The sequence below is a fragment of the Thamnophis elegans genome, chromosome 5 (assembly GCF_009769535.1).
Source record: "Thamnophis elegans isolate rThaEle1 chromosome 5, rThaEle1.pri, whole genome shotgun sequence".
NCBI lineage: Eukaryota > Metazoa > Chordata > Lepidosauria > Squamata > Colubridae > Thamnophis > Thamnophis elegans.
The window spans coordinates 42,419,183-42,491,271 of record NC_045545.1 but is presented as its reverse complement, the minus strand read 5'-3'; the positions used below and the strand labels follow the sequence as shown (position 1 = coordinate 42,491,271).

The 72,089-nt window shown below is 42.1% G+C and overlaps 1 protein-coding gene and 1 pseudogene across 1 annotated transcript; both read right to left on the bottom strand.

The window, feature by feature from the left end:
- Nucleotides 1–12,608: 12,608 nt before the first annotated feature.
- On the bottom strand, nucleotides 12,609–69,028 carry LOC116509005 (prelamin-A/C-like). Its single transcript, XM_032217879.1, is given in 5 exon segments — nucleotides 12,609–12,955; nucleotides 63,869–63,924; nucleotides 67,564–67,733; nucleotides 68,316–68,737; nucleotides 68,740–69,028. Coding segments are annotated over 5 exon segments (1,284 nt in total).
- Nucleotides 69,029–69,131: 103 nt separating this feature from the next.
- Nucleotides 69,132–70,330, bottom strand: LOC116509004 (annotated as a pseudogene).
- Nucleotides 70,331–72,089: the final 1,759 nt, after the last annotated feature.

Here is a 72,089-nt window from a genome sequence, read left to right as displayed (position 1 = left end):
CTTCGCTTTCATGGCATTAGTTTGTAGTGCTTGTTTTTGAGCAGCCAGTATTCTGTTTCTTCCGTTTCTTTCTTGATTGTTCCCATCTTAAGCCTGTCCATGTCAAATTGTCATCACATTTTCTTTCAATGTTTTTCAAGTGCTGTCTATGCAAAGCTTTGGTTTTCCATCTATTTAATCTGTCATCCAGGTGTTCTTCCTTATATTCTGCCTTTGTTTCTGTTGTTTTTGTATTGTTCTCCATTTTCACAGCCTACAGCATTTTTTCTGTATTTTGGTTCACATAATCATTCAAACTTCATTTTTCTTCTTCTACAGTTTGATGGATTTGCAATAGCACTCTGCCCCCTATTTTTCTTGGCAGGTACAACCTGTCGATGTCACTTCATAGATGTAAAGCGTGGTATATATTTAAAACTTTGTGCATTTTCCGGTCCAGGTTTTCCAGTTCAGCCAAAGTCCAGTTGATGATTCCAGCTGAGTAGCATATCACTGGAAATGCCCATGTATTAATGGCTTTAATTATGTTTCCAGCATTCAGTTTTGATTTTAATATTTTGCGGACCCTCCTAATGTATTCTTTTTGCATTCACTTTTTGACTTTTCCATTCAGGATGTTATCTGCTTCCAATATGCCTAGGTACTTGTAACTACCATCCTTTGCTAATGCTTTCACTATGTTTCCATTTCCTAGTTCTATTCCTTCCATTTTTTCCATTTTTCCTTGCCGCGTGGATACGTCCAAAGTTCATTTTGATGTTGCTGCAGTTGAACTGTGTTGAGTATTAATTTAAGTTCAGTGGGGCTTTTTGCATACATTTTTAAGTCATTCATGTGTAGTAGATGGTTTCTTTTGCTATGTTGGCTTGAGATTTGTATCCCAGTTTTGTGCTCTTTCAGAACTGAAAAAGGGCGTTGGTACCTGATATGCCTCTTCTCATAGGGGGGGGGGAGGAGTATCCAGACTGGGCTAACTTTGTCCTCTCATTGATTGGACTGAGTCAGATAAGCTCTTTGGGACATGCCCCTGGTCATCAGGTACCGCCCAGTTATCAGCGAAGCATTCTATCTGACTCGTTGCACCATTCACTCCAGACTCTTATTCCAGTTATTAGCTTTTATTGGTTTACATCAACGTAACCTTTTAACAACGAACATAATGCTTAGCCACATAACACTGTCAGGGAGGTGCTGGATACTCCTCCGCCCACTATGAGAAGAGGCATAACAGGTAAGTACCAACTCCCTTTCTCCATAGTGAGGGGGAGGAGTATCCAGACTGGCACGTACCAAAGCCTACATGTCCCTAGGGAGGGTGACCCCTGAGGCAACATGCCCCCAACTCATGCCTGGTGAGGCATGGCCCCTGCCCTGTGGACAGCCTGTAACACCCTATGGCCGAACGAGGCTTCTGCCGAGGCAAAAGAGTCCAAATTATAGTTCCTTACAAAGGGTGAGGGGGAAGCCCACGTGGCTGCCCTGCAGATTTCGGCCAAGGAGGCCTGCGTGGCCCAATCCCTGTGTTGGTAGGCAGTGGCAATACAGGTTCGCAACCACCTGCCTATGGTGATAGAAGTTACCTTGTTTCCCAGACACCCCGGCTGGAAGGAGACAAACAGGGCTTCGGATTTCCTGCTTGGCCTGGTTCTCCTGAGGTAGATCTTCAGAGCCTTCCTTACGTCCAGAGTGTGCCACTTCTTCTCTAACGGGTGAGAAGGATCTAGACAGAAGTTGGGCAAGTTCAGTTCCTGTGCTCGATGGAAGCAGGTGCACACCTTGGAGATGAAGGACGGGTCCAACCGTAACACCACTCTGTCTTGAACACACAGAGATCCTCCCTGGTGGACAGCTCTTGCACTTGAACACGCAGAGATCCTCCCTGGTGGACAGCGCTTGCAGGTCAGACATCCGCCTGGCGGAGGTAATGGCCACCAGGAAAGCCACCTTAAGAGTCAGGAACTTAAGAGAAACCATTTGTAAAGGCTCAAATGTAGTGCCTGTTAGAGCGTCCAATACCCTGTGCAAGTCCCAGGAAGGGAACCTGTGTACCGTGGGCAGTTTGAGGTTTGAAGCCTCCTTGAGGAATTGCCTGACCATGGGGTGGTGAGTCAAACTCTGGTTCCTGCCACATATGAGAACTGATGAGATGGCTGAAACCTGTCTCCTAATCCTGTTGGGAGCTAACCCTCTGTCCAGGCCCTCTTGGAGGAAGTGGCACAGTGACCTGGATTGGATTGCGCACTCGGAAGTTACACCATATGGAAAAGGCATGCCATGTAGTGCCATAAATGTGCTTCGTGGAGGGTCTGCGGGTGGCCTGGATGGTCTGTATCACCTTGGGGGAGAATAGGTCTTTCCTCAGGATGCTCCGCTCAAGCACCAAGTGGTCAACTGGAGCCATTGAGGGTCTGGGTGCTCCAGAGACCCCTGGCTGAGGGATATCCTCTCATGGGGGATTCTCCAGGGCCTCTTCACTGAAAGTGACTGGAGATCTGCAAGCCACGGCCTCCAGGGCCAGTGAGGGGCCAACAGAACCATTTCCGCCCCCTCCCGAAGGATTTTCCGTATGACCCTGGGGATCAGGGGAAAGGGCGGAAAGGCATGCAGAAGACCCCTGGGCCAGGGGCTTTGCAGAGCGTCCGCCCCTTCTGCCCCCCTTGTCTGGTACCTGGAGAACAACCTCGGTAGGTGAGCATTGAGGGGGGTGGCGGATAAGTTGATCTCCGGGCGTCCAAAGTGCTCTGCCACCTCCACGAAGATCACCAGCTGCAGCCTCACTCCAAGTTGTCCACCTCGGCCCAGCTGAGCCAGTCGGCTCTGGTGTTGTCTGCCCCCACTATGTGTTTTGCCCTCAATGACCGGAGGTTCCTTTCGGCCCACTGCCCCAGACGTTTGGCCTCCTTCATGAGGGCCCTCGATCTGGTCCCCCCCGTCTGTTTATGTGGGCCTTGGTGGTGATATAGTCTGTGAGGACTAATATGTGATGGCCCCTGACTGAGCGCTGGAAGTGTAACAGGGCCAGGTGGACTGCCCTGAGCTCCAACCAGTTTATGTTGTGAGCCCCTTCTGCCTGAGTCCATTGTCCTTGGGCCATCTGAGCCTGCAGATGGGCGCCCCACCCACTCAGACTGGCATCCGTTGTTACCGTCATCCGGTCTGGTGTCCAGAAGACTTCGCCCTTCGTAATCACCAAGGACATCTACCAAGTCAGGGTGTGGGAGACTTCTGCTGAAAGAAGTACTTTGGACTGCGAGCAGCTCATGTGCCTTCGCTGAAAAGGCAAAAGGAACCATTGGAGGTCTCTGGTATGGAGACTAGTCCACGGAACAATGCCGATGGCGGAGACCATGGTGCCCAGCAGTCTGGACAGAGTGGCTAAGGACACCCTACGCTTCCTGGCTTCCCAGGATGCTAACTGCCTGAGGGATAACTGTCTTTCTGGTGACAGATAGACCGTGCCTGCCTGGGTATCTATTTGGGCTCCTAGGTGGATCAGACTAGTAGAGGGGTGGAGGTGGCTCTTGGCCAGATTCACCGTAAACCCGTGGTCTCTCATGACTGTCATGGTGATGTCTAGATCCCGTAGGGCACCCTTAAAGGAGGATGACTGCAATAACAGGTCATCTAGGTAACATTGAATATGCACAGGTACATGCCTCAGGTACGCTGCCAGAGCAGCCATTACCTTAGTCAATACGCTCGAGGCCGAAGACAACCCAAAGGGCAAGGCCCGATACTGAAAGTGGTGCCCCAGGTAACAAAACCTGAGATATCTGCAGTGTTCCTGGGCAATGGGAATGTGCAGGTAGGCCTCTGTGAGGTCTATGGAGGTGAGAAAGTCTCCCTGCCTAACTCCCTCCAAGATAGAGTGCAGAGAGTGCATTTTGAACCTCCTATATCGAATGGAACGGTTCAGGCATTTCAAATCAAGGATCGCTCTCCAGCCCCCTGAGGCCTTGGGAATGACAAAGAGAATAGAGTAGTGTCCCTGACCCTGTTGCTCTGGTGTGGCACTGGTTGGATCGCCCTAATCTCCAACAGGTGTTGGATGGCCTCCTGCATCAGCAACCTCTGGGTTGAGTTCTTTGAAACCGGGCATATCCGGAAGAAACTCGGGAGACTGGAAAGGAACTCGAGTGAAAGACCATGCCTGATGGTATTCTGCACCCACTTATCGGAGGAGGAAAGGTCCCAGCGGTCGGCAAAGTACGCCAAGCAGCCCCCAATGGGAGGAGAGCTGGGCCTAGTTTTGTGGAAAGAGTGCCCCCCTCCGCCTCCTCTGCCCTCTCTGCCTGTCTGGGTATCTCTGCCTAGCAGAGAATCCTCCCTGGTACTGTCTGTTCCCTGAGTACCCCGTATCTGACCCCCTGAAGGAATCCTGACCCTGAAAGAAGGACCCAGAGTCTTGATTCTGGGAATAGGAGCGTCTGGGGTACGGAGCCGTCCTGAAGCTGCCCTTCTTCGGGGCGGTGGGTAGAACCTTCCTCTTGTCCTTGTTCTTGATCAGGAAGGGCTCCAGAGCTGGTCCAAAGAGGAAGTCCCCTGTGAAGGGGGCCGATGCCAGGCGCCACTTGTGGCGTATGTCCGCCTGCAAATGTCATAGCCACAGCAGCCTGCGTGACGCTACTGACGAAGTGATCGCCCTGGAAGCAAACCTGGCTGCAGCTAAGGTGGCGTCTGATGAAAACTGGATGGCTGTCACCAGCTTGTTGATGTCCTGATGCGATTGGACATCCATTATGGGGGTGCGTTGCTGTAACTCCTGCAGCCACAGCAAGGATGATCGATTGATGAAGGAGGCTGTGGTGGCTGCTTTCACTGCCCAAGCAGTCGCTTGATGACCCCTCTGCAATGTGAGGTCCGCCTTCTTGTCCTCCAATTTCAGAGCATCCGCTGGCTCCCCGGGCATGTTGGTAGGCATATGCAGGGCCACGACCAGGGCATTGATGGAGGTCTGTGCCAGCACCTGAGCCAACTCCTGGTCCACGTTAAAGAAAACCCTGTCTGTGGATAAGGGTGAGGGACCTGTGGTGGGAGATTCCCATTGGCACTTGACCAGGCCGAGGAAGGCCTTGGGTGTAGGTACCGTGTCAGCCTCGATGGCCTGCTCGTCGAAGATGTTCTCCGCTGAGAAGCCCTGGCATTGAGGCGGCATTTCTGTTGCTCTGTTGCCTAGCTTGGCTGCTGTTTTGGCCTTGAGGAGCAGTGATTTGAATAAGGAGGGCTGGAACAACCCGGTAAATGTCAGTTTAGGAGGAGGCATGCCTTCGTCCTCAGACAGCTTGTCCTCTCTGATCTCGCCTTCCTCGCTCTCCAGGTTGCTGTCCTCTTGGGATGAGGCTGAGGAGCTGGGAAGGTCTTCCTCCGGGGCTTCCAGGTTTCAGGAACCCTGTGGGGTGGAGCCCCCTGTGGCTGTTGGAATGCTGCTGCCATGCATTGTTGGAAGGTCTGCATCATCAGCTCTTGAAAATTGGGTGCTCCTGTGGGGGGGTATCTGGCTGGAGCCCATGCCCCCCTGAGCAGGGGGAATGCCTAAATGTGGTAGTCCAGTGGCCAGGGCTGCCCCCACTGCAGAGTGAGGGGGATTGCCACCCCTGAGCAGAGCCCCAAAGGCCTGAGGTGTCTATGGGGACACTTGCTTGCATGGCTGGGTTCTCCTCTATGGCTTCACTGGGTAAGGAAGTACCTGGAGTCTTCCCCTCTCTGTCCGGGCGTGGGGTAGTCTTATGGCTGCTAGCCTTCTTGCAGAGCCTCTCCAAGGTCTTGTGCCTTCGCCTCTCGTACTTAGAAGGGGGCTTGGAAGGTTTGTGCCCCCCCCCCGCCTCTGGATCTGCCCTGGGGGAGAGGTGCTTCCTTTTGGATTTAGCCTTTCCTCCCTCCCCCCCCGGGCAGTCTCCGGGAAGGCCACTGACCTGGGTAGGTGCTCCTCTGCCCCTCCAGTGGGGCTGCTGACTGGACTTGCAGCTGCCTGGGTCCTTTCTTCCTTGGAGCTGCTGGGCGCCGCCATCTTGGATCACGTGGATCCTCCCAGCTTCAAATTGGCGCCACGTGGCTAGAAGCAAAGGGCATTCCTTTTTGTTATTTTTTTTATTTTTTTGTGTTTTCAGGTGGACAAAAGCTCCTTTATTAGTTATATACATTTTTTTAATAAGACATACAAATACAGCTTTAAACATACAAACCCTCCCCTCCCTCCCCCCCCCCGTGACACTCATTCACAACCCAACATTCTTTCCTTCCTCATTGTTTAGTCTCTAATCAGCATCTTCTTGTTACAAAATTCAGGGATCTAATACAATACCCATGTTCACTTTTAGTTCCCATTGCGAACAGCTACTATTTAACTTTTCCAGTTTTAAGTCTTTGTCGCCCATATATACCATAGGTTCCAGCTAATATAATGTTCTGTTTCTCCTTTGTCCCTCAGCCAACCCGTCATTCTGTCCATTTCTGCACATTCATAAATCTTTTTAATTATGGCATCTTCCGATGGTATGGTAGTAGATTTCAAAATTGCGCATAGGTTATTCTTGCGGCCACAATTATATGTAGGCTCAAATACCATATAGATTTACTCATGTTTTCTGGTTTTATGCTTAGTAAAAAAGTCTCGGGTTTCCATTCCATACTTGCCCCCGTAACCTCTCTTAGCCAGTTTTGAATTTTTCTCCAGTATTTTGTGGCCTCAATACAGGATCACCAGACATGGTAGAATGAGCCATACTTTCTTCCACATTTCCAACACAGTGGGGATAACCCAGGAAACATTTTGGCTAACCTCGTTGGTGGAAAGTGCCATCGATAAACCATCTTGTATATATTTTCTTTAAACGCTGTAGATATCGTGAGTTTAATAGTCTTAATCCATAGATCCCACCATTTACCCATTTCAATCTCATAGCCAAAATTTCCCTCCCATGCTATTAGGAGGCTTTTATCCATCTCTTCTTTAACACCTTGGTAGGTCAAAAATTGATAGATCTTTGACAACATTTTCTTATCTCCGCCAAACAAAATCTTATCCAACTCCTGAAGGTTTGGGTAAATCCCAAACTGTTCCTTATCGTTTTTAAACCTATTTCTGATCTGTAAATATTCCCACCATTCCAGATTCCTGCCCTGCTGCTCTAATTCCATCTTTGTTTTCATGTTGCCATCTTCTGTCATAATATCTTTATATATTATGTTTCTTGTCCAATTAAATACACTGGGATGCGTTAAGGCCTCCAACGGTGCCAACCAGCACGGAACCTTAAGATAGTACTTTTTCCTCACCTTTTCCCACCCCCCATCAAAATCTTCCAAATATAATGTCCCATGAAATACCTGTGGGGGGTATCTTTTTCTTGTCAGAGGGAAGCAAGCGCCTTCTACTCAATGTCGCCCAATCCTTCACCCATGTCATAATTGCTGCACTATAATATGCTTCCCAGTTGGGTACTCCGAAGCCTCCCAGTTCTTTACGTTTTTGCAACATTTGAGCTTTAATTCATGCTTTCTTGCCTTGCCATATAAATCGAGCCACTATTATCTCCAAGGATTTTTTTAAAAAATTGTCCAATTTAGTCAGTGCCGTTTGAAACAAAAACAGAAATTTCGGTAGTACATGTGTCTTAACTGTTGCAATCCTGCCCATCAAAGACAGTTGTTTACCACTCCAATTAATCATATCCTTAGATACCTGTTGTAATAGTTTCATATAATTATCTACTGTGATAGAGGAACATCTCTTCATAAGTTAAATTCCCAGGTATTGTACTTTATGGGCCATGTTAATCCCTAACAAGCTTTGTACTCCCCTTTTCTGGTTCAAAGCCATTTTCTTAATCAACAATTTTGTCTTCTCTTTATTTATACGTAACCCCGCTACCATACCGTACTCCTCTATTTTACTTAAAAGCTGTATCCCAGAAACCATTGGATCCTCTAAAATAAAAACAAGGTCGTCGGCGAAAGCCTGGACCTTAAATTCCTGAGCTTTAGCTCGTAACCCTTTAATTTGTATATCACTCCTCACTGTTCTAAGAAGGGGTTCTAATGTAAGAATAAATAGTAAAGGAGATAATAGGCATCCTTGTCTTGTGCCTTTGCCAATCTCAATATCACCCGACTCTTCTCCATTTACCAGTAATGTCGCGGTTTGTCCTACATAAATTGCCGGAATCGCATTTAGGAAGTTTTCTCCAAACTTCATATTTTCTAACTGTGACAACATAAACTTCCAATTTACCCGATCAAATGCCTTCTGTGTCTCCTTATGTTTCTCGACGCAAAGGGCGCAACTTTTAAAAGTGCTCAACAAGCAGCGTGTGCTCCAAGGAGCTGCCACACGCCCTTGCCACTGAATTCTTCACCTCCTTCCGACACCGCTGTGGCCAGGGATTCCCTTCCGGCTTCTTTGCAATCTTCTGGCCACGTGGAGGCAGCGCAGCACTTGGGGAAGCCGCAGTTTGCCACTCGACCCCTGAGGGGAGTGTTGGAGCACTCCTGCGCTTGTAGAGCCTCAGCGGCAGGGCTTGCCTCCAGGAGGCTTGTGCCCTCTTTCCTGCTTGCTTGGCAAAGGTCCTCACTGAGTGACTCCGGTCTCACTCAGTGGCTAGGGCAGCGTGTGGTAGTCTAGTCCCGGTAAGAGGAGGCTGTAACATGGTACAGGGAGGCAAGGTCCTCGCGGGTCCAAGTCTTTTTTCTGTATTTCTTTGCAATTTGCTGGAGATCCAGAATGGTCAATTATCCAGTGAGTGGACTGAGTCGATAACTGGGCGGTTCCTGGTGACCAGGGGCATGTCCCAAAGAGCTTATCTGACTCAGTCCAATTAATGAGAGGACAAGGTTAAACCAGTCTGGATACTCCTCCCACTCACTATGGAGAAATTTATAACTGGAATAGCTAGGCCAGTGATGGTGCACATTTTTAGCACTGAGTGCCGAAAAGCACTCATCTGCCATGCAACCTGGAAGAGAAGCTTCCCAGAGGGCATGCATGAACTGGAAAATGAACTTCTGGTTTTGGTGCATGCATATGCATGCCAGCAGCTATTCTTCTGGTTACTGGCGTGCATGCGGATTTGATGATCAGCTGACTGGTGCGCATGGTCATGCAGGAAAACAGAAGCCCAGCTCTTCCAGTTTTCAGCACTGCCACAAACATAAAGGCCAGCTGATCGTCATGCGCACATGCACACCAGAAACCCAGAAGAGGAATGGATGATGCCGCACATGCCAGGTGACATGGCTCTGTGTGCCATAGGTTCGCCATCACAGAGCTAGACAATTGTCATTCCTGTAGGAAAGAATAGCTTCAGCTCCATGGAGATTTATGTAGCAGGCCAGTGGATTATGAACCTTGTTGTACTACTTATGACTCAGCTGAATATGGGATTGTTAGGTTGGGAGTTGAATGAAGAGGCAGGACAAGCATAGTGACTTCAGCTCTTTATTGAGTAGACTGGTACATTGAAGTGGTCAGGCTCTCTGACAGCTCCCTCTTTTAAAGGGAGCTGTCAAGCAGCCCACCCATTGAGGTTTCTTCATTTTCCCGCTGATCAGTTTGACCAATGGGCTCACAGTATGTTAATTTTTATTTAAAAGCCGGACCGGAGTGAAGCCTCTTCCCAAGGCTTCACTCTCTATTTACATATGTAACACTCCTTCCCTCTAGTATAGATGTTAGCCAATCAGTGAGTCTCAAATGACGTAGTCACGCAGGTAGGCGGGGTGCTGGGGGGTGCGACCTGACTTGTGCAGCTCAGTTTTTTCAGCGGTGACAACCTGGGCAGTCAAGGCCTGCTGCCGCTCCAGAGTCAGCCAATGAAACAGCCTGGAATTCTCCTTGGGGCATGGCTGACTCAGCTGTGTATAGGGGCTTTAGTTGTTAGGCCTGGTTCTTCTTCTAGATGCCTTAGTTTGTAGTATCCCAACCGTCCCTCGAGTTGGTCAATGTGCCTCCTCCATATCTTACCGTCTTCAAACCTGGTAAGAATGGGGACCAGTAATAGTTAGGACTTTTCCAGGGATCCAAGATGGACCCCCAGTATAATTGTGAGCATAAACTAAGTCTCCTATTCTAAATGACTGGAGCTGGCTGCTTGAGTTGTTGGGTGTTGCGGTGCGATAGTTCGGATGCAGCCTGTCTAATTTAGACCTTAGTTTCCAACCCATTAGGAGCTCGACAAGGCTCCAGATTGTGGCAGTGCTCGGTGTTATGTGCTGTGCTATAAATTTGTCTATTTTAGTTTGCCAGTCTCTGAGGTCCATTCTAGCTAGGGATTCCTTGGTTGATCGCACCATTGTTTCCGTCTGACCATTACTCGACAGATGGAAAGGGCAATCTAACAAGGGCATGTTGGATGCCCTGCTCTGCTAGAAATAATTTGAACTGGGTTGCTGTTGCCCCAGTTCACAGCAAAATATATATATATATATTATTTACGGTCACTGACCAAAACACGAGTACTACAAAAGAGACATAAGACAATTGATCATAGCATCATAGCAGTCAGTCACCAAAAGCTTAGCTAAGGGAAGTTACAGCGTTCTCCTCTAATGGTTACAGCTCTTAAGAAAAATTTGGAAACCTGAGAGGTGATGTATGAGGAGCCATCTCCAAGACAATATACAAACAAATTACAACCATTAGGTCTAGAAGGGACGATTTCAAGAAGAGACAGTAACTTAGATCTGTCTGCGTTATATATGGGGCAAAATAGAAGGACGTGCTCCACAGTTTCAACCTCGGCTCTGTCACAAAGGCATAGCCGCTCGTTAATCAGGAGCCTCTTAAAATGACCATCCAAAAGTGCTGAGGGCAAGACATTAAAGCGAGCTAGGGAAAAAGCTCTTCTATACTTGTGAATGGTTAAAGTATAAAAATAGGAAGCCATCCTCAATCCATAATTATTAAGTTGGTTGAGAGGCAGGGGGGAGCAAGTTTTGTTGGCTCTGGCTCGTAAATATTGTAAATCAATGTCCACAAGCCGTTGGACTACCCTAAATTGGGTGTCCTTAAGGCCATAGTTTCCCAAGGCATCCTCCGTAAAACCTAGCAGATGTAGTTTCTTCAGCAGCTCTTCCTCCCAGCGAGAAATATGGGAGTCCACAAACGCCAGGGAGAGGTAGCTGCCAGGAACTGCCAGAAAAAGCACCCGAAACTACCATTTAAAGGTGTTAATCCAGGCCATACATTCCACCGATCGAATGCCCAATTCCAGGTACATCGGGGCAAAACCAACACGAGAGGGAAGACCCAGAAGTTTTCTAAGAAAAGCAGCCTGGGTTCTTTCAATGCAATCCTTGAAGCCCCATATCCATATGGGAACACCGTGAGGGGTTTGGGCCAACGTTTTGGCTTTGTAAATACGTAGGGCAGAAGGAATGAATTGGCCACCCTGGGTATAAAAGAATCTTAAAATCTGCTGGTGACTACAAGAGGCCGAGTTCAGCACTTGGGTTCGGTGTCTAGTCCAGGCACCGGTGTTCTGAAATTGAATAGCTAAATACTTAAAATGGAAAACTTGCTTAACAGCATTGCCACTGATATCCCAGTTATACAATTTCCGGGCTCTAGTAAACACTAATACTTTCAATTTATCATAATTAATAGCCAAATGGTTTTCAATACAGTATGACCCAAATGCAGAAAGTAATCTTTTCAGTCCTGGCCTTGACAATGAAAGGAGAACCGCATCATCAGCATAAAGAAGAAGCGGGATCTTTGTAGTTGTCAGCTTCGGGGCGTGGGAATCAATATGTCCAATGTAACCGGCCAGGTCAGATAAAAATATATTAAACAAAAGAAGAGCCAGAACACATCCCTGCCTTACTCCATTCTTAATTGGGATAGGATTAGAGAGTTCTCCCTGCAGACCACACCTGACCTGGCTGGAGATCTGATTGTACAAGGACCTAATTAAGAACAACAAATGTCTGTCAATAGAATTTTTAAACAGCTTTGACCACAACAGACCCCTAGGGACTGAGTCAAATGCTGACTTTAGGTCGATGAAAGCAGTGAAGAGTTTGCCACCTGGTATAGTAGTATATTTGTCGACCAGGTGCGCTAGGACAAAGCAGTGATCCAGTGTGGCACAACCCGCTTTAAACCCAATTTGTTCAGCACCAATAATATTGGATTCCTCAACCTAAGTGAGGAGTCTGCGATGGAGCTATTTAGCATACAATTTCCCAATAATGGAGAGCAGGCTTATGGGGTGATAGTCAGCTGGGTTGTTTCTATTTCATCGTTTAAAAACTTTCACAATAATTGCTAAGCTCCAGGAGGTAGGTACCCTGCCAGAGGAATTAATATACGTAAAGAGTCTTGCCAAAAGAGGAATCCACCATTCAGGATTGGATTTTAGCAGATCAGGAGGAATAGCATCGGGGCCAGGAGCTTTGCCTGACTTGAGTTCAGAGATAACTTCGCTGATCTCAGCATGAGTCACAGGTTGCCAGTCAGGGGCTACAGGAGACAGCTGTGGGTCAGGCACGGTCGAATTTGCTGATGCCTGGTAAATTGCCAAGAAATGGTTTTCCCAGTCTCTGTTAGAGATACAGCAGAGAGGGAGTTCCTGATGGCCTGGCAAAGAGCTGGCAGCAATTTGCCAAAATAATCAGGTGTCCTGCTGCTGGATGGAGAGAAGAAGTAGATCCCACTTCTCTCTCTCTTTAGCTTTTTTTTTCTTAGCAATCAATCCTTTATACTCCCGCCTCAGGTGGTAATAGTCCTCTGGTGGGCATTTGTCCCCTCGGTTGCGGTAGAACAGGTAAACCCGTTTAATCTGGTTCCTAAGCATCAGGCAATCTTTGTCAAACCAAAAATTACTTCGTGATTGATATAGACCACTCGGCCCACAGACGGCTCCAAGTTCCCTTTGAACACTGTTAATTAGTGATTCAAAGGCCAAGACTATCTCCAAGCCACTACTTGCTAGTACCTGATTATACAAGTTGAGACATTCTGGAGATAAAAAGGAGTGAAACTTTCAGTATTGGGAGACCATTTGATCCTCCTTGTGTACGAGGCCACAAAGGGATCTAATATCTGAGGGCCCCTAGGGAGATGTATATTTGAAAAAAGCTCAATAATTGTAACTGGGGGGAGGAGTGGTCGCTCTCCGTAAGGCAGTCCACATAAAAAGCATGGACTGCCTCTCTTAAAGGTTGAGATACTAGCACAAAATCAATAACACTACTCCCACATAAGGAACTAAAAGTAAATTCAACAGCCAGATCACCTAGGGTACTCCCATTAAGAATTATCTTGTTGTGTTGGGCTGCTAGAAGAGCTAACTGAATGCCAGCAAAATTTATAATTTGTCCTTAGAATGTCTGGCTGAAGTCAGATGACCTATGACCTGAAGGGTTTCTTGGGGGTAGAGTGCCTCTATTGCTGGGGGGACTTAAGCTCCCAGACGGGCATTAAAGTCGCCCCCTATAGGGATGTACAATGCTGGGAATTTAGTTTCCATACAAGTAATATGGTTCTCCAGCGCGCCCCATGATGAGCCTTGATATCGGCTTGCTTCCTCGTCGCGGGAAGATAAACGTTGAACACTAACAGTTTGCTGCGTCCTTTCTTAATTAAAAGTGCCATAGCTAAAGAGCCACATGGGGGTAGTTCCACTGTCTCCACTTTCAAAGAAGTAGAGACCAAACAAGATAGACCACCCTTAGGTCTCCCTGCCGTAGATTGTCTAATAGCGGCCAACAAAATGGCTGTAAACCCTGAAAAGGCTATCTTATTACAAGCCCAGGTCTCCTGGAGCAGGATCACATCGCATGAATGGATATAATTAGCAAATTCTGTAGTACCACACCTTCGCCCCCAGCCTGCAATGTTCCACGAAAGGCACTTGAGTATGCAGGGGGGGGGCAACAGGGTTTACTAGTCATTCTGTGTGGTTAATTTTTTCCAGAGCACCCTTCGGATCCAAAAAAATACATCCATTATTAGATGGCAGGGTCATCCTCTTGGGAGGCAAAAGCAGGGGAAAAGAGAAGCGAGCCTTGCTCATGGGGCTGTAAGACTCTAAATGCACTCCAGTTCGTACTTATGGCATTGACTGGTTGCTTAGCTGGAAGGTATTCGGCAGTATCATCAAGCGGAGTTTGAGTTAACCCTGCGTCTCCAGATTTACGAATTAAACATTTTGGAGAAAACGCCAGTGGAGCTTCTGCTGGTAAATCAGTATAAACTCCCTGAGGTCCAAAGGAATCCTTGTCAGAGAGTGATAGATTCCAAAGCTTGAACTTAACTGCATTCAGACACTTTATGATTTGGGCTCTTTCCGATTGAGGAAGTACACTAAAGGAGCCAAAGAGTCGTGTCTCCTCCTGGTTCCAAAAGCCGTCCTGACACAGATCAGTCCCATAGATAAGTGGAATCCCAGAGACATTGACCTGGGACCCATCTACCAAGAGACCCTGGGTGCCCTGAGCTGATGTCGCTTCTTTTGAGGCCACATCTTCCCAGTTGATCAAATCAAGGGAAGCTTCCTGGTAAGTTGTTACATCTGTGAGGGGTAGGAGGAGCAGTTAGCCTACCGTCTGAGAGAACGCCAGCTGTGGGTTTTGCAGAAGTAGGTATATAACTAATACATGGTGCAATATCCGGAATAGCATTCGAAGTTGGCTCATTAATATATGCCACTGAGGATCTTTGGGGGGCAATAAATCTCCTGCCACTCACAAATTGTCGATTACTCAAAAGTGGCTTAATCGATGTATCTTTGAAGACTCTTCTTGGCAAAATGCCAAAGGATCTTAACCAGGATCATCTTCTGAACAGTAGTTTTGGAATGTTAGAATTATCGAAACTAAGTAGCACTCTGGTGCAGTATTCAGGGGAGGGTAAAGGTTCGACCTTCTTCAAATCGTCAGCTTTTAGCCCCAATAACTTTAATAGATGACCCCTCGCCAGCTGTATTGAACTCCAGTAAGGTGAATTGCCGTTAATGGGATTAATGATGGGGGCCACCTGTTTTGGCTGTAAGACCAGGTGGTCCAAAATCTTGAAACTTTATTTGAAAAGACATCCCTACAACAGGGATCTGGTTTCCTTGTTTTAGGATCACCTTTGCTGGCTTCAATTCTTCCTTTGTTAATTCCAGAACTGCCTTTTTCATAATTGTCCAGGATACGACAGTATTGTGTCCATGTCCATGTCACATGGAGTTCCTTCAATGAAGGCTGTGACATGGATTTTTTTTTAACTGAGTGTCCTATAATTGTTTGGTGTATTTCTTTTTCGTTGGCGCCTCGGCTCCCTCCACGGTTGCTCTTTTAAAATGTCACTCTTTGGAATCCCACTTGTTTCTCTAACTGCCATTGGCTCAGCAAGCCCTTGCAATGTGCCCTTTCTGCTTGCATCTTTGACAAATTGCATCTAGGAATCGGTAGCTCGCTCTGGAATGTTTTCTTCCACCGCCAGCACAGAATGCGGTCCTCCTTGCACCTCTGGCTCCCCTCTCTTCCTTTCAGAGCGTAGGCAATGGACCTCCTGTTCCTCATCTGTGGAGTCTTTGTACTCCTAGCTCTCCTGATGCACGGTGGCTGCTCTTTGTGGCATGTTTGTATTTTCTGATTTTTGGATTGCTGCTGCTGACTTGTCGGTTGCTTCCGCTGCCCTGGCTTCTTCTAACGCTGCTTTAAACGTGAGGTTAGGCTTTGATAGTAACCTTCTCTGTAGATTGAGGTCTCTCAATCCCAATACTGGTCTATCTATCATGGCTTCTTCTATATTGGTAAATTCACAACAAGCAGCTATTTTCCACAAAACCGTGAAGGTATTGACTAATGGTCACACTTTCCCTTTGGCATCTCTGGTAAAATTCATGTTTGCTCACCATCTTTAACAGTATGGGTGCATAATATGTTTGGAGAAATTCCTGGACTGTTCACCACAGTACCATCAGCAACTCCGCTGGTTCAGACAATGCTTCAGCTATGTAGAGGACTTCAGGCCCATAATAACTCAAGAAAAGTGCATTCTTCCTATGTCTGATAGCTCCACAAGATCGTTGGCATCCAGGAAAAACTGGAATCGGAACATATATTTCTTCCAGCTTTCTTTGGCTGGGTTGAATGGTGTTGGTGGGCCGATGCAGCATTCACATCTGCGATGATGGTCGATGCCAGGTGGCTGCCCTGTCAGTTCATCTCCTTTGTCCTAGTCAGTTCAGCTCCTTTGTCCTTTGTTCTCTTCGCATCCCATCCTCATCACCAGTGTTAGGTTGGAAGTTGAATGAAGAGGCAGGACAAGCGTAGTGACTTCAGCTCTTTATTGAGTAGACTGGTACATCAAAGTGATTAGGCTCTCTGACAGCTCCCTCTTTTAAAGGGAACTGTCAGGCAGCCCAGCCACTGAGGTTTCTTCATTTTCCTGCCAATCAGTTTGACCAATGGGCTCATAGTATGTTAATTTCTATTTAAGAGTTGGACCGGAGTGAGGCCTCTGCCCAAGGCTTCACTCTCTATTTATATATGTAACAGGGATAATGTGAGTGCTGTTGTTACAAAACAGTATCCCTGTGCATTTATTATAGTATGCTTGCTTTTAATTTGTATGTTGATTTTTCACAAAAGAGGAAACAAGTAAAGCAGAGATGAGAATAAAAGTATCTCACATATGATTTCAGAATTTCCTATTGACAACATTTCACTAATAGAATAAAATTGACATGCCAGTAATATAGTAGTCACTTCTCAATGGAAAATGCATAATTTAAAAAAGTAAAAACTAAACAGTTATCAAGGAACCATGGTTATCCTTAAAGGCAATTTTTAGATGAAAAATTTAACTTGCATTTGGCACATGTAACATTGTTAAGAAAAGTGTTCTGTTAAGCACTAAAATACATAATGATCCCAGTTCAGGAAGGCCAGGAAAGATTTCTGTCTAATCTAAAATTTGTAAATCATTGTGGCCAATGACTGCATTTACCATCTTATTGAGCTATGATTTCCTTAATCGTGATTTGTGGAAAACAATATAATTGAAGGGTTTGACCAATATCCTAAACACCCTAAACTACAGGTAGTCCTCAACTTACAACCAAAATTGAGTCCAGAATTTATGTTGCTAAGTGAGAAATTTGTTAAGTGAGTTTTGTCGCATTTTACTACTTTTCTTGCCACATTTGTTGTGACTGCAGTTGTTAAATTAGTAACATGATTGCTAAGCGAATCTGGCTTTCCAATTGACTTTGCTTGTCAGAAGATCACAAAAGGTGATCCCATGACCCTGGGAAGTGGCAATGGTCATAAATATGAACCAGTGTCAAAGTATTTGTATGTAACTCATGTGGCCATGGGGATGCTGCAAAGGTTGTAATTGTGAAAAATTGTCATACCATATTTTTCAGAGTATAAGATGCACCGGAGTATAAGACGCACCAAGATTTTGAAGAGGCAAATTTTTTAAAAAAGTTTTCACACTCTTCACGCCTCCCAAAAACAGCACGTGTTTTTTGTCAAATAAAGGGCATGCCTAGCCTTTATGAGGCTTATAGAGTGCTCCTGGGGGCTGGGGAGGGGGCAAAAATGAGCCAAAAAATAGACTGTTTTTCGGTCATTTCTGTGCTCCCCATCCCCCAGGAGCACTCTGGAAGCCTCCTAAAGGCTATGCATGGCCATTTTGGTGAAGGAGCGGGATTTCAGGAGGGCAAAAATGCTGTATTCAGTGTGTAAAATGCACCCAGATTTTCACGCTCTTTTTTGAGGGAAAAAGCTGTGTCTTATACGCTGAAAAATACGGTAAGTCACTTTTTTTAAAAAAAATAATTTTCTTTTTTTCTTTCCTTGTTTAAAAAAGACAAGGTTTACAAAATGCGAGATGGAGAGTTATTTTTATCTTCCATTGCTCATCTCGCCTTACCTAAAATGAAACTTGATTGCTAATTCCATGCAGGTAGTTATAACGGATTTCCTATCAGCTTTTTAAGTTTTTCCAACATTGTGGTCTAGCAGAGTTGCTCAACGGTGAGTTCTCACCCCTAATACAGAAACTCCTCTCACTTATCTCTCAGTTTTTGTATGTTATTCGTTTGGGTTATTACTTGAATCGTATTGAGTTAGTCAGCTATCTCTTTTTATGTCTAAGTCTTCACTGACTCATCAAGCCATTTGTACAGCTTCTCCCAGACTTTATAAAAGCCTGTATCTTCTTTATCGTTAATCCACATCGTCAGTTTGTTCATTTCTGCTAATTCTAAGATTTTATTCATCACCATAGTGCTAGTGGGGGCATTTTCACTCTTCCAGCACTGTGCGTAAGCAATCCTTGCCGCTGTCAAAATATGGACGAGGAGGTATTGATTGGTTTTACATATTTTTTGATCTGTTATCCCTAATAGGAAGGTTTCCGGCTTGAGACATAATTTAATTGACAAGATTCCGTTCAGCCATCTTAGTGTTTGCTTCCAATACGTTTTGGCAACCGGACACGTCCACCACATATGGTAGTACGTGCCCAGCATTGTTTTACATTTCCAGCATTTGGCCGACACTTTTGAAGAAATTTTTGCCAGTCTTGTCGGAGGAAGATGCCAGCGGTAGAACATTTTGTATATATTTTCTTTATAGGCCGTCGATTTTGTCAATTTCAGGTTCCATTCCCAGACCCTTTCCCAGTCATCTAGGTCTATTGTGTGGCCGATGTTTTGGGCCCAGGTTACCATGACTTCTTTTACTCTTTCTGCTTCCATTTTTCGAATCAGTAAGCAGTTGTATATTTTCGAGATTAATTTCTCATCTGGTCCAATTAAAATTTTATCTAATTCCTGGTTCTTGTTCTGGAAGCCAAATTGTGCTAGATCTAATTTATGTTTATTTTGAATTTGAAGATATGGCCACCAATCAATGTTTATTCCCTTTTCAGCCAAATTTTCCCTAGGGTTTAGTTTATTTTGATCGTCTAGCAGCTGTTGGTAGATAACAATTTTATCAAAATTTATCAAATTCGGGTATATCAGGGCTTCCGTCGGAGATATCCATTTGGGTAGTTGAGTGTAAAATTTCCTTCTGATTTCCAGCCAGTCCTTAATTAATACCCCCCTTAAATGGTGTCTACTAAAATAATTGTGGATTTTACTTCCCTCGCACCATAAGTAATTGTGCCACCCATATTGCAGATCATGGCCCTCTATTGTTAAGATTCTTTTGTTAGCTAACATTACCCATTCTTTTATCCACATAGTTGTTGCTGCTTGATGATATGCTTTCCATTCCAGTAAGCCCATTCCCCCTTGCGCTCTTTTATCCTGAAGATGCTTATATTTTATTCTGGGCTTTTTGCCATTCCATACAAAATTTCGTATCATTTTCTCCAAATCATTATAGAATTTTTCCCCTAATTTGACCGGTGCCATTTGAAATAGGTAGAGGATTTTTGGCAAGACATTCATTTTAATTACTGCGACTCTTCCCATCAATGATATTTGTAGTTTCGACCAGTTTTTTAAGTCCTTTTGAATGTTTCGTAGTAGTTTATCATAGTTATCTTCTTTTATGGAAGAGCATTTCGCAGACAGCCAGTACTTAATTTTTTTGGTTACCTTTAATTCCATTATTTTCTCTAGTTCTCCAATCTGATTTTTGGGAAACTTCTTTATAATCATTTTTGTTTTTTCCTTATTTATTTTTAAACCGGCCACACGCCCAAAGTTCTCAATGTCCTTCATCAAATTCGGTCCTGAAATTAGAGGGTCTTCCACGATAAAGACCATGTCATCCGCGAAGGCCTGTGCTTTATATTGTTCTTTTTTTATAGTCAAACCCCTAATTTCCTGGTTTAATCTTATCCGATTTAGGAGAACCTCTAGCGACATAATAAATAGTAGTGGGGAGAGCGGGCACCCTTGTCTAACACCTTTTCCAATTTGTACCCTCTCTGTTAGTTCTCCATTAATTATGATGTTTGCAGATTGCTGTGAATATATAGATTCTATGATCTTAATGAATTTGTCGCCAAATTTCATCATTTTTAATTGTGTGATTAAAAAGTTCCAATCTAAGTTATCAAAAGCTTTCTGGGCGTCGACAAAAATTAATGCTAGTTGTTTCTCGGATCTTGTTTCGTAGAATTCCAGAGTATCAATTATTATTCTTGTATTGTTCCTAATGTGTCTTTTTGGGAGAAAGCCGTTTTGATCCGGATGGATACTTTGGTTTAATATTATTTTTAGTCTTTCCGCCAATATTGATACAAAAATTTTGTAATCTGCGTTTAACAAGGATATAGGTCTATAGTTTTGGATCTTGCTACTGTCCGCCTCTTCCTTTGGTATTAGGGTAATGTAAGCTTCCCCCCATGATTTTGGGACCTTACCATTTTGTAGGGCCTCATTGCATAGTTCTAATAATTTGTCTTCCATGGTGTTTTGAAGTTTTTTGTATATTTCCGACGGAAGCCCATCCGGCCCAGGTGTTTTGTTGTTTTTTTGTTTTTGAATGGCCTTTTTCAGTTCCTCTTGTGTAATTTCTTTATCAAGCATCTCTCTCATCTCCTCCGGCAAGACTGGAAGTTTCTGCTTTATAAGGTATTTTCTAATGTCCTGTTCACTAATTTCGTCCTGTTTGTATAATTTCTTATAATAGTTCTGTACAATCTTTTTCTTTTCCCCTATTTCTTGTTTCAAATTCCCCTCCTCGTCACACAATTGTTTAATAATTCTTTTGACCTTCTCTTTTCTTATTTTGTGGGCCAGCCATCTCCCAGTTTTATTTGCATGTTCAAAATAATTCTGCTTCATTCTCTTAATGTTTTGTGCTATTTACTCTTGAGAGATCAAATTTATTTGGTGTTTAATTAACTCTCCTTTTTCCCTGTGTCTGCTATTTTCTGGCTCTTTCTGGATCAAGTCACTTTTTTCAATGCAGTTGTAACTTTGAACAGTCACTAAATGAACTGTTGTAAGTTGAGGACTACGTATATAGCTTAATACGATGCATAATCCCAACCAATAAATCCGAAGAATACTGAACTAACTCAGAAAATGTTCTGTACTCCTTGTAGCATATTGGTATACTTTATTGAAAAAAATCTTCAAAAATAGTAACTATTTTAAAGTAACAGCTTTTAACAGTTCAGTATAGGAGCTTTTTAAAAACCTAACAACAGACTGGCTTTAAAATGGAATTCTGGGGCAATGTTAGGCATTAAACATTCCTTAAAATCAGGGGTCTCAAAATTTTAGTCAGTTCTTACCCCCTAAAGGGTTCCCCTTGCACATATGAGCTAGTCGTTCCCGACTGTAGGGGTGCTCCTCTCCATTTCAAATATAAAAAACGCAAATAATTTTTCTATGGAGCACCAAAATTTTCTCGCAGACCACCAGTTGGTGACCGCTGTACTAAAGTTCCTGAGGTTGAGATATATTGGTTTAAAAGCCTGGTTCCCTATTACCCTCCCTATTTTATCAAAACAAAACATTCCTATTCCATACAGAAGGCTACTCTATCCACCTGGTTCTCCTTGGGCTACCATATTGGCATTGCACATTAACGGTTGTCCCAGTTTCTCAGATTAAATTGCCTTACTGACTTTCCTTGCCCTGCATGTGACAATTGTGTAACTCAATGGAACATTTCCAGTATAGGAAAATCCAAAAGCAACTCACTAGTTCCCAAGTGGTCTCTCCAGCTGGGAAAGCAGCATCTGTTCTACCAATCAGCAGTAGCAATTCCGCCCCCCCTTTGTATCCGAAATCCTTTCAACCTAAAACTTTTTCTACTCTATGCTCTACTAGAACAACATTCATGCAAAATGGGAATTTTCCACCAATATTAAAAACATCAGAACACATGAGATATTTTGCCTGGACATCTGCCCTCCTCATGCCTCATTGTTTTGGAACAATATGGGCCAATTATCACATGCTGTGTCTCTGAACGTTTGATTCCATTTGTCCATTAAAAAAAACCTGCATTGTTTGGAAAAATGATTACAGCCAGCAATGCAGTGGAAGAAAGATATTTGTAGGGCATTTCAGCCATTACACTTTCCACTAGGACAACACAGCCTGCAGATCTTTCCCATTCTGTAACCCAGGTGATTCTAAGGAGTTCCTTTCTCTTGTCATTTGTGCATATGCATGTTGTACAAGAGGAAGGGTTGGTGTTTGGAAAGAATAGATCTTTCTGATCAACTGTAGAATCAAGAAGAATTTTTGCATCTTTATCCTCTGATTATTTTTCAGAAATAATATTCTTTCTGGATAACTTGACAGAATATTTACTTATTTATTTATTTTATTTAGTTTGTCATTCATGTACAAGATAACAGGAGTAAGAATAAACATGAATAAGAACACAGGACATGGGTACAAATAAATGGGGACATTAGGACAGGGATGTCCAAACCAATGTCAGGTCACTCAGTAAAGTTTCTATAAATATGGTTAGTTCAATTACACAAAGTGAGCAAACTGCAAGAACTGTGAATTTACACCAATTTTGCCATTTTGCCATTTTGCCTTGATATGGCATTCCCTATTTATAGGTAGTGGAGCCTGCCCATCACATTCATAAGTCACAATGGTCATAAAACGGGACAGTCATGTAGCTACCCTGATTTTATTACCTTTTTTGCGATGCTCATTAAGCGAGTACCATGGTCATTAAGCAAACCAATGGTTTGCTATGAACAAGATTTGTTGAAAGCTAGAAGTAACTGGTCACTAAGAGACCAGTTGTAAGTTGAGGACTACCTGTACTACCCTGAATACAGGTAGTCCTCAACTTACAACCACAATTGAGCCCAAATTTTCTGTTGTTAAGTGAGACCTTTATTAAGAGAGTTTTGCCCCATTTTACAACCTTTTTGCCACAGTTATTAAGTGAATCACTTCAGTTATTAAGTTAGTAATGTTGTTAAGTGACTCTGGCTTCCCCATTGACTTTGCTTGTCAGAGAGTCATAAACTGTGATCACATGACCCCAGGACACTGCGATGGTCATAAATTTGAGTCAGTTGTCAAGCATCTGAATTTTGATCATGGAGATGCTGCAATGGTTGTAAGTCATAAGTCAACTTTTTTCAGTGCCATTGTAACTTCAAACGGTCACTAAACAAACTGCTGTAAGTTGGGGATAACCTGTAATGCATTACTTTGGTAAAAAACAGACCCTAATGTAAATGTGTCATTTCCACAATTCCGAGTTCAATCCTGGGCACTTCTGATTTGAAAAAAATAGGATGGATATCAACCCCAATTGACATATTTACCTTGTCCTTGCATGCACAACCTGCGAGAGGTTTTAAAATGGCCTCTGCTGATATCAATAGAGACTACTATGAAGCCTCTTCTTTCATTTTTGCCGGGCTGTTATCCCCACCGGGAGAAGCTAGCTTTCCCTTTGCAAATTACCGTATTTTCACGCATATAACCCGCGGGTAATGTGCGTTTTTTACCTACACAGCACGCCCCCGCGGGGTATAAAAGTGGGCGGGATATACGGAAAATATTTTACACAGATTAACTAAAGGGAGAGCTTGGGACCACCACTTTCCTCGCGGCAGTGGGCTGGGATGCAGATCAGTGGGCGCCCTTTGCGCTGGCCTAATGTTTTCCACCCTGACAGAATACTATTATTTCTGAAAGGCAGCCTGTGAGTTTAGCGGATGAACGGCGGAGGCGACGCTCCCAGGATGCCGAGGGAGTTCGAGGAATTGGGAGGCAGCTTTACCTCGGCTCCCCGTTCTCCATCGGGGGCATGTGCAACCAAACTGGAAAGGGCTGGGGAGACTTGGCTCGGCGGCTCGGGCTCCTTTTCTCCCTTTTCCTGCTTGGGTTTTGGGACGCCTTCATGAAAACCCCGCCCCTGGCTATGGGCGAAGCAACCAGGAAGAAGCAGGAGGCGAGAGGAAGCGCAGGCGGTGCTCGGCAGCCCGGATTCTGCTTCACCGCCAGTTCAGCAGCTCCTTGCCTTCTCTGGCTTGGAAGTCCGCCAGGAAGGGACAGGAGGCGGGAACGGAGGAGAAAGCCTGGGCGAGCTGGGGAGAGAAAGTGCTGAGATGATGGAAGGGATGGGAGGCGGGAACGGAGGAGAAAGCCTGGGCGAGCTGGGGAGGGAAACTGCTGAGATGGTGGAAGGGACGGGAGGCGGGAACGGAGGAGAAAGCCTGGGCGAGCTGGGGAGGGAAACTGCTGAGATGGTGGAAGGGACGGGAGGCGGGAACGGAGGAGAAAGCCTGGGCGCTGGGGAGGGAAAGTGCTGAGATCGGGAAGGGACGTGCTGTGATTGCGGGTTATATAAGAAGGTGGGGTGTATAAAAACTTTTTTACATAAATCTTGAAAACCTGCGGGTTATTTGCGTGGGCGGGTTATTTGCGTGAAAATACGGTACCTCCTTCCACACTGCAATAAGGCTTTGAAGTAGCTTCCATAGCAATCAGATTTGTGTAGGCTAATGTGGGAGGGAAAGAGAATCAATGGAGTGAATGGAATGTGTGGGGAGCTACCATTGTTAGCAATGGCAGACAACACTTGCCTTGCATTTCTCACTGACGTAAACCTCTTTTTTCCTCACGTCCTCTTTCTGAAACAGTACCATAATAATATCAAATGTCTCATCTGAAGTTACTATTATAAGATCACATCTACAAGTAGTCCTCGACTTACCATAGTTCATTTAGTGAACAATGGCACTAAAAAAAGTGATTTATCACTGTTTTTCACACTTATGATTGTTGCAGCATCCCTATGGTCATGTGATAAAGAAAATTGGATGCCTGGCAACTGACTCCTATTTATGAAGGCTGCCATATTCCTGGTGTCATGTGTCCCCCTTTTGCAACCTTCTGACAAGTAAAATCAATGGGGCATCCAGATTCACTTAACAACTGGGTTGTTAACAGCCGCAATGATTCACTTAACAACTATGGCAAGAAAAGTCATATAATGGGGCAAAACTCATTTAACAAATGTCTCAGTTAGCAACATACATTTTGGGCTCAATTAGGTATGGATACAACATGGGGAAATTGGATGTAAATTGTAAACAATGATTTGGAATGGAAGATTAGAAACCTTTGTTACTAAATGTTACTGATGTTTAGCTAGAATAGGCCATAAGGAATAGTGTTATTGGGATACTAGAAATAGCAAATGAGATGCCAGTATGTGATTATGTCTTGAGTTTTGGTATGTTTTATGATGAAGGATGTTTAAACAATTATAGTCAAACGAGAATGGGGGTAGGATGATGGTAATATGTACAAATATATTTGATTTAAAATACTAGAATTAATATGAATCATGGGTGACTGTGAAAGAAACGCACACATTTTTTTTGTAACCAACTGATACACTTTCTACAGTATGTAAAGAGGATTTTTTGTGTTGTGTCTGTTTTGAAAACTAAAAAAAAACCTTTTAATAAAAAAGAAATAAATTTTGGGCTCAATTGTGGTCGTAAGTCGAGGACTACCTGTATAACATTTTAAAGGTTTTGTTCTAATTTTACCAGAGAGCAAGTTTACTGTAATGGTTAGGGCACTGAGCTAGAAACCATTACTTCTAGTCCTACCTTAGGCATGAAGACAGTTGGGTAACTGGGAACAGTCACTTTCAGCTCCAGAAAGAATGAGGCAATGGCAAACCACATCCCCAAAACCTTGCCAAGAAAACTTCAGGGACTAGTCGAGGCAGTGGTGAGGAGTTAATCCTGACTCAAAACGTGTGTGCGTGCACACTTACACAAACTCAATTACCAGACCTTGTTTTGTGAGTTTTCCAAATACTGAATGCTAATCAGATTTTGAAATGCAACAACCGGGATACAGGATTTGACAATGAGGTACAATGTTTAAAAAATGGCATTATAAAAGCCATTATAAAACTGAGATGGGTATAATCAACAAAGCAAAGGCTGAACAGAAACACAAGGTGAAAAGGCCTATTGGCTTACCACAATATAAGGAGTCAGATTAAAACAAAATGTGGAAAAATAGTAGTACAGTGCAAATAAATTGGTTCCAACTACATTTTAAAAAATGCTTCTTATCATGTTTAAATATGCTGCAATGGATGTATTTACAAACATTGGAAGGCATTTTCTTAAACAGCTTATCGTAAAATGCATCTGGGAATCTTTTTAATTTTTCGTTACAATCTGCATAATTTCCAAGCAAAGTACATAACATCAAACTTGGGAAAATACGTATGCTTTATTTACAACTGGTAAGAGGGGTGAGTCCTTTAAAAAAATATTTACCTTATTGGAAATTTTCCAATCAGATGAATTTTTGAAGACTCAAATTCAATGCGATATGATTCGTAATTTCAAATGACATTGAGGCCTTTTTCCTCAGACAGATTCTCTCTCTTAAACGTGCTCCAGATGTGAAGTTATGTGTTCAGTTTGGTTGCTTCTTGTTTGGGATAAGTTTCCTTTTAAACCAGTATTTCTCATATCAGCAACTTTAAGATGTGGGGACTTCAACTTCGAGGATTCTCTAGCCAGCCATCTTAAAACCCACACACCTTAAAGTTGCTGAGTCTGAGAAACTTTGGTGTAAAGGAGAAATTTTGAATTACTGTATTAGAATTGAAAAGCATCAGTGGCATAGTAACTCTGTTAAAACCAACTGTACATGTCTAACCTTTCAGTCCAAAACTCCTTTTAAGGCTGAACACATACATTTCTTAATCTTCCAAACCAGTAAGAAATTGAAAGAAAAAACTAGAACAAAAGAATTACGCTGAACCTATCCACAATTTTGCCTTATGAGAAACAGAGATGATGTGTAATTTAATTAAACCAAAACCTCTTTTGAAAATTTAAAAACAACTTTATCAGTTGCTTAAATCTGTCTCAGCTACTCTGTTATTCAAAATAAGATGAGCCAGCTAGCAGCTCATGGCAAAATCTTGTGTACAATAGAGATCTAGTTATGATAACTCTCCTCCCTTTCTGATCCATCTCAGTGTAAAACTAAATCATGTGAAGAGGTGTTAATGGACCATAATAGGGAAATCTCAAGACAGCAACTATGACTCATGGATAGGAATGCTTTGTGGCCCAGAGGTACAGCCTAATTTATTTAATTTCTTATACCTGAAGTGCCACAGCCAGTAAAACCTACTAAAAGTTTAACCAAGACCAGAATAAACTCTATATGCAGACAGAATAAACCTTGGCATGTCTTATTCAGAGATATGCTATACCTGGAAAGTGAATACTGGACATCGTAAAAGTCCATTTTTGACAGCATTGCTCCTAGAAAATTATATCCTTGCCAGTTGTAGCATACACAGGTAGTCCTTGACTTACTACCACAATTGAGCCCAACGTTTATGTTGATAAGTAAGAAGTTTGTTAAGTGAACTTTGCCCCATTTTACGACGTTTCTTGCCACATCTGTTAAGTGAATCTGCAGTTAAATTAGTAATATGGTTGTTAAGTGAACCTGGCTTCCCCATTGACTTTGCTTGTCAAAAGGTCACAAAAGGTGATCACCTGGGACCTTGCAACCATCATAAATATGAACCAGTTGTCAAGCATCCAAATGTAAATCACATGACTATGGGGATGCTGCAACAGTCATAAGTGTGAAAAACAGTCATAAGTCACTTTTTTCAGTGCTGTTGTAACTTTGAACGGTCACTAAATGAATTATTGTAAGTCAAGAACTAACTATCTTATTTGCTGGTCAATGACCAAAATACAATGATTGACTGACATATTTCTTACACTACCTGTGAAAAATAGTTGTATACTTTCTACATCCAGATCAGTGGTGAGTTTCCAATTTTTTTACTACTGGTTTGCATGTGTGCATATGTGCACTTGCGCATGCCATCGGGGCAGGTGGGCAGAGCCTCCCTCCGACGCTACTACAGGTTCGCCTGACCCGTGATGAACCGGGAGCAACCCACCTCTGATCCAGACAATTTTTGTTTGAAGCAGTGATGAGCTTTCAGGCTGATTTTGGTTTGTCTTCTGATTTTTCAGGTGAATATAATTACGCCCCATTCTAAGATGCTGCTTTCAGCAGTAAGGATTTTGCCTAATCAGCCGAGGTACAAACTGAACCCAATATTTCTTTATAGAAAAATATCTGTTAGGGGATATGTTCTTCATTTCTCAGGCTCCACAAGCAGTGCAGTTCAGAGAAGACAAGACATATCTGAGTGGTTTCAGATGTCCCACAAAATGGTTCAGAGGCTCCTAGTGTGAACATCTGGCTACAATCTTCTCCCTAGGAACAAACTTTATATTTCTCAAGGCTACTTGCAAAAGATTCAGGGGAAGTGTTTACATTAAGAAAAACAGGTATTCCCTCTCCTGAATATGTATTCCCTCAGCTACATTATCTGAAGATAATTTTTCATTAGCAATCACATTTTTGGCTGCATGCCCACAAATATCACACAGGAGCCCCTGTATACAAATCACAAAGCTTAAGACAAAATCAAATAACTTATATGGTGTTTACAGGTGTTTTGTGAATTGATCATCATCTTAAACCATCATATTTGCTTTTTTGCTTTAGGACATGAGCGAACAAAGCAAGATTTGTTTCTTAATCCTGGCTCATGATCTAGCACATTGTTTGAATAAGTTTCTGGCAAAGCACTAGGGTTGGTGAGGTGACATATTAAGCTTGCCCAGGTTTTAATCATGGTTTGCTAAAAAGGAACAAAAGTTCACAGAAATGTTAAACCACGTAAACAAGTCAGACTACGATGTAGCACATTATTTGAACTAGGCCGGTGTCTAGCATAGATAGCTACTACAATGAACTAGCGACAATTCTATAGCATCATAATAGCAGTACCCATGGTAAGTGTGTCTAAAGGTTGAATCATAGCAACTGGACCAAACTAAAGTTTGGACCGAGGTTTGGTCCAGTTGCCATGATTCAGTCTTGGCCTGGATGATTGAGTCTTCATCGACATACCCAGGATAAGTACTTTTCCTTTCACTTCTCATTACTCCACTCAAATCTCAAGAGAGAAAAATGCTGCATTCTGTGGCACATAATTTAAAGTTAGTAATAAAGGATGCAGTTGCTGAAATGCTAGAGTTCCCAGCCTATTTTCAAGTGGTACAAACTGTTTTAGTACACCTGTTTTCAGTGAAAAACAAAGAAATGTCTTTGGTGATTTTAGCATCATTTTTCAATACGTTTTCCTTTACACTTAAACAAATGAATTGTATATGTAGAGTATCCCAGTGTGATTCTTTAATTGCTTTGCCAAAATTATGAAAGTGTTATCTGTGCCACATGATTTAAAAAGAAAATTGCATTGTGTCAGTTTGTTTTCTGGAGAATATCTACAGTACCCCACTTCAAAGATATTTCAAAGATGCAACAGGCACCAAACCTGCATCTGTGTAAGGCATTACATTTAATGCACAACGTTATTTAGAGTCCTTTTCAGTTTTTGATTCAATTTTGAGAAAATGGAAGTTGCCGAGTTCAGCTTACCACATAGAAGTGAACTTGGATACCAGTACAGTTATACCAACGGATATCTCAGCATCATCTGTAGCAATCTACCCAACCCCACGCCCTCCAGATGTATTGGAACCACCTTTTCTGGAACCTGCAAGCAGCAAAGCTAAACAGCTGGAGAATGCTGAAATATGAAGTCATATTGCTCAACAGTATTTAATCTTCTTATAACATTTCTATCCACTGATGTCTTCACGTACCATTACATTATTTTAATTGTACTTAATTGCAGAGTTATTCAATTAAGAAAAAAATTGGAGAGGACAATCCATTACTGTTGTACCTTTCACAGCTGCATTCCAGCTAGAAATGCAGAGCTTAATTACAGGTGGAAATGAGCCTTATAAACAATAAGAACATCACAGGGTTTCTAAAATCACAACAAAGAAAGCAGGAAGAAAAGGACAAAGATCCACATTTTTTTCTTAGAAAGAGCTTATTTAGAATATTTAATATTTTAATATTATAACAGTAATGGATTTCTACTTCTCTATTGATGTCAGAAACACCTAGAAATTATACACATATAACATTCATTACTGAGCAAATAAAATGGGTATAAAATAGGACTTAAGTATAGCACTGGTAAAAGATATGTAGAATAAATAGGATTAAAACTTTAATTTCACAACACATGGATAGATTAAACCATACTTTCAATTGGGGAAAAAGTGACAATCCTAGACCAAGTCCAAAAATGCCAGGGAATTTCTAGAAGCCTGGCACTCTGACAAATCAACCATCAATAGACACATAGACATCAACAGCACCTATAGACTGCAAAAGAGACAAACAGCCCAAAAGGGAAAAAGATTCCAGCACCTCTCCACCTGTAATCCACATTCAGATCACCATAGATTAACTCCAAGGTTAACATTAGACCAACAATCAAGTAAGCAACCCCCAATCAAGAAAAAGACTTCAGCACTCTGTACTGATAATCACCACTCAGATTAGCATAGATTATCATTAACTCCAAGGTCAACTTCAGACCAACAATCAAGTAAGCAATACCCCAATCAAGAAACTGTCAAAAAGCCCTCAATAAACAGCCCAACCAAAGAATCTCTTAAGACCACCCACACCCACAGGCAATATAAACTGACAGCAAACAGCACTCATTAGCACTGATGATGTTACCAAACATAATTAGGATAATGAAAGTCTGCAAGAAAACAAGCTTAGAGAACACTTAAGGACCCACTAGGATCAAAACTAAATGGCATTGGCCCAGTATTGGTCCACATCAACAGCATTTTACTCTTGGCAGCATGAGGTCTTCCATATATGCTGAAGGATATTGTATGTGCTGTAACATATGAGAGAGGGAAGCCCTGTTTTCATAAATTTTTCTGGATTTTCACTATGGATTTCTGCTATGGTTAACTATAATTTATATATAACCTCATGAAAGATATCACTAGTCCCATTTTTACAAATGGAACATGCATGGATTACACCCAAGGTTTTCCAAATCTGCTCTGTGTGTATTGATATCTACTAAGGGAACAGAAACATTTTAAATTAACTCAGTGCAATAGGAATTGTGCTCCCCACTTTCTTTTCAACATATCACACTGACTTTTTCATTATTTAGTTTTCATCTATTTTCCAATTAAATTCTAAATTAAATACCAAGTTTTAATTAATTTATAGATATTATAAATTATAGAACTTTAATCAGGTTAAGCCATCCAGCTCTTACAGAGGCATTTTATACAAAGAACTAATTTGATAAAAAATTCTGACAATAATAAAAGTAGATAAAATATTAAAAATGGAGGAATAAATAATGTTTATTGCCATTCTATACTCAACAACTCTAATTCAAATAAAGTAAAGATTAAAATTAAAAAGAGTGAGACCTTAGTATTTTTTTCAAAAACATTTTTCCTTAGATTTTAAGTACCTGATTTGCATTTTGAGGCTAAAAGAGTTTTTAAAATAACAACTTATGCTTTTAAAAATTACGATATACTATCTTCTGCTGCATTTTCTAGGTTTTTCTGAGTGGCATAATCTTGTGGTTTTGATATCAATATTTTGATATAAACAGAAGTGTATATATTTCATCCCTTATAGCAAAGCTATCTTTATATCAATCCATTTTCTGTATGCAAATTATGTGGCATGCATTTATTTAGAATAAAATATATGTAGGAGGGGATTAAAACAATTATACAATACAATACAATAGCAGAGTTGGAAGGGGCATTGGAGGTCTTCTGGTCCAACCCCCTGCCTACGCAGGAAACCCTACACCACTTCAGACAAATGGTTATCCAGCATCTTCTTAAACACTTCCAGTGTTGGGGCATTCACAACTTCTGGAGGCAAGCTGTTCCACTGATTGTTTTAACTGTCAGTAAATTTCTCCTCAGTTCTAAGTTGCTTCTCCCCTTGATTAGTTTCAGGCAATGTTCCCTCTAATTTTTTTTCAGCGTGAGCGGAAAAGTATAGTGTTTGAGCGGCATATTTTCATGCCTGAGCACCTGAATTTTTTTCACAGATGTCACCTAAGACAACAACAAAATCAGTATTATTTGAAACTCAAAGTTATGTTTATTCAAGGTACCCTTAAGATCCCCTCCCCACCTTAAGATTCCCCTTCTATTAAATCTATTTTGCATCATTTGTACTAACACCACATTTGTTTCCAACTTCCAAGTCCAGTTTAAGATACACTGCTAGCATTAGGCTTTAACATATAAACAGCTTGGGATCATGCTATCTGAAGGGCCTCTCCTTCAGATAGCTTGATAGATGGCTATAGATAGTCCACCAAATTTTAAGCTGAACAAGTGTAGGTCGTGTTGTCTGGTTTCTGATAGATCAGAGAGAGATGGGCAAGCAGGTGGCCTATAACTAAGTTTTTGTTAACTTTAAAAAGATGTTACATCAGACTACAATACAAGTAATTAAATGAAGACTAAAATAAGTGTTTTGGCATATTGAGCTTTTTATATTTCTTTCTTATATTGCTTCCTTAGTTGAGAACTTGCTCCTCAGCTTACTTATGCATTAACTGTTTGTTGCTTTTATGGTTTATTCATTCACTGCTCCATCTTCAGTTTTTTTCATAGGGGGCAGGGCTGCCCCTGCCTCCACTAGAATAACTGCTGCCTCCTCCTCCTCCAACAGCAGATAGGCTGGTGATGGGAGTTAAAACACTCCTTTGGCCATAAGTGCAGGCAGGCTGCCAATCTGAACTTTGATCATGTGACTGGGGGACTGTAATGGTTTTAACTTATCTTTGTTGCTGGTGTTAAATAAATTCCACCAATTGTTAGCCAAGGACCCACTCTAATCCAAGTGATTCTGTCCCTCTTATTGGGACTAGCGGAATTATCTACAGATCACTCCAGGTTTGCCTTTGTTCTGAGTCCACTGAAAGAAGAGGCTACTGAAAGGGATATGCTCCTTATTGAAGGCAAAAATCAATTGCTGAATTATTACCCCTATTTCATGCAAAGATTTGTGATGAACTGGAAAGAACAACAACAGTGATTTGGGAAATTCACAAACTAAAGAAAGGTCATTGCAGAGTTGGTATTTATATATTGGATTTCCAGACATTGTCAGGGATATGGAATGGAATAAACTTGCTTTGACCAGTTTTGGAAGAGACTTGCTGACAAATTGAGAAATGAGTTATTGGTATATGAGAGAGTTTGGAGAAATTGTTCCAATGTTGTGTTGTAGTTGATGGGCAATTAGAGGAGTTGAGAGACAGAGGAAAGAATAAGAGAAAAGAGCTTTTATAGTTCTCTTCTCTCTAGCCTCCTTAGACTTGAACACCAGAGAAACCATTCAAATAGAAACTGCTGCCCACAGCAGAAACAAACAGCAATACAAACTTTGGTTTGTATTGCTACTGTAAAGCCCTGATATACATAGCCAAGACTTGCACTGCTAAAATACCAGTTGCTAAGTGCCCACTGCCCACCTGTGGAATTGCAGGCCATGTAGCAAGCAAATGCCTGAATTGCTTCAGAACATTATCTTCAGGAATCTTGGCAGGCTTCTATCCCAACAGCTTGGCAAGAGAGCCCTTATACGATTAAGAAGAGCTCAGGAAATTGACAACAGACTGGTGCATTTTATAATCTGTGTTACTCTTCATGTACTCTCAAGCTTAGAAATACAGGGGTGCTTAAAAATTGTGAACCCATCTGAATTTAAAATATTTCTGCATAAATATGACCTAAAATGTTTAGGTCCTCACTCTTTTAGGGCTCATCCCCTCGTTATTTTAATAAGCGGATTCACTTGAAGATCACTTTATTTTCAGAAGGTCAGCTCTCTATTACTGAATAGAGGGCCTTGTTCTGTGTGGTTATGAAAAATCCTGCAAAAAACATTAAGGAAAATAGTGAAAATCAATATCTTTAAATATGCTTTATGCAGTTCAGTTAATTTTGATTTTAATTTTATTATTTTTTATTTTACTTTTATTTTCAATTGCTATCAGTCACTTGAGTGATTTATAAATAGAAAAGTGGGATATTTGTTTAATAAATAAATTACATCTTGAACTTCTAGCTTAAGACTATTTATAGAGGCTGGGGAGAGTGACACTTTTGGATGAGGGCTTAGGATTTCAGAGTTGCTGAGAGCAAATGTTTTGTTGGTTGTAGGATGTTGGATATATGTGGCTGAATGGATGGATCCCCAGCTAAGGAAGCAAGAAGACCAGTATTGGGGAAAGGATGAAAGTTCTGGGAGCTCAGGGTGATTTACAATGTTCAGGTGGTGATAGGCAGGGGATATTTCGGCAGGAGTCAGAGGGTGAACCAACACATTTGCTGCCCAGCGCTGCTGCTGAGGTGAAGCCGGCAAAGCTCCCGCTGGCGCCCCCGCCCATGGCAGTGGCGGTGGTGCCTCCCCCTCCGCTCGGAGCAACCCAGCTGGGCTTCGCATTACCCCTGCCACCTCCTCCTCCTCCGTGCTTTTGAGAAGCCATGAGGCCTTTTTTCCCTGCTCCTGCCCCCTCCGTCGCCTTTCTACTGGCTCCCGTGGCCTCATGGCTCTTCAAAAGCACGGCAGAGGAGGAAGTGGGAGGGATAACGCGGGGCCCAGCTCGGGTGCTCCGCGTGGAGGTGGAGGCACCACTGCCACGGGCGGGGATGCCGGTGGGAACTTTGGCGGCTTTACCTCAATTGCAGCGTCGGGAGGCAAATCCAGCAGTGCTGTTGGAGGAGGAGGAGGCGGCAGCAGATATTCTGGTGGCGGGGGGGGGGGGGGCTTTGGGGATTCATTTCAGGCGCAGCGCCGGGCTAGGATTGGCCGCCCACAAAGGACCTCCCCGGGCTTGCTTTGCTAAACACGGGGCGACTGATGATAGTTTGAGCAGCTGCGGCGGGGGCAAACTACCATCAGTCGCTCCGTTCTCATCAAAACAAGTCTGGGGAGGTCCTTTGTGGGTGGCCAGTTCTAGCTGCCTGCAAAGGACTTCCCCACATTTGCTTTGAAAGAAATCTCTGCGTGGCAGTTAGAAACTGCTGCGCGGGGTTTTCTTGCCATGTGCGCGGCCACGCAGCCGCACACCTTAGAGGGAACAGTGGTTTCAGGTGCTTTGGAGAATAGTTTGACTCCGTCTTCTTTGTGGCAACCCCTGAGATATTGGAACATTGCTATCATGTCTCCCCTAGTCTTTCTTTTCATTAAACTAGACATACCAAGTTCCTGCAACCATTCCTCATATGTTTTAGCCTCCAGTCCCCTAATCATCTTTGTTGCTCTTCTCTGCACTCTTTCTAGAGTCTCCACATTTTTTTTACATCGTGGCAACCAAAACTGAATGCAGTATTCAGTTGAAAGCAATTGTTAAAATGAATTCAGGATTGAAGTTTCTGAGATTGACTCATAACTTCAGTTTACTTCCAAAAAGAATATCAAGGTTTCATTTTGGCTGATGGTTAGGAAATTGTCACTATCTATGTGAATCGTTAACTTATCCTTTTCTGGCAACTGAATCTTACAAGGGACAGTAATTCCAGTACTACAATTAGAGAATTCTTGTGCTATGACTCCAGACCTATATTCTGGACAATTGGGGCCCTTCCCAACAGAACAACATTTAAAGATAGCTATTGCAAAACAAGAGGACTTTCACCTGCCCTGTGACTGCAATTTCTTAATATGACTGATTCCTAGCCAAGGTTACTTTTATACATTTTATATGGAATACTTTGCGAGTCCCATTTTAATTGGGCTAGAATGAATCACATTAACAAATGATTGTCCAGAGAATTTGATTTCTTGAAGGGTGAAATGCCATTTGAGCAGCTTTCCCCAGATTAATGAACTCTAGGGGTATTTGACTTCATATTCCAGAATTCCTATGCTAGCTGCATCTTGGGAATTGGACTGTAATGGATCAGAAAGTGCAAGGATCAACAGTAAAATGCCCATTCCTATTTAGTGCTTGGAGATATTCTTTCATTGCTATCTTGTTGTGCAGCTGGGAACTGATGTCAAGAAGAAGAAAAAAGAGAAGAAGGAAGAAACAAAGAAATCTGTGGGCTCTGCAAACCACCTACGTGGTGCTTATAAACAGGTTTTATTTGCTTGTTTTGTAGTTTTCATGCTGGAGTGAGGCACTGAGTTTGTACAAGGGATCACAGTTAATTGATGGCGCTTTTCTGCAAAGTTAGGAGCTGAGTTTCCTGGTAAAGAGCAGTCAACAAACCTTGGCTTGTGCACCTTATACACTGATGATATTGGTATGTTTTATTTTGTTTTGTTTTAAATAATCCTTCCTTGATTTCTGCACCATTTTTTTCTGGATGAATTCCAGTTCTTGTCAGAATTTCCACAGCACTGGTGGCTGCAGTTTCAAGTCAACTTCTTCCCTGTTGTTTTATCCCACTTTTAATAATACTCGTTAGCCTATTTGTTCTATGAATGGTGCCTGATTCCTCCTCTGAGACTCATGTGCTCTTTGCTGTACATGAGTGGCAGTGAGATGACATCACAGAACAGGTTTGGATTTGCACACTCCTAGCCAAGAGGTAAGGCAAAGAAAAGAGCTTTCAACCTGCTGCAGAGCTATAAACCACCTCCAGTGACACCTGGACATTACACAGGGAGACAGTGTAGGAGCTGGAAGACAGAGCAAGGTTGCTCCCACACAATTGAATGAGTAACATGCCTGGGTAATAACAGCATCTAAAAGGAAACTTACTTTAGCGGGTGTGGCCCAAATCTCAGGAGGTGAGGTGCACCTGTCCTTCTGGCAAAGCACCCCTGGAGAAAATACCAATACCAATATTAGGAAAGTGGGAATTTGGAACCAGGGATGGGAAGGGCATAGTTTTTCAAGTTGCCGAAGAATAACACACAAAAATAAGGTGAACAAAAAGAAAATGGATATCAAATATAGTTTTGCCTTTGGAAACATCAGAATATTTTATTTGTAGGATCAGTTGGTTAGAAAAGATAGCTTAGTATGTGGTTGACATATGTAAGTATGACCCAGTTTAAAAATCCTGCTTATTAGCTCTTTTAAATTTTTGATAGGCATAGGCTATTAGAACTGGATTGTAAAAATCTGGTTGATTCACCAGATGGCAGCAAAGAAAGAAGAAAAATCTAATGATCTTTGCTTCCACCTAGTGATTATCCAGCATTTTGTTACTCAATTTGCTGGTCGGGCTTTAAGAAAATTACCTTAATGTAGAGGAGGAAATTGAAACTTCAGGGAAATGGAATGACATCAGAGGAGGACACCCTAATAAGACATCAGGTCAAATGTGGGTGATTTGCTATGGGGAGTTTCTATTTATATTGGATCTACAGTTAATTTGGAAATGAGGACAACATTATATCCTGTTCCCTCCAGCTTTCCTTCAGAATAGGTTACTGGCGAGATTATGTCAAGATGATATACCAGTTTGTTATTTATTTGTTGTATATCACATTACATAAACACAAACAAGCTTCTCCTTTCTCCTGAACCATTGGAACTGTTTGTTGATACGTTTGCAAATCAGTGAGAGAAGAACCATACTTATTATCAGGAGACATTTTTATTAGGAACAAATTTCAGATTGCAGCAGAACTGGATTGACCAAACTATATTTCACAAATAATGGAGGCCCGTAGAATGGGAATGTTTGCTAGAGCACATATGTGGGAGTTTTAAGTACAAGCTGCTTTCCATAACATAGCTAATATGCACAATCCATGTTTGGAATTTAGTATACAATAATTCTTATATTCTTTTTTTCCCATGGGAACTTTTCTGGATCACAGTTTGGTACTACATACTTCATATATAATTGTTCCCATTAATTCAGATGATATTACTGTGAGTTGAGAAATCAACTGATAATAGATAGAAGTTTGCAACTGATAACAGTGGTTGCATTCTCTGAAGAGGCAAATATGTAGCTGGGAAATTTTCTTGGTGTCATTATTATTTATGGAGATGCAGGTGGTTACTAGCTTAAGTTGGCTTGATAGCTGAAAATATATCTAGAAGAAAAGATCTACTCAATAATTGTACCTACTCAGGTTAGATTACAGTTGAGATGCACCTGACTTTGAAGAGTGTTTGGAAATTCAAAATGATAAAAACACAGAGTATCTGAAATAGTTGTAAAATCTAGATTTTCAGATTGTAGTACATCAATCCTGTCCTTATGATTTCAGCAGCTGCTTAGTTATTTCTGGACCCCAGTTGGCCATTGAAGGCTTTAAGTGATATAGTATTTCTTCTTTCTGAACCTGCTAGCACAATAATGGTCAGTGTCCTATACTTGCTCTTTAGTGTCCATTAATAAATATTAACTCAGTGAGTTTTCCCAATGGTTACTATGGTTGATTTTAGAAGAATAACATTATATATTGAATATTAACTATGATATTTTATTTTTTTCTGAAAAATACTCTTATGTTAGAGCAATAGAGCCTCAAAAAAGCTTAGTAGTTATTGAAGAGTGTTTGATTGGGAGAGGATAATGAAAAAGATTTACAGTACTTGCTGGATTGCAGATTGTAACATCAGTAATTTATTTCAAAGCATTACATCAGGAAATAAGGGACACTAAGTGTACAAGTATTGTTTAATCCTTATCTTGGTTGAAGACATCTAAGAGAAATATTTCCATTCCCATCAAATCACTTATTGAACAAATCACTTATTGATTTTATATTTATACAATATATTAAATCATGTTTGCTTCATCATCATTCGAATAAATCACTAGTCATTGGTCCATACAGCTTATTAAATTGGAATCCCTGACTTACAAATCACATTGGCCAAGGGCAAGTTAAGTAATAGATAATTTACTGGTTTGTGGTTTTATGTGTTATGTAAATCCTGCTACACACTTAACCCAATCTATTTCATAGGGTTGTAACAGTGGTTCCCAACCTTTTTTTGGCTATGCCCCACCTAAGCATCTTTAAAATCCTGATGCCCCCCCCCCCCCAATAATTCTTACTTTACTCAAAAAGTGAAGTCTACTCACATGGAGGAAGCCTAAAAGGCCATTAACTTGGTTTAAACAAGGTTCAACTTGCTCCCATTAAAAATCAAATTGCCCTCCTGCGGGGCATGGGCCCCACATTGGGAACCACTGGGCTGTAAGAAGGGTACAATGGGAAGGAAGGAATTATGAAAGCTATTCCATGTTTCAGGAGGAAGGGATATAAATAAATATATCCATAAAATGTGGAGTTCTGTTGAAGAGCAGGCTGGGCAATTAAAAAACAACAACACAAGAATTCAAGTACTTATTGCAACCTCTGTCCTGTTAACATTTATTATCTACCTGGAGATGTTCAAATGACTCATCACTCATGCTCAGAAGAATATAGATTATATTCTGGAACGAAAGAGCAAACCTCTCACATCAGGTTTTAGCACACTCATATGTTGCCACATAAATCACATGTTTCTATGACTCAGAGAAGCCATTTGCACCAGGATTTAGATAAAGAGTGTTCCGAGTTTCAACTGGAAAAAAAAAAACCTCTCAAGAAGACACAATTCTGCATATTAATACAGTTGATTCTGACCAATATTTGGGTCATAGTTTGGAAAATTAATCCAAATGATGCCTGGCCCCCAAACCCACTAAAAGTATAGAATCAAAGCTGGGCTACATGTCAAGCCCTTAGCAAATTGATCCAGTCCACAGACGGGCCCTGCTGAGTTTACTTAGTAACTGTGGGAAACAATGGCACCCCCTAGAAAAACTGGACAAGGGGGTCCTGATGTCATTTTAATTTCTTACAGTGTTTCATATTAACTGTGATTTCTTCACACATTTCAGTAAACCATGATGTGATTGACTTGCTTTTAGTTTAATATTACATGCAAACCTGGCTAACTGTTCAGTCAGAAAATCACGTTAGCATAATGTGAAATTAGCTTTATGTAGGGGCAGTGTGATAAAATAACAGTATGACAAAACTAAGTATCTGTCTGTTTGGATTCTAAACCAGGCAGGCATGATGTAGGCCTCTTCAGATTCTGAGATATTGGTCATTGCCCAAGGATACTGGCTACTGATAGGAGCCCCCTTAGATCAATCCAGAATCTATACAATATTAATACCCAAAGGTATACATAAATTAGTGGCATTTTAGCCACGTCACAATACTGTACAGGTAAAGCAAAAAAGGACATGGAGGCTCAGTGGCTAAGACAGTGAGCTTGTTGATCAGAAAGGTTTGCAGTTCGGCAGTTCAAATCCCTAGCGTCGCATAACGGAGTGAGCTTCCATTACTTGTCCCAGCTTTTGCTAACCAGTTAGAAAGCACCTAAAAAATGCAAGTAGAAAAATAGGAATCACCTTTGGTGGGAAGGTAACAGCATTCCATGAGCCTTCAGCATTTAGTCATGCCGGCTACGTGACCACAGAGATGTCTTCGAACAGCGCTGGCTCTTTGGCTTTGAAACAGAGATGAGCCCCCGAGACCCGGGTATGTCTACCGCATATGTGTGAGGGGAACCTTTACCTTTGCCTTAAAGGAAAAACTATTTCCTAATATTAGGCAAATATACAAAGAATCTATAGGACATGAACTAGACTCTATTTAAATCAAGTGTTTTAGAATTTATGACTGGTTTCATTGTAACTCTAAGTCGTATGACGTGTAGAAGTTTAGCCTTTCTAATTTGCAAACAATTTATGGATTGGTGTGAACAGGTCATCGCCATGGGTGGGTTCTGGCAGAAATTACTGCCAGTTCGCTCGGACACGCTGTGTGCGCATGCACAGTACAACTAAAATTGCTCTGCGTATGTGCAGAAGCAAAAAACAAGATCGCGGTGCCTACTGCCCTGCCAGGAGAACCGGTTTGGGGTTGTGGCAGGCCTGGGTTGCTGCTGGTTCCAGTGATCCAGGCCGCCAAGCTACTACAGGTTCAGCTGAACTGGTCTGAACTGGTAGGAACCCACCACTGGTCATTGCTCAGCAGAATATATGTGCCTAGTCAGTATTGACACCATTTTCCAAACTATACTTCACTCCTGCTGTCTTCATCATCACTCGAGCACCACCCTGTAATTGAAGCTGCATTTGAATGTTCCACATCCCATCAGGAAAAAAGCTCTTAGCACAAACATATATCTAATAAAAGGCTTTGGTTTTAGTTTTTAGCCTGCTACCTGCTTCTCCAGAAATTTAGTGTCTGTAAGGAAGGACTGTATGTATGAATAAATTCTAGTACCGTGTTTCCCCCAAAATAAGACAGGGTCTTTATTTTCTTTTGACCCCCGAAATAAGCACTTGGCCTTATTTTCAGGGAGGTCTTATTACTTTTGAGGTGCAGGAGGTGGCAATGGTGGTCACCTCATGGCTGCTGCTGTGTTGCAATATTTTTGGGAGGGCTTATTTTCAGGGGAGGGCTTATTTTAGTGCACGTGCTCAAAAGCTCAATTGGGCTTATTATCCGGGGAGGTCTTATTTTCAGGGATACAGGGTAGACATGCAAACAAACATGAATCCCAAAGGTTAAACCGCTGCTATCTTCCAACCCAAATATTTCTGAATGTGTTTGAGTTGCTCTTATTCCAAAATTATACCTTGATCTAACAGAGATAAAGTATTTTAATAAGCATTCTTAAATTTTAAAAAAGGAAACTATTATGGTCAGTTTACCAGTGCCCCCTTTTCTGGAGACCATGCAAGCTATTTTAACCATTTATAGAGTGATACAGCCTGCAGTTAGCAGAGAAGAGCTCTCAGCCATTTATAATTGAGGAATGGAGGAGACACTCGGGCAGCAATCCCAAATTTACAAAAATCTCCAGTGTCTATCATATGGGGTTGTTTTAGGCAAAGGCTGTTTTAATGGCCCTTGAACCAAACTGCAAAACCCATGCCCCATGAATTACCTGTCCTGCTCCAAGCGTCTTACTGGTTTGAATGGAAAACCTCCCTTCTCACATTTTATCCATGCCTTTTGCCTACTGATAAATCAGTCTTTTGTGTAAGGTGACCAGATTTTCAGATTGGTAAAGAGGGACACCTTTGACCGGGGACGGGGGGCGGGGGGGCTTGATTAAAAATTTTATACGGAGCAACAAAAATTTTCATACAACGCAAAAATAGTATTGTAATTTTTTTTATTTCAACATAATTACAATTTACAAATATAAATTGTAACTGTTGCCAAACATCCAAATTTTGATCACGTGACCATGAGGATGCTGCAACGGTCGCTAAGTGTGAAATGGTCGCTAACTAATGCCATTGTCACTAAGCCCATTATACCACCTTTCTTGCCACAGTTCTTAAGTGAATAAATGCAGGTGATAAGTTAGTAACATAAGTGAATCTGGTTTCCCCATTTGACTTTGTCAAAAGGTGATTATATGACCCCAAGACACTGAAACCATCATAAATACGAATCTGTTGCCAAACATCAAAATTTTGATCGTGTGACCATGAGGATGCTGCAACGGTTGCTAAGTGTGAAAAATGGTCATCAGTCACTTTTTTCAATGCCATTGTAACTTTGGTCACTATACCACCTTTCTTGCCACAGTTCTTAAGTGAATCTTAAATGAAGATGTTATATCTTAAGTGAATCTTAGGTCTTAAGTGAAGATGTTATATAGTAGAACCTCTGGTCACGAACGCTTCTGACCAAAATATTCACATTCTCTCTCCCCCCCCCCCCCGCTGCTGATTTCCCCTTCTGCACCATTTTTTTTGTAAGCACCAAATTTCCAAAATTAGGTTTGATTCATGACCAAATCAGTTTGCGACCAAAGTTTTGGAACAAATTATGGTTGTGACCAGAGGTTCTACTGTATTCATGCCTTTACATACTCTATATCACCTCAAAATGTTGCACAGCCTTCATAAGTTTCTAATACAGATAAAATTAAATACAACATCAAAACCATAAAAAAGTAAAATTAACCTGGCTGGAAAATCCTATGCCTGTCTTGCTATTATTACTGATACACTTGCTGCAGTATTTGATGGCTAAAAGAAAAAAATATATTGTTAAAGTGTGTATTATGTTCACTCCCATGTCTTGTCTGCTGCGTTGATTTTGAATTTATTAAAAGAGCTTATTTTACATCAAATCCCTCTCATATTATTCTCCTATGTTCAATAAACCCTAAGAGACAGCATACTATACATGAAATTCCTGTAACTGTATATTTAGTAAATTGTGGAGCTGAGTTTATCCAATTAACTCAGTTTTTGGACTTGAGTAATCACATACAATAAAGGAAATAAAACTATTTAGAATGAAGTGTAGTTGGCTATTTGTGATTAAGGGTGTCATGCAGAAACAATTATAGTTTTGATCAGGAAAATACCCTAAAAAAAACCTTTTGTTCTTTCAGGTTTTTTTTTAATGATTTTTCCATGGCACATCATATTGTTACACATATTGTTTTGAATAAAAAAACAGCAACTGTACATTTTTAAAAACCTACATTATTTTAAAATGCATTAAAAAATAAAAGAAAAAAACCCAGCACACTTACCAGCAGGCAGAAACTCCAAGTCAATATTTTTCAAAGAAACTTTCCCACCATTTTGGAGCAGTCCTCCAACTAACCAGAAAATGAGGTTAGTAGTTTCTAGGATCTTCTTGCCTTTTTGTATAGGGGTAACAGCCTCCCCTCTGGAAAATCCAGGAAGTAACACTGGCGACCTCTCTAGCCATTTCCTGCAGCTCTATGGTACTAGATCATTTTTTTCTTATAAAATAAGGTAAAGGCAGCGTGGGGGGGGGAGGTCCGTTTTGTTGCTTTAACGTTTTAATATCTTCAATGAAAGTACTGAGACAGAGAGAGAGAGGGATTAGACAGGGTGTCTTTTGTCTTGCCCTGGTTAGGATTTCTTAAGCAAATCCACTGGGCTTTCAACATGAAGCCAGAAAATCAGGACTTTTTTAAAACGCGGAGGGACACGGGAAAAATTGTTATAAAGTGTGCTTGTCCCGCTGAAATCGGTACGTCTGGTCATCCTACTTTTGTGTTGTTATATTATTATTTTTTATTATTGCTGTTAGCTGCCCAGAGTTATGTTTCACAATCGGGGGGGGGGATATATACATCTTTTAACATAAAACTCAGTGAGATTTACTTCTGTGTACAAACTCTATACTGCTAAGGAGTCTGAAAGACATTGAAACCAGAAAATGAGGTTAGTAGTTTCTAGGATCTTCTTGCCTTTTTGTATAGAGGTAACAGCCAACCAAGCAGCAATCTGGATCGTGTTCGTTGAACACCAAATATAAGTATATTGAGGTGTGAAGTTCCCCAAGTGGGTTCTAGTTGTGGGTAATAATCAGTGGTGAAATTCAAAATTTTTTACTACCGGTTCTGTGATGTCTCTTGGTGGGCATTGCAGGAGAAAGATACTACAAAATTTCCATTCCCTCCCCACTGTGGGGCCAGCCAGAAGTGGTATTTGCCAGTTCTCTGAACTACTCAAAATTTCCGCTACCGGTTCTTCAGAACCTGCTGAATTTCACCCCTGGTACTAATGTATCATTTGTGGCTCACAACTCATTTTCCTGCTCTCTTCATTAATGTCATAAGTGTTTTAATTTTAACAAACTCTACTGGTAGGGAGCACAAGGACAGCTTCCAGAATCAACTTACTTTCTAAGAACGCCTTGATGCCCCATAATTCCCTTAAGGTTTGCAAAAAGAAAATGAAGCACAGAAAAAGTTAAAATGAACTGGGGGTTGAGAGCAAGTATTTTGGGGCCAGTGCACTTACCAGTTTTCCTTTCGGGAATGTGGTATTTTGTGATTGGTTATAATAGCTATGGCAACTTTAAGTTAAATGGTCAACCCCTCCTCACGGCCACTATGTTCTCTCAAAATGTCAACTGAGCCCTAAATTAAGTGGACCTCTGATTTTAGCCCAGAAGATTATGTTCGTTCATGAAGCTCAGTGATCTGTGAAACTCTGTCTAAACACGAGACTTTGGACATTTAATTTCCATGATTTTTTCCCAGGACAATATAGCTTGTAGGAAGGTAAAAGTTGGTTGTCCTTTCTCCCATTTGCCAAAGCTTGATAGTTGAGGTTGTGAACTTGAGAGTACTGTAAAGAGAAACCTATTTAGAAAAAAAGTTGCCAGGTTTTGTATTGGTGACTAAAACATAAGCTGACAAAACAGGTTTTCCAGCTGGTATTATTCAAGTGCCTGTGCATGTGTGAGAGAACACAGTGGCCCCACAACTTTGCCTTAAACTTGGGTACCTGCGTTAGTCTAGATTTAAATTATGTCAACCTAGTTGAAAATCACCAAAAGGTCAGATCCCTGCCAGACAGAACCTGGGGCCTTCCAATGAACATTAACTAGGAAACACCTTTACAATGGAAATGGATTGTTTATGGGGACTGTAGTCACTTGCAGTTGATTTCAGAACAAATTTATTTCAAATGCTAAAATGTATTTGCTTTAAATATCTAAAAATAGACTAAATTAGTAGTGTAATTGATTTTGTTGCCTGTTAGCACAGTTTGAATGCAGAAAATGTTATCTTGGGATAAAAGGCAAAAATTAGGAAAAGTGGGTGTAATACAGCTTTTCAGAGCTTTATTTAAAATTATTATTTAGACCAGAGGTTCCCAAACCCCTCAACTCATTGACCCATTCATGAAATTTCATTGGCCCCCAAACATTTATTATATGAAAAGACTTTAATCAATATTAATTTAAGAGTACTACAAATAACAACATAGCAATATTGACCTCTTGATAATCCCATCAACCCTTGGAAACCAATACTGACCACTTTTGAGAATATTGATTTAGACTGTTCAGTTTCTGGATTTATCTCTGTGATTGTATTAGTTTCTCCATTTAACTTAATAGAAGTAAATGGAAGTTTTCAAATTTCAGAAGAGTGTTGAGTATTGAATAGAATTAAACTCATCATTATCTATCTATCTATCTATCTATCTATCTATCTATCTATCTATCTATCTATCATCTATCATCCACCCGTGGCATGACAAAACCGCGCTCGTCAAAATAGCGGTGATTAAACCGTGTCGCTAAAGCCGCGACGTCATCACCGCGCGTCATCACCGCCGCGACAACAGCGCGGCGACAGAAGGGCTACAAAATTGGCATAATTTTGGGGTGCTGGATCTGCTGGGCTTCGGAAGACTCCCGCGTCGTGAAAAGCGGAGGATTTGAAATTGGTAGGTGTGCGAGAGATTGAATTAAGGAGCATCTGTCTTCGTTTTGATTGGAAAATTGAGCTGTAGAGCTGAAAGGAAGAGAGGAAGAGGGGTGGGGGGTGGGAAATGGCAGGGGCTCATTTGGCGAGGAGAAAGGTTCAGCAATCTGGGGGGCGCAATGCCCGTCTTGGGGGTACCCACCAAGACCCCCGCCAGGGCGGCCGGGCTGACAGCGGCAGCGGGCACGGCGCAAAGCGGGCTGCCCAGCAGCAGCTGGGGCAGGAGGGTAGCGGCGGGGTGCGGGCTCCGCCGACGCCGCCCGCCCTGCCTCTTCCTCCGTGGGAGGCTCCGGCAGTGGAGGACGCGGCAGCGGTGGTGGCTGAGGCTCTCCCGGGGCCAGCGAAGCGGGCTTGCCCGGTGGCAGCCGTCACCCGTCCAAGGAGATGTTGTTGAGGAAGAAGAGGGCGGCCTGCCTCCGCCGCACGTCGCCACCCCGCTTACGAACCCCTAGGTTTAGGGTTAGGTTTAGGGTTAGGGTTAGGGTTAGGTTTAGGGTTAGGTTTAGGGTTAGGTTTAGGGTTAGGTTTAGGGTTAGGTTTAGGGTTAGGTTTAGGGTTAGGGTTAGGTTTAGGGTTAGGTTTAGGGTTAGGTTTAGGGTTAGGTTTAGGGTTAGGTTTAGGGTTCGGTAGGCGCGGATTTGCCCTCCGCACTTATGTCGGCGTGGTAGGGTCATGTTTTTCTTAGCACTTCGGACGCCGCGGATTTGCCTCCGCACTTATGTCAGCGCGGATAAGGGCTTCGCGGTTTTGTGGTGGAACCCATCCACCCACCCCTCCATCCGATTTATAGAGCTGCCCATTTAATAGCAAATTTGGATACAAGCTACAGAATGTGACTGCTTATTTGCAATCCAATATAAAACAGATTACTATCATATATTGCTCATTCTTCAGTAAGGTTCAATCCTTTGGAAAAGATGTGATAGGGAAGCTTTTTCCTTTTTTCCTCCTAGCTGTTCACTTTTTTTCCTTTTTTCACATTCCATCTTCTGTATTGTTCTTTGGATTTCACATTCAGAAGCCTTCCTTATCTTTAACAACAGACCTTGTGGCTTAATCACACCAACAAACTGGAACAAGAATTACAACATTGTATTTGAGAGTAGTTGTTTTCTAGTTAGAAACAAGATCCATTAATTAAGAGGGAGAGAAATTTTCTTAGGAATGAAAATCAGTCTTTAACTGATTTAGCCAGACAAGCAGAAACATAGAAAGTATCTGTTTTTAGACATGTGTGTACAATACAAGAAACACTCTTTTATGTAAAGCTAGCATTCAGTTTATATAGAATGCTTTATTCAATTGTTCTCTCTGTGTGGATGTTTATATGTGTTACTGTACAAATTCATGGTGTGACTCATATTTCATGTGTTTTTAAAAACTGGAATTTTCAAGTTATGAACTCTAACTAAAGCTCTCTCTTTTTCATTGCAGTAGTGTTTGCTACAATCAAATCAACATTATTCAGTTTGTGAGTCTGTGTGGTGTTGTTTGGCCTTCACAAACAAGGGAGTGTGAGTCATGTTGATTCTGAAGTCATGTCCTGCTTTCACTTCTCAAAACTCATGAAAGCATGCAGAAGAAAATTAAAAAATGGTGGGTGGCTTAAAGAATCCCTTTCCAGCCTGCCCTTCCCTGGATCATACTCCTTTTAAGAGAAGGCACTTTTTCTAGCACAGGTGACCTCATGTCAGGATTCTTTTTCCTTGTGATTTGAATAAATCTTCCTTTATTCAGTAAAAATGGTTATATTTTCAAACAATCTTTCTTGGCTCACATTCTTTTTTATTCTTAAATAAGCCTTAAACCTGATGGCGTATAACTTGCTCAGAGAAATAAAAGATTGTACTCCTTTTTGTACTATATGAAGTTCAAATGTACCATGCTTTAATTTCAAATTGACTTTGTGATTCTTTCCCATACTTTGCTGGTTGGCCCATAGGTAAGAAACATGCACCTGTTTTGACTCAGGATAGAAAACTAAGGGTACTTTCTCTGGTCCTTTAAAAATCAAGCATATGAAATATAGGTCGCATGAGGGCTAGTGACATTTATTTCTTGTTTCTTAACACTTATCTGTATTTATGATCTTGTTCAATCAATGGACTTTACAAAGTACTTAACTTTAGCTTAACTTTCATGTTTGCTCTCAGTGTTATCCTCACATCAACTTGAATGATTCACCACCAGTCCTTTCTTAATCTATACACTTGCCACTAACAGAAAGGTAGCCTCAACTTAGATTAGTAAATGGCTAGCTAAATCTGGGCTGGGATTTAAAAGCTTTATAATACCTATATACCAGTGGTGAAATTCAATTTTTTTTTACTACCGGTTCTGTGGGCATGCCTTGGTGGGCATAGTGTGGCTTGGTGGGTGTGGTAGGGGAATGATACTGCAAAATCTCCATTCCCACCCCAATTCAGGGGAAGGATACTGCAAAATCTCCATTCCTACCCCACTCTGGGGCCTACCCCACTCTGGGGCCAGCCAGAGGTGAAATTTGCCGGTTCTCCGAACTACTCAAATTTCCACTACCGGTTTGTCAGAACCTGTTGGATTTCACTCCTGTTATTGTGTGTGTGTGTGTGTGTGTGTGTGTGTATGTATGGTGAATGGCAAAGCTAGTACTTAAAAAAAAGGCAGTGATAATGACAGTGGTAACAATTTAGTCTTGGCTACAGGACAAAGTGGGAAAAACCCAAAGGGCCAGGTGATGGGATGTGATCACCAATAAGAAAAAGCACCCTGTGAAATTTTGCTTGGTTTCCTCTGGAACAGAACCTAAACCAATATTAATTGGTTGAGCTTCCCAAGCTCCACCCCCTCCCCGCCCCCAACCTCCCACAAAGCTGGGAGGCACAGCAGCAATCTCATACTAGAACAGAGCTTGCAGAAGGAAGGCCTTTGTATGCTGTGTCAACTCAGCCAAGGAATGGGCTCCAATTAAGCAGAAGATTATTTGTTTTGGCTGTACTCATGTTCACCTTAAGTTGATGCATAATATTTTTTTTAATAATTGTTTTTATTCGTTTTATTACAGAAAAAACACAAAAAGAAAAGCATCATCTTTCATTACATCTTGTAGAAAGCGTATCCATTGGTCACAAGTACATTTCGTGCGTTCTGTCCACAATCACATATATTCCATTCAGTTTAAATTGTATATGTTAAAAATTTATATATTTTACTATCACCATACCACAATTTTCATTTAGTTAAGATTTCAAAAACACAGCCACCTGCTGGCATTTTTTATTTTATTTTTTCCCTTCCCCCAGTTCCAGTCAATATGCCATATCTTTATATCTTTATAACATATTCTAAGAAAAAAATAAATAAAGTCAATTAGTAGGACATCTAATATTTCCTCTCTCTAACATATCTTTGTTATTATTATAGTTAACTAAGGATTATTTACATTTTTCTCTCCTCTCCACAAATGCAAAAAGCAACAATCTCTAAACAACAATCTATTAATATGTGTTAACAAAATGACCATTTAAAATCTAAGACAATTTAAAGTGATAAGAAAAAATATTGACATTTCTAGTTAATAATCACCAGAATATATGTTAACCTTCCCTTTTGTTTTTATAGTTGAAAGACAGAAAGAAAAAAAAAACAATTGTTTGTCATTTCTAATCCAAATTAAAATTTCTAATTGAAAATCTCCAAGATATGCATTAACATTCCCCTTTATTATTGTAATTAGAGAAAGACATAGAAGAAAACAGTTGTTTGCTATTTACGTCACATCACCTCTTATTCTAATCCAAATTATTTATAGCTTCATAACAAGGTCTAAAACACAAATTTATAGGTTTTATCATTCCACCAAATCTCAGTTGCAATTTGTGGCCTGGTTATTTATCCTAATTAAGGTTATCCTTTCATTGTTAATATCATGATATATTACATGTTAGTGACTAAACATTCAATAATAATCTATAAGTCTACAAAATACTAAAATCCCTACTTATTAACCATCAAAAATTAACTAATTTTTATCATCAATTGGCATTATCAGCCAGTGTCTTTCCAGTAGCAAAATAAACCTTTCTCTCTCGCCAGCAGTTGTGTCATTTCTATTATTAGAATCTTTTCAGAGTTTAACATTTCTCGCCGCACTCTGTAGCTTAAGGGATCTCTCACGTAGTTTTGTTGCTCTTTAATTGTTATTGACGTAGGCTTAACTTTGGTTATCAAACTTGTTTCTGGATATATTTGTCTTCTTAGTTCCATCTTTTTCACTCTTTTTTCCCCTCCTGCATCTTGAAATTGAAAGAAAGGCTCCGAGTTGTCAAAAACACTTTTCCAGCTTCCCTTCTTTTCATTTTCGCTCATATTTAGTCCATTGATGGATTCATCTGACATCTTATCTTTATTTTCTATGTTTCCATTCTCTTCTTTAATCTCTGGGGCTTCAACCCCCTTCTCTTTAACTGTAGCACCCCATAAACTGTCCCATTTCTTGTTCAATCTCTTAAGTCCTTCTGCAATATTTTGAAGTCCAGCCAGGATGTTTTGGATTATTAAATTTTCTTCCTCTGAATATTGATCCATTTTTCAAAGTGCAAAGAAATATAAAGGAAAAAAATAGGAAAGGGAATCTGCCACTCTAGCCTGTCAAGATTTTAGGAAATGTGTCTGTATTTATTTTGAATCTTAAACACCAGTTCTTTCAAAGTTTTTAAAGTAGGAGGGTTTTTATTCTTGCTTGCCTTTTCCTTTTCTTGCCAAAATATTTACCAAAAGCACTAACAAAACAAGTTTTGTGCTTTCAGTTTTATCAAGTTTTAAAAGCGAATTCCAAACCCTTCCATTGCAAGGTCAGTGAAACCAAGTGAAGCAGAACAAAGGATACAAAACAGAAACAAAGTTCAGACTTTGGCTTCCAGGTGGCAGATTCAATAATTAGGCAATTGTTGCTTTCCCTTAAATATCTTTCATATCGTTTTAACCAATAGAAGGAAAAATTTGTTGAAGTAAGAAAAGAAGTTTAATTTAGCCAACAAAAAAAAATTAGGATAGTAAAAAGGAAAAAATAGAAAAAAAGATCAGTCCATAGACTACAAGCAGGGAGACAGGAAATGTTGCAATTACTTCAATCCACAAAACATTGTTACTAATTAGAGCAGGAAATTTTCTAGTAGCGGTCCAATAGGTGTCAAAATTGCCGCTTTATTCTTACTTTGGGGACTAGATGTTATTATTTTTTTAAGAAAAAAAAGTTGCTTAACACGGATCTTCTGAAAGTAAAAAAAAAACCAAAAAAACCCCTCACCAGATGGAACGCTTTCGCTTCGTCTCTTCCTACAGGAGCCGTCTCCGACTATGCCAGCCTGGGGACTGCCTGTTTGTCCTCATTTGGAAGCGCTACCCTTGGGTCAAACAGGGACTTTGCGATGTCCCTGTGATTAGCAAGGCTTTGGCTTCCCTGTCACCGTCTCTTCGGGATGGTTTAGGTCCTACCGAACCGTCCAAAGACAAAAGTTTCATCGACGGACCCGGACTATCGCGATGTGTCGTCGCGACGCTGGCTCCTCCCTCCCTCAAGTTGATGCATAATATTTTTGATAATGAGAAAATTCCATCAAATCATTGAAGAACTATTAGAATATCTAATTATATTAGTAGTTGTAATAGCTACTGCTTTGGCAGATCTAATGAACTGTGTTATAAAACTTTGTCCTCAAGAGCTGTTAACCATCTACCTCAGGGATGTCAAACTTGCAGTGTCAGGTTGTCATGGGACATATCACATCTTTTTCCCCCTTCACTAAACCAGGGGCGTGCATGGCCAGTGCATGATGCATCCGGCCAGAGGTGGGATTCAGCAGGTTCTGACCAGTTCTGGAGAACTGGTAGCAGAAATTTTGAATCGTTCGGAGAACCGGTAAATACCACCTCTGACTGGCCCCACCCCAGTGTTGGGATACGACAGTACGCCCTGGTATGGGAATACCGGTGCCTAGGTACCGTTCTGGTACGGTGCTCCAGAGGGCCCACCCGTCCTCCTTACCTGTATTTGAGCCAATCGGGGCCTCCGCGCATGCACACGGAGCGTACAGTCCCTGTTCAACACTCCCCAAGCAGCTGGAGCGTCGCAGGCGGTAAGTACGCATGTGCATGCTGTGCGCATGCATGTGGTGGATACTCGGTCCCATTGCATCGTACCATCCATTCTCTGCCTCCCGAGTCCCAGCTGATCAGGAGGAAATGGGGATTTTGCAGTAACCCTTCCCTGGACTGGGGTGGGAATGGGGATTTTACAGTATCCTTCCCCTGCCACACGCACTAAGCCATGCCCACCAAGGCACGCCCACCAAGGCACGCCCACCAAGGCACACCCCCCAGACACGCCCACAGAACTGGTAGTAAAAAAATTTGAATCCCATCACTTATCTGGCACATGGGCCGCGAGTTTGACACCCCTGATCTAACTAAAAAGCCCCAATGACTTTTTTTATGCCATGTCCTTATGACATTGCCTCCATCCCATCTCATCTCAGCCCACAGCTGTGGTAGTATGAAGTTGATGTTAGCTGCTCTGATTTGAAATTTGGATTTTCCTCTTCTCCTGATGCATTTGATACTGGGGATAAAATCTTGCACACTTCATTTGGGATGTGTCTGATGATGTTGTCAGGAGGTCTTCCAACTTCTAATCGATGCTTTAGACTGGAGAAGAATGTCTCTTTCTCTCCTCTAATCACTACTTTTCACTGTCATTCTGGCTTGGGCTCTGTCAGGGGCAAGTAATCTGCCTTCCAAAGAGAAATCTACTAGCATATTGTTGGATCCTACATAGGCTTCCTATAAATAGATTTAATATTCTTTTGAAAAGACTGATAGACCTGTTGGGGAATCAAATTCAATTGAGGTCTGGAAAAAAGGCTGAGTTTTGCCAGCTGTGCCTTCTTGGTTCTGTCCACACTTGGGGCTTCACACATTTTCTATTGTTTCTGTCAAAAAGGGTCATGTTTCTGTAATTCCCCCCCCCCCCTGCTTTTATTACTTTTTATCTATTATGGCACTCAAGCATTTCTTATAGTCCATTCTGGCTCCATCTACGGGCTACTTCCAAATGCTACCACGCACAAGGTTAGAACAGGACATGATACTAGCCTAGTAAGTTGTTTGCAACACTAGATAAGGACAGAGCTTGCTCATCATCAATTGCCTCCTTTTTGCTTGACCACACAACTTTCCTCTGTGTCTGTACCCTGGCAGATGGAGTATTTTGAATATGGGTTTAGTGGCCTTTCAGTGGAGGTTTTAGTTGGACATTTTGACAGTAGCTAAACATTGTCCCAAGCACTCATTTGTGCTTGTTTTCAAGACAGTGATTGGTGACTGTTTACCCCCAGAAAGTGACTCCTGGTGGAAGGGGAAACCACCAATTGCTTTCCTTAAACTTGTCTTACTTTAAAATAATGAAGGTGGCATCAGTTGCCATGTTTCTTACTGTAACAAAAATTACATTATTTTTATCAACAACACACTTTATACTAGCAGTCTTTTCTGTTGCCTCAAGGACTGATGGACAGTACTTTAAGGTGGCCATTAGGTTTAGACCAAAAATACTGCTAACTAATAAGAGCTACATGAGAAAGTTATATTTCACTGAATCAGAGCATTATTTAATCTAATTTTTTGTGCATTGCTTCTGTAGTGGCTTTCCACAAGGTTTCTCCCCCTTGTAGGGAGAGATGCAAATGCTTTTTACCTGAGTTATGATGCTTCCCATATAACAAAACAATCTCTGTATGATATCAACACCTATTCTCTTTGCTAGGTGCAAGTCATTTTATACATACTCTAATGAAATGGACGAGGGACGTGGTGGCTCAGTGGCTAAGACGCTGAGCTAGTCGATCAGAAAGGTCGCCAGTTCAGCAGTTCGAATCCTTAGTGCTGCGTAACTGAGTGAGCTCCCATTACTTGTCCCAGCTTCTGCCAACCTAGCAGTTTGAAAGGAAGCAAAAATGCAAGTAGAAAAATAGGAACCACCTTTGGAAGGAAGATAACAGTGTTCTGTGCACCTTTGCCATTTAGTAATGCAGGCCACAAGACCATGGAGACGTCTTCAGACAGTGCTGGCTGTTCGGCTTTGAAACGGAGATAAGCACTGCCCCCTAGAGTCGGAAACGACTAGCACATATGTGCAAGGGGAACCTTTACCTTTACCAATGAAATAGTGGATATTTTATCAGCAATACAGTATATTCCCCAGAACAAGTGCAGTTGAAAGACCTGGGTGATCGATAATTATGTTTTATTATTGAGGTTCCTGGTTTATAGCAGCTATACTGCTATAACAACTCTTTATAGGAGACATTTGTTGTAGCAAAAAAATGATGGTAGAATAAAAAAAGGAAAAAAGAAAAGCTGAACATGAAGCCAATTACATTAGATAATTTTTGTTCAATCTCTGATATTCTATCCTTGGGCAAGATTTTTTGAATAAATAGTAGTACTGCAGTATCAGGTATTCCTAGAAAGTTATTGACTCTATTCATAGTGAATCCTCATATGGATTAAATAGCCTTATGAAGTAGTTGTCTCTAGGATTGCTAGGAAGTAGAGTTAGATAGCTGATGCCAGGTGCTGACTGGGGCCAATAACATAATACATAATTGGTCCTTTCCGGACCACTCTGACCTCCCAATATGCAAAATATGTTGGATGGAGAGAACTTTTTTAAGGAAAGCTTAATTTATTTAATTTCCACCTAAGCAAACCTGGATTTGTCCAGAATTCAGCTGCCATGGTATAATTCTGTGTCAATTTTCACATCCTTTTTATTGCTGTGTTTTACATACATTGATGTTATATTCTGATACATTTCTTTGATTAATTCATTATGTACCATTGAACTGTTGACTGTCTGCAACCACATAGATTTTTTCTCTCTGTCAATTTGTCCCTTTCAGATTCACCACTCTGAATCTATTCATCTTGCTGCTGCTTCTTTTTGCTTCCATGTTTTCTAGCATTATAATCTCCAGAAAGCTAGTCTTTGCACACAGCTAGTTCTTACTTAGTGACTGCTTCCTTTAGTAACTATTTGCAGTGGTGGTGGTGAAGAAGTACAATCAGTGCTCACATTTATGACTTTTGCAGTTCCATAGAGCAAAGGAAATCTGAAGTATGATAATAAACACAGTTATGCTTCCACTTAGCCTTATGATCAATTTGTTGGTTCCAGTTGTGATGGCTAAATGAGGACTATCTCTAATGTATCTGTAGAAGGATAATTTGAGCCTGGTACATTTCATTATGTTTATTTTATTATCTCTAACTTCTTTGTGCACCTCCTTATAGAAAATGAAGATGTAAATAAAAAAAGGAAGGAAAAATGCTTCTGTAAGCTTCCTGGTGGGACAAATATTATTTTCTTCTCCATTACCAAAAGGGCAGAACTAAGCCTCATTCACTCTCAGAAAATCTGTCTAGATTACAGCTTTTAATGTTTGTATTGTTCTTAAATCAACCTTCCCTAATTTTATGCTAGCTACGAATGGTAGGAGTTGAATAGACCCAAGTTTGGATAAGTATATAGTAAGTAAATTGTTTGTTTTGTTTTAACATTCTTCTTCATTGTAGAAATTGCTTCATCCCTTCTTTAGGCCTGTTGAACTTGTTTGCTCATGGATGTTGCCCTAAATGATTTGATTCTCATTGGCATGGCTTTGTAAGCTTGCTAATCTCTGGCACAGTGCATGCATTTCACAGCCTTTTGCTGGTAGAATGTCTTTCATCTCCAATCGCCATCAGCAAATGCTTCCACGCCTTCTAAATCTTTGGAAAGGGCATGATGTTTTGATGCAGCTCTGAGACTTCTCTGAAAAAGCCACATCAACATTGTCTCCCCTTGTTGTTCCTCTTAGATAATAGTGCTTATTGCATGCGCTGTAGGAAAAAGAGAAGTTGGGGAATTTATGTGTGTGAAGGAAAACTTGACTTAGAATAGAATAACAGAGTTGGAAGCGACCTTGGAGGTCTTCTGGTCCAACCCCCTGCTTAGGCAGGAAACCCTACACCACTTCATACAAATGATTATCTAATCTCTTCTTTGAAACTTCCAGTGTTGGAGCATTTACAACTTCTGGAAGCAAGTTGTTTCACTGATTAATTGTTCTAACTGTCAGGAAATTTCTCCTTAGTTCTAAGTTGCTTCTCTCCTTGATTAGTTTCCACCCATTGCATCTTGTCCTGCCTTAGGTTCTTGGAGAATAGTTTAACTCCCTCTTCTTTGTGGCAACCCTTGAGATATTGGAACACTGCTATCATGTCATTCCTAGTCCTTCTTTTCATTAGACTAGACCAGTGATGGCGAACCTATGACACGCGTGTCAGTGCTGACACGCGTAGCCATTTGGGGTGACACGCACAGGATTTCATGCGATTCATCCTCGGCTCCTGCACGGCCGCCGAGGATGAAAGAATCTGTGCTGGAGGAACGGGGGGGGCGAGACGTGTGATCTCCCCCGCCCACACTCACTTACTGTATCGCCGCCGCCCCTTTCTGAGCGCAGGGGCTGCTGGTAAGGCGTGCATGCCGTGCGCACACACGTCATCAGCGCGGCGAGGGAGGACCCGCAGGAGAGGAGCGTGGGAACAGTGATTAGAACAGTGCGCGCCTCTCTCCAGTCAGGCCGGCACAGAGAGTCTACTCCTGTACTGGGACTGTCGGTTACGACCGCACCACAGCAGGGAACAGCGGAGTGCCAACGGGAACTGTGAGCGCCATTAGCAGCCCTCGCGTCACTAGGAATATTCATAGCAGGGGCGGGCTGGAGCGGCATGTTGATGAGGACGTGGAGCTGGAAGCAGCCGACTCCACAGCCCTGGTTCACGGCACCCCAAACAAGTTCAATAATATCAAGGGCAACATACGAAATCGACTGATGAACAAAGAAGTTACTAAGCAGGTATGTTAAATAATTTGTTTTTGGTTTATTAAATACAATTATATATTGCAATTATACATTTTTGTAGTGTAAACTATAAATTGCGCAAAATTATGTTTTTGTCGAAGTGACACACAACGCGAGTTATGCTCGATTTTTTGCCGATTTTTGACACACCACGCCAAAAAGGTTGCCCATCACTGGACTAGACATATCCAGTTCCAGCAACCGTTCTTTATATGTTTTGTCCTCAAGTCCCCTAATCCTCTTTGTTGCTCTTCTCTACACTCGTTCTAGAGTCTCCACATCTTTTCTACATCGTGGCGACCAAAACTGAATGCAGTATTCCAAGTGTGGCGTTACCAAGGCCTTATAAAGTGGTATTAACACTTCACGTGATCTTGATTCTATCCCTCTGTTTAAGCAGTCTAGAACTGTGTTGGCTTTTTTTGGCAGCTGCAGCACACTGCTGGCTCATATTTAAGTGAATGTCTACTAGGACTCCAAGATCCCTCTCACAGTCACCACTATTGAACAAGGTTCCTTCCAGTATGTTGCTGTTTCAGTTGCTACCCAATTCATATAAACCATAAAAGTTGGTTGGGTGCTCTTCATTTTGAGCTGGATCAAAGCCAATTGCAAGACACTTATCAGTATAATGATATGCCTGCACTGTGTGTGTTGCGTGCTTAAAATAAATGCCATATTTGCTCTATGCCATGCAACAACAGGCCACCTCTGCCACAGTATCCTTTTCTGCCCCAGGCACACCCTGGCATTCTTGAGCACACTATTTCAGGAGACACGGTTAACCCACCAATGTCACTATTTTGGTCACAACATTTCTTTGGAGATCTGAGGCAGATCCTGATATTTATAGAGTGAGGTGATTAGCAAAAATAAGTAGAAGGAAAAGAAGAAGAAAAAAACAGCACCCAACTGCACTGCTTATGGACTGCAAATGCCCAGGACTTCTTGGTCTGATTAGCTTTCCATACAGGTTAACTGTCAGAAGAAGGGCTATGTGATCTGAGTTGCAAAAATCCAGTCAACCACTAAAGGTAGCAATGAGAAACAGAAAGCATTAACTTTTTGCTGACATCTTAGTGGATAACTAGAGTCTTGCAAGTCAACTTGGGAGCTACAGCCAGAAGATAGTTTTATAAGTTGGTTCAGTAAGCTATAGCTAGTTCGCCCACAATGGTGCAGGTGGGTATTGACAACCCAAGTATCTTGCATATCTTACAAAACAGATAGGTGGATAATTCGGTAGACCATCGCTGGGCTGAGTTTCAGGATGTTGCCCCAGGGGACGTGGACAAGGCCATGAGAGCTGTGAGTGCCTCCACTTGTGTACTGGACCCGTGCCCCTCCTGGCTGGTTGCCAACAGCGGAGAGGTGGCACGGGGCTGGATCCAGGCGGTTATTACCGCCTCTCTTCAGGAGGGGCACTTCCCCGCCGCACTTAAAGCGGCGGTGGTGAGACCCCTCCTGAAGAAACCATCTCTGGATCCAGCCGTTCTTAACAACTACCGTCCAGTCTCCAACCTTCCCTTTGTTGGGAAGGTTGTTGAGAAGGTGGTGGCCTCCCAGCTTCAGCGGTCCTTGGAGGAAACCAGCTATCTAGACCCATTCCAGTCCGGCTTCAGACCTGGTTACAGCACAGAAACCGCTTTGGTCGCATTGACCGATGATCTCTGGAGAGCCAGGGATGGAGGCCACGCCTCCATCTTAGTTCTCCTTGACCTCTTGGCGGCTTTCGATACCATCGACCATGGTATCCTTCTGCGACGACTGCGGGAAGTGGGAGTGGGTGGCACTGTTTTGCAGTGGTTCTCCTCCTACCTCTCGGACAGGTCGCAGTCGGTGTTGGTCGGGGGGCAGAGATTGACACCTAGGCCCCTAACATACGGGGTGCCGCAGGGGTCGGTCCTGTCCCCCCTACTATTTAACATCTACATGAAACCGCTGGGCGAGATCATTCGGAGGCATGGGATAAAATATCACCAATACGCGGATGATACGCAGTTGTATCTGTCCGCCCCATGCCAACTCAATGAAGCGGTAGACGTGATGAACCGGGGTCTGGAAGCCGTTAGAGACTGGATGAGGGCTAACAAGCTTTTACTCAACCCGGAAAAAACCGAGTGGCTGTTGTGTTTTCCTCCCAATAATTTGGCCAGTGTTCCATCACTCAGGCTGGGGGGTCAAATATTACACCCCTCAGACAGGGTTCGCAACTTGGGAGTCCTTCTGGATCCACAGCTGACTTTTGATTACCACCTGTCAGCTGTGACGAGGGGGGCATTTGCCCAGGTTCGCCTGGTGCGCCAGTTGCGACCCTACCTGAACCGGGAGGCTCTCACAACAGTCACTCGGGCCCTTGTGACCTCTAGGCTGGAATACTGCAATGTGCTCTACATGGGGCTGCCCTTGAAGAGCATCCGGCGACTTCAGCTAGTCCAGAATGCAGCCGCGCGAGTGATTGTGGGTGCACCTCAGTTCGCCCACATAACACCTATCCTCCGCGAGCTGCGCTGGCTACCTGTTGATCTCCGGGTGCGCTTCAAGGTGCTACTTACCACCTATAAAGCCCTTCATGGTAGTGGATCTAGGTACTTGAGAGACCGCCTCCTGCCAATTACCTCCTCACGACCCATTAGATCGCATAGATTGGGCCTCCTCCGAGTTCCATCTGCCAGTCAGTGTCGACTGGCAACTACGCGGAGGAGAGCCTTTTCAGTTGCAGCTCCGACCCTTTGGAACGATCTCCCCATGGAGATTCGTACCCTCACCACCCTCCAGACCTTCCGCACAGCCCTCAAGACCTGGCTATCCCGTCAGGCCTGGGGTTAAAGATTATATTCCATCCCCGCCCGAATGTTGAATGAATGTTGCTTTACTCTTTTAATTATGTATTGTCCTATATGTCTTTGTATGTTTCCCCTTCCTATATAAGTTGTAAGCCGCCCTGAGGCCCCTCAGGGAAAAGGGCGGCCTATAAATAAACTTAAAAAAAAAAATCTAAACATTACGTAATACATGTATGTTTGTGTGTGTGTGCATGTGTGTGTGTGATATACAAGTCCTTTTAAGTTTCAATTCACAATTTCAAACTTCTGAAGCATTCCTGTACTCCATTCCCCATCCTTACCTTCTTTGGCTACCGTGAACTAGTACTAAGTGCCAAACTTCTCTCCATATAATTGCTCTACATCAGCAAGTCCTTGTCAATATTTAATATCATCAGGTGTAGTCCCCATCCATTTCAAGACACCTTATTATATTTCTTAATTGTTATATTATAATCACTGCTAAAATTGACTAGACATATCCAGTTCCAGCAACCGTTCTTCATATCCTATTGAAAGTATAGTGTGCCTAAAGCTTCATTTTTGGTCCAAAAAATATATATATATTTAAAGTTTTTCTTCCTTTCCTCTGGAAGAAAGGGAGGCTCCGGTGATCAATATTGGGAGGAAAAATATCAAAGCTTATGTCAACTGTCCAGTAACTGATTTAGATGTAGAAGTAGTAGTCTGCTTATGGACTGCAAATGCCCAGGTTCAAATCCATCTTCAGCCATAAAAGCTCACTGGGTGATTTGGAGCCAAGTCATTATATTTCAGCCCAAATTACCTTATAAGAGAGTTTCGGGGGGGGGGGTTGGAGAGGGGGGGTCATTCTTGCCTTCCCCAGGCTCCAGAGGCTTTCCTGAAGTCTCTGGGACAGCAAAAACTGCCTCCCAGGGCTCTGGAGGCCCTTCTAGAACTTCTTGGAGGCCTGTTTCCCCCCCCCTTCAAGACTCCCCGCTGGCCCTGCACTTACCTCGCATCCAAAATGGGCTGCCTGGTGACTCCTGAGAGGGGAAGGATGGGGTGGGAGGGGCAGAACGAGGTGGGAGGGACCAGCCAGGTGTGTGATTTGGAGGTTCTCCAAACTGGCCATAACGTTAGCTATGGGTTCTCCCAAACTCAGGCAAACCCATAGCAGCCCACCCCTGCATGTATGCCACCTTGAACTCTTACTTAGAGAAAGGATTTAACTTTAACTTTAACTTTTAATAGATTTATATGCCGCCCAATTCCGTAGGACTCCGGGCAGCTTACAGAAAAAGTTAATATAAGAAGTTAAAATAAAGAACAATTTAAAAAGAAACAATTTAAAAACAATGCACCATACACTCAATCTGGGTGGGGCTGGACCTCATTTCCGAAGTCAACAGCCCCAGGCCTGCCGGAATAGCCAGGGTTTAGTGGCTTTTTGGAAGGCTGAGAGAGTGGGGAGGGTCCAGATCTCTACGGGTAGGTTGTTCCACAGGATCGGAGCAGCTACAGAGAAGGCCCTCCTCTGAGGAGCTGCCAGCCGGCATTGTCCGGTCGACGGCACCCAGAGAAGGCCCAGTCTGTGAGTTCTTATCGGCCGCTGGGAGGTATGTGGCAGGAGGCAGTCTCCCAGATATCCAGGTCCTAGGCCATGTAGGGCTTTAAAGGTGATGACCAGCACCTTGAAGTGTGTGCGGAGATTGATTGGAAGCCAGTGCAGCTCGTGGAGGATAGGTGTAATATGGGTGTACCCATAATTGCTCGCGCGGCTGCGTTCTGGACTAACTGTAGTCTCTGAACACTTTTCAAGGGCAGCCCCATGTAAAGCGCATTACAGTAATCGAGCTTAAAGGTAACAAGGGCATGAGTGACCATTCGAAGTGCCTCCCGGTCCAGATAAGGCCGCAACTGGTGCACCAGGCGAACCTGGGCAAAGGCCCCCCTGGTCACAGCTGACAAGGGATGTTCTAATGTCAGCTGCGAATCCAGGAGGACACCCAAGTTGTGGACCCTCTCTGAGAGGTGTAGAATTTCACCCGCCAGGCTAAGGGATGGAATATCTGGACTGTCCTTGGGAGGTAACATCAATAGCCACTCGGTCTTGTCTGGATTGAGTGCAAGCTTGTTCGTTCCCATCCAGACCCTGACAGCCTCCAGGCACTGGCACATCACTTCCACCACTTCGCTGAGTTGGCACGGGGCGGACAGATACAATTGAGTATTGTCCGCGTACTGATGGTATTTGATCCCGTGCTGGGGTATGATCTCACCCAGCGGCTTCATGTAGAGGATAGGACATAAATAAACAGAAGAAATAAAACAAAATGCCCTAGTCCCAAAGCCAACCTTCCCAGAATTCACACTAATACTCACCATGTATTCCATAACTCTTACAAACATTCCAGAGGTTATAAGGAGGTACTGAATGACATGAACTTGTTCTCTATGCCCGCCCACACTCTTAATGAACACCCTTGGGCACCTAATCACCCTGCAATCTCCTTTTGTTCTTTCAAGGCCTAGTTCTTACCAAGCAAGCTTGTTTGCATGAGGACTAAGAGCCCCAGTTCTTATGGCATGTATTGTCCTGTCTAGGCCTCACGTGGCATATTAGCCTCCCCACATTTTCCACATTCCTGCTTGTTATGACTCAGAGTATCTTGTTTACCAAGATCAGCTGTTCTTGGAGAATTCCAGTATTTCTTAGAATGGAATTATTTATTCTCCAGTACTTTATCCACCATTATCAATTTTCTGCCCCTGAAAATAGGGATATTGGAGTATCAGTACAGTTACTTGAAATAGGCAGGCAAAGGTGATGCATCTTTAAAGGATGGTGTAGAAATGCTTACAGCTGGCAGGAAATATCTGCTATAGTCCTCCAATGCATTTTCCAACTCTTAATCTCTCTTTCTTTGACCAAACACTCTCAAAGAGCAGCAAAGATAGTCCTGACTTAATGATACCACTTTGGACTGCAATTTTAGGCTCATTTTAGAGGCAGGAAGGTCAGTAACCCTTCAATCATCTGTAGGTTGAAGAGATGCAATGGACAGTTTTACTAATCTTCATCCACCTTGACCTAATAGCCAGTCAAACTTTTGTTAAAACACTTTCTCTAGAACTTTCTGTTACTATGATTCCATCTCCTCTTAAGATTTGTGTGTCAGCCTGAACATATTTTGTAAGCAGACATTTCAATTGCTAATTGCAAATCTAGATAAGACAGCCTTTATCACATGGTCAAAAGTTATGTAGACTCAAGCACAGAGAAAGAGAAATAAGTAGATAGAAATAAGAACGTAAAATTTAACCTTAACCTTCCTTCATGGGTGTAGTTTATCTGGTTTCTGGCCATAAGAAGAACGGTGTTGTCACTAAGAGGAAATAAGTAGGGTCACCTTCTTTCATCTAGTCAGTCCAATAATCTTTTGTTCTTACTGTGCAGTGGAACTGGAGGTTTTCTTGGTGTATAGGTGGGAGAGGTGTTAAGGAAAAGGAAAATTCACAATGGAGGAAAAAGTATCTCTCATTTGTATTCCTAAGTTGCCTTTGATTTTGTAAAATGACATATGTTGTATATACAACTTTAAGCAATCCTAAGGATATGTTGCCTTGCACCAATTGGACTTCTTTCTTATGCAGTTCTTTGTATACCTATTTGAAAGTAAACTCTTATTTTAAATGTAATCAATTTACCCCCATGGTGTGTGTGGGGGGGTATGTGAGTGATACAGTTGTTTTTTTTAAAAAAAAATTAAGGACAAAATGAAGATCTTGTGCTTGTTGTATCTTTAATTTAAGAATAAGGCTGTTACAAAAGCATGTGCCCAGAGACAAGCATGAATTATTTTGAAGTGAAAGTGTTCCAAAACCTGAACTGAAGGGGAAATCATATAAAAGGTTTCCTGCTGTTCAAATGTTTTCTAATTAGTATACAGAATCTATCTATAAGGAATATTTCTTAATTACCCTCATCTTCTATGCCGAGATCTTTTTCCCCCCTGAAGTTGTCAGCTACATTAGACCTAAAAAGAATGAATCATTCCAATGATATGGCGTACAAGCAGCCCCACCCTAGGCACTGGGCCAATAGTCAGGTATGCAGGTACAGGAGAGTAAAAGAGAGTGCTCAGTAGAGAAAGCTTTACTCTGAAAAAACTTTGAAACAACACTCATGAAACTACCTTTTTTCTATCCTGTAAGTATTGAACGCCCATTGTGCAAGGCACCCTGAGTCATCTTTCCTTCACTGTGAGCCTACTTGCTTCCATTTCACTAGATGTTACTGCTCACTGCATCTCTTTCTAGCTACTTACTCAAAGATAAGGTTGACAAGAGAGAAGGTAGCTATTGCTGCAGCTCTTTTTTCTTGTGATCCTACTTTGTCTATCCTGGGACAAAGAGACTGAGTGAACCAACTGTGGCATATGATATGGGATAGGAGGAATCTTGGCAGAGGGCCCTCTATAATGTTTGTGAACCATGACAGATAGTCAACCATGCCAATACTAGCTGCTGGCCCTTCAGCCATGCATTTACTCTGAAGAGGAGTTCTTATTAATTCAAATGCTACCTCACTAGCTTCTGATATTTTAATAATTCTAATCAAAGGATCTTTCTACGATCATTTTTGGAGCTATATTTTTCTTAACAGGCCAATCGGCCTCCTTCAATGTTCCTTCTTTTTGTTTTCTTCTTCCTTTATTATTCATTTGCTGCTTGATGGTTCATTTCTGTGAATCATGTCTTAATTATTAATTCTCATATGAAACATATTGTGGTTAAAACGTCTGGGAATCACTTGACCTAGAAAACGTTTGGTATGTTTTAAAATTGGATTCCTGAACAGAACAGATAGTTAGATTTAATAGCTATGAAATATTATTAAACTCAATGAAAACAATGGGCACTAATCATATATATCAAACAAATATCAAGTCCTGTGCATTCTTCCTCTCCTGCTTTTTGTACCACTCATGATCAAATGTTCTGCAGAACCTAAATGCTTGCACATTCTTGTGGCATTTTGGTTGATTTAGATTGGTTTTCACTCTCCTTTTTGATAGTATATCTAGGTTTAGCTCTTTTAGAGCCAAGGCTCTTCTGAATTTGAGACCACAGATTACCAGTGTGAGCTCTGGCTTTGCTTTAAGACCATGATATGGCTTATTGCTGGCTTCCTGATTTTTTTCCCAAGTGGAAACACAGAGACCACACCATTATGGCTAGGATTAGCATAGTTTTGTTTGTTCTATGAATTGAATTCCTCAACAGGATCAATATCCCCCTGTGCTGAGCAAAACATGCTTAGGTTTGGCTTGAAAATATTTTATGTTGGCGGTTTGCTGAGTACTAAATCCACAATAGGTGAGTCATAGCTGGGCCTTGTGTGTGCAAAGTGTAGTTATGTCAAATAAACATATATGCATTTATCTGACATAAAAAGAGAGACTGACTTTGTGTGAGTTGGTAAAAGAAAGGAGAGAGAAAAAGAAAGGGAGACAAGAAGGGAAGTAGGGAGGGAGGGAGGAAGGAAGAAAGAAAGATTAAGCCCAAATAATTAGGCTGAATTTGCATGAAGGAAAGTTTGGAATTTGACTGTCAGCTACAGCACTATTAAATGTCAGCTTTGGCCAGCCCGGAGGCCTGGAGCTGCCATTCAGGGGAGAAGACTGGGCCAGCTGCCAAGACTCACCGTCCCACCTCCACAACCTGAAGAAACTCCTGCTAAAAATCCATGATTAATTGCCAGGTGGTTTTTGCTCTGGGTCCCAAGGTAATGGGTGTGCGCACGCGTGGGGTGCGGTTAATCTTAATTACCAATATAGGTATAAAAGGTGGTGTGAAGCACAGGATGGCAGCTCTGACAATTTATTCATTGCCTTAGCGCTTTGTTGGTCAGTTCATGCCGAAGGAAGAATACAAATTGCATTTACAAACTGTTTCTGTGTTTGGCTGGTTTCATTAACCTTCGGAACCTGACAGTTTGTCAGAGCTATTTATATTTGGTGTATGACACAGTTGATGAGCACACTTATCACATATAACCATTTCATTGGATGCTTCTGAATATTCCTCCTGATATATTGTACAGACAATTTTCCCCATTTCAGTAGCTCCTGTAGTAACAGTGAGAGGGATCTTGGAATCCTAGTGGACAACCATTTAAATATGAGCCAGCAGTGTGCAGCAGCTACCAAAAAAGCCAGCAAAGTTCTAGGCTGCATAAACAGAGGGATAGAATCAAGATCACGTGAAGTGTTAATACTACTTTATAATGGCCACACTTGGAATACTGCATTCTGTTTTGGTCGCCACGATGTAGAAAAGATGTGGAGACTCTAGAAAGAGAAGAGCAACAAAGATGATTAGGGGACTGGAGACTAAAACAGAAGAATGGTTGCAGGAATTGGGTATGTCTAGTTTAATGAAAAGAAGGACTAGGGGAGACATGATAGCAGTGTTCCAATATCTCAGGGGTTGCCACAAAGAAGAGGGAGTTAAACTATTCTCCAAGGCACCAGAGGTAGAACAAGAAGCAATGGGTGGAAACTAATCAAGGAGAGAAGCAACTTAGAACTGAGGAGAAATTTCCTGACAGTTAGAACAATTAATCAGTGGAACAACTTGCCTCCAGAAGTTGTGAATGCCCCAACACTGGAAGTATTTAAGAAGATGTTGGATAGCCATTTGTCTGAAACGGTATAGGGTTTCCTGCCTAGACAGGGGGTTGGACTAGAAGACCTCCAAGGTCCCTTCCAACTCTGCTATTGTATTGTATTGGTATTGGTATTGGTATTGGTATTGGTATTGGTATTGTATTGTATTGTATTGTATTGTATTGTATTGTATTGTATTGTATTGTATTGTATTGTATTGTATTGTATTGTATTGTATTGTATTGTATGTCCTTCTAGAGAAACCAGGACTTGGAACTGTCTTCAAATATAATGAAGCAGCTCTGCTTAGGTTTGTTTATTTTTTTCTTCGGTTTGTTTTCTTAAAAATACACACATTTAATGTTGAATTTAAAGTCTAAAAAACAGTTCCAGCAATACAAAAATGTCAACACCCATGACAAAATGAATACACACATCCACAATTAAACCAATAGTTTATCACATTCTCTCCCCTACCAGATTCCAATAGTGATCTTGCATGGAAGCCCTACTGCAAATACTACTGGTGTTCAATGTGAATTACAAAAATTGCAGAAAAATAAAATTAAAAAACTGGTTGTAAATTATAACAAAACTACATTTTGCATTATTTCAAAAGACCAACATTTAAAAAGTAACCTGTTCTTATGAAAATATTGTAGCTATAGGCAAGGCAACTTAATAGCTGTGATTGAATAAATGGAAAAGACCCATATTTTTGGTGAGGGCAAGCGGAAGTAAATTTTAATTTTCACCTTTGTTCAACTAAATTTTCTGAAAAACCACAAGAATTGGCCAATGCCTTTTATCTATTCTTCCTTTGTTTTTTTTTAATGCCAGTACATATTTATTTATTGTTCATTTTATGAATTAAATTGACGTGCCATCCATGTCACAGACTCGGTCAACTCTGGACAAACTTTCCCTTTCTGTGGAGTGGGTGGAAATGAGGTTAGGTGATCTCGGGAATCACAGAATGGAAACTTCCCCAGCATCCACGGCCACTTGGCCGTGTAGGTCTTCTTCAGCTCCTTCTTGTAGAGCTTGACCTGGGCCTCGTGCTGGCCGCAGAGGTCCTGTAGCGCATCGGCCAGCTTGTTCTCGAACTCCCACTGGCTCCCATTGTTGATCTCCACCAGGCACATCTCATAGCAGAGTTTGCTCTCACGGAGCTCCTCGCTGGAAGTCCAGCTCCTTCTTCAGGGTCTGCAGGCTGGTCTCTGCATCCAACCACTGCAGCGTTTCGTCCTGAAGCTGCTTCTTGATGTCGGCCAAGGCCATCTGCAATGTTCGCTCAGCTGGACATTTTGGGGTCCTCAAGACTCTGCATTTAGTAAATCGCCAGTTCTGGTGACCCCACGTGAAAAAGGACATAGAGGAACATATTTGGAACATGACAAGGAATTCTGGAACCAAAGTCTCCCTGTTCTGTGTTACACAGCAAAATTAGGGGTTCAAAAACATATGGATCTATTCTAAATATAAAAGTACACTATATTGCCAAAAGTATTCGCTCACCTGCCTTTACTCGCATATAAACTTACTGTAAGTGACATCCCATTCCTAATCCATAGGGTTCAATATGACATCGGTCCAACCTCTGCAGCTATAACAGCTTCAACTCTTCTGGGAAGGCTGTCCACAAGGTTTAGGAGTGTGTTAATGGGAATCTTTGACCATTCTTCCAGAAGCACATTTGTGAGGTCACACACTGATTTGGAAGGGTTTACGTGGCTGAGTTTGCTCTCGTGGAGCACCTCGCTGTAGATGTACTTTTGGAAGTCCAGCTCCTCCTTCAGGGTCTGCAGGATGGTCTCCACATCTAACCGCTGCAGCGTTTCGTCCTGAAGCTGCTTCTTGATGTTGGCCAAGGCCATCTCCAACTTGGCCAGCTGGCCTCTGAGGTCACGGCCTTCAGTCTCCAGTTTGCACTTCTCCCCCAAGAGGCTGCTGAGTGTAGCCTTTTTGGAGTTGAATAGGGCCTCTACATCCTTCAGGCTGATCTCGGCAGTGAGCAGGTCTCCTTCCTTCTTGGCATTCCTGACCCTGAAGTCCATGAAATCCTCGTGGACCTGGGTGAGCTCCAGCTGGAGCCGTGCACGCTCCTTGCCCACCAACTCCACCGTCTTGCGTACATGGCACAGTTCAGTCTCGTTAGCCACCGTAATGCTGGACTGCTGACCTCCTCCGAGTTGGTGATGCGCAGCCGTGCGTTCTCTGACTCCAGCGAGTGCACCTTGTCAATGTAGACGACCAGCCAGTTATTCAGATCCTGCTGCTCCTCCTTCTCCTGCAGGGGGGTGAGGCGGGCCGGTGACAAAGGCATTGAGTTGTGGTTGCTGTGGTTCTGCCCGGCGTGCGTGTCCATGGCAATGGCAGCACGGTGGGTGAGGCTCTCCGTCTGCAGCAAATCGGTCAGCTTGCTCTCGAACTCCTGCTGCTGCCCGTTGTCAATCTCCACCAGGCACATCTCATAACAGAGTTTGCTCTCACAGAGCTTCTCGCTAGAAGTCCAGCTCCTCCTTCAGGGTCTGCAGATTGGTCTCTGCATCCAACCGTTGCAGCATTTCGTCCTAAAGCTGCTTCTTGATGTCGGCCAAGGCCATCTCCAATGTTTGCTCAGCTGGACATTTTGGGGTCCTCAAGACTCTGCATTTAGTAAATCGCCAGTTCTGGTGACCCCACGTGAAGAGGGACATAGAGGAACATATTCGGAACCTGACAAGGAATTCTGGAACCAAAGTCTCCCTGTTCTGTGTTATACAGCAAAATTAGGGCTTAAAAAATATATGGATCTATTCTAAATATACAAAGTATTCTTCCTTTGGTTTTTTTTTAATGCCAGTACATATTTATTTATTGTTCATTTTATGAATTAAATTGACATGCCAGACTCAGTCAACTCTGGACAAACTTTCCCTTTGTGTGGAGTGGGTGGAAATAAGGTTAGGTGATCTCGGGAATCACAGGATGGAATCTTCCCCAGCATCCACGTCCACTTGGCTGCGTAGGTCTTCTCCAGCTCCTCCTTGTAGAGCTTGACCTGGGCCTTGTGCTGGCCGCAGAGGTTCTGCAGCGCATCGGCCAGCTTGTTCTCGAACTCCCACTGGCGCCCGTTGTCAATCTCCACCAGGCACGTCTCGTAGCACAGTTTGCTCTCACAGTGCTCCTCGCTGGAAGTCCAGCTCCTCCTTCAGGGTCTGCAGGCTGGTCTCCGCATCCACCCGCTGTAGCGTTTCATCCTGAAACTGCTTCTTGATGTCGGTCAAGACCATCTCCAACTTGGCCAGCTGGCTGCTGAGGTCACAGTCTTCAGTCTCCAGTTTGTGCTTCTCCCCCAAGGGGGTGCTGAGTGCAGCCTTTTTGGTGTTGAGTATGGCCTCCATATCCTTCAGGCTGACCTCGGCAGTGAGCAGGTCTCCTTCATTCTTGGTGTTCCTGACCCTGAAGTCCGTGAAGTCTTCGTGGACCTCGGTGAGCTCCAGCTGGAGCTGGGCACGGTCCTTGTCCACTAACTCCACCATCTTGCGCACATGGCGGAGCTCAGTCTCATACGCCTCTGTAATGCCAGGCTGCTGACCTTCTCCGAGTCGGTGATGCGCAGTCACAGCGGCACGTTCTCCGACTCCAGCGAGTGCACCTTTTCAATATAGATGACCAGCCGGTTGTTCAGGTCCTGCAGCTCCTCCTTCTCCTGCAGGGGGGTGAGGCGGGTGGGCAACAGCGGCATGGAGTTGTGGCCACTGCGGCTCTGCCTGGCGGGCGTGTCCATGGCGGCGGGGGGGGGGGAATGAGGCTCTCCGGCTGAGGGTTTGTCTTGACATGTTTGGTCTGTAAACTTTATTACCACAGCGAGAGGGCTTTGCCTGGAAGGGGTCAAAGTTATATGTACCGTGTGGTATGGGTGGCCGTGCTGTGGCGCTGCCATGACGTTCACTCAGCTGGACATTTTGGGTTCGTCAAGACTCTGTATGTAGTAAATCGCCAGTTCTGGTGGCCCCACATGAAGAGGGACATAGAGGAATGTATTCGAAACCTGACAAGGAATTCTGGAACCAAAGTCTCCCAGTTCTGTGTTACACAGCAAAATTAGGGCTTCAAAAACATATGGATCTATTCTAAATATACAAAGTATGTTTAACTCTTTTCATACATTAGCAATTCCTGCATTTTCAGAAATTAAGAAATGTGTTTAGGGAATAACATATACATGTCTTACATATCAAATGTATGTTGATTTTAAGGGTAGTAGACACATGGCATCTTTTAAAAACTACATGGTTATGGGTACTTTGTGTATAGCTTTATTGAAGGAATCCTGTATTTTTTCTGCATTTCTCTTGAAATGTGGAAGAAAAGAAAGAAAGGAGAAAGAATCATTGTGACATATTTTGATCACTTTTTTCTCTTTTTTGTACACCAATTTTTTCTTTTTTGTTGTTAGTGCTGGACTTAAGGTTTTTTTTAAATATTTTAATCCTGGTTGGGTGAATAAGCTATGATTGTCTAAATTCTCACAACATGTAAAAACATACACTTATTTACAAGCCCCAATGACTGGGTTCACATGAAATGCAAACCTGCAAGGTAAAATTGCTTATATGCCATCCTACCCCCTCTGTAGCAAATTATACATTGTAGAACATAAAGAACCACTGAAATTACATGCTTTGCGTAATAGTTGCTAGATAGCTAGCAAGAAGCAATACTGTACTATAAATCATTGTCTGATACTAAAGTTGAATAATAATATTTCTGAACATTGAAAATGATTCTGGGAAAATCAGTATCAGCATATCTCAGACTTAATGAGATTCTGCTGCCCAAACTTATTTGATCTATCGTGCCTACATGCTCTTTAAAAACAATAATTTCTACTGGATTCAGCCATTCAATTTCTAAGCACCTGTGATGACTCTTTTCCTGCCCTGCAGATCCTAAGCAATAACTCCCTGGAGTTTATTCCTTTGTTGCATCAATGTCTATAAAGCCTTACAGCCTTTCAGCTTACCCCGCTCTTAAAATAATTGAAAACATTGAATAAGCTAAGGCTACATAAAATACAGATGAAACAATACTTTTTAATTTTGAAATTAATTTTAATTTCTCTGAGTAGAACATAGAAGGATGTTTGGCTAGAAGAGTTAAATACATTGTAAAAAATAGTGTTCTGAACTTTGCTCATTCTAAAGTATTATGAGTATTCCCATTAAGGAAAAGGAAAAAGGAGAGAGGAATAAATTTCTCTTTTATTCCTCATACATAGAAAGCACAATCTTATTTAGCCAGCACAGCACAATGTTCTTACAGGCTTCCATCTAATGGATAGCAAATGTGGGCATTAACCAGGAATACAAAACTAGCCCGGCATTTAAGATAATCTGCAGTTGTCATTAATAAAGACTAAATGTATTTTGGGAGTGGTGGAAAACATTACAGAAGCAGAAGAATGTAAAAACTTAGAATTCTCCATTAAAAAAAACAGTTAAACTCATTTTTGTTTTCTTACAATATGATTTAGAAAATAGGCA